This window comes from Eriocheir sinensis, unplaced genomic scaffold (assembly GCF_024679095.1).
Source record: "Eriocheir sinensis breed Jianghai 21 unplaced genomic scaffold, ASM2467909v1 Scaffold1097, whole genome shotgun sequence".
Classification (NCBI taxonomy): Eukaryota; Metazoa; Arthropoda; class Malacostraca; order Decapoda; family Varunidae; genus Eriocheir; species Eriocheir sinensis.
Genome location: NW_026110404.1, coordinates 57,183 through 123,445, shown reverse-complemented (window position 1 = coordinate 123,445; position 66,263 = coordinate 57,183). Strand labels below are relative to the sequence as shown.

Sequence of the window (66,263 nt, the reverse complement as noted above, 5' to 3'; positions counted from 1 at the left end):
TATTATGGAAGAAGAAGTAAAAGAAGCACTTAAGGAAATGATAATAGTATAGAGCAGCAGGACCCTCAGGGCTAACAGTAGATTTAATAAAAGCAGCAGGAAAGGAAGGAGTGGTGGAATTGACAGGAGTGTTAAACCATGGATTAAAAAAGGGAAAAATACCAGAAGACTGGAAAGGAAGCTACACTATACCCATTTTTAAAGGGACAGGAGATGCTTTGAAATGTGGTAACTCTAGGGGGCTAAGGTTACTGGAGCATGGCAGGAAGGTGTATGAAAAAGTCCTGGAGAAGAGGCTGAGAAGGATGATAAGAACTGATAAATGTCAGTTTGGCTTTTGTCCTGGGAGGTCAACAACTGAAGCAATATATACTATGCGAGAGCTTCAGGAAAGGTTCATGGAGAAGAGGAGGAGACTGTATCATGTTTTTGTAGATCTAGAGAAGGCATTTGACAGAGTACCATGGGGAATTATAAGATGGGCATTGAGAAGACAAAGAGTACCACAAGGATTGGTTGAATCGGTGGTGGCACTACATGAAGGTACAAAATGAAGAATGAAAACAGTGGTGGGAACATCAAATGAGTTCGAAATTGGAGTGTGGGTTCAGCAGGGCTCTGCCCTTAGCCCGCTCCTGTTTATAACAGTAATGGAGGAGGCAACAAAGGAAGCAGGAGGAGAGGCACCATGGGAGCTGCTGTATGCAGATGACTTGGTAGTAAATGCAGAGACAGCAGAAGTGAAAGAAAAGTTTAATAAATGGAAGGAAGGAATGGAGGAGAGAGGTTTGAATATTAATATGGAAAAAACAAAGTATATGGTGACTGGAAAAGAAGCAAGAGAGAAGATTAAATCAGGAAAACACTCAGGTGGATGCTGTGGGAAGGGAGTAGGGATAAATTTAGTCTTATGTTGCAGGCAGTGGTGCCACCTTAGATGCTCAGGCCTCAGAAGTGTAAGAGGAGTGCAGAATTTTACATGCCCGGCTTGTGTAAGGAGACAGCAAGGACAAGAAACTGAGAGGGATGAACTAGAGGTGAATGGAGGAGAGCTGGATGAGGTAGTACATTTCTTGTTATCTGGGAGATGTTCTGGACTGTGAGGCAGGAGTGGAGAGGACTGTGAGACAGAGCGTGGCGGCAGCGTGGTTAAAGTGGAGGGAGGTGACTAGTCTACTTGTGAATCGTAGCATCCCTCTAAAGAGCAAACAGCAGTGTACCAAGCGTGTATTACAGTGGTTCCCAACCTTCTTTTCAGGCGACCCCAATCATGCACCTCTAGACATGACTGCGACCCCACTAGTTTAGTTGTATATGTGTTATTATAATGGAATAACACCATGTTTGATATTTTGAGGTTTTGGCAACCCCAAGAAAATCGCTTAGCGACCCCAGAGTTGGGAAAGGGGGGTGTATTAGATCAGTGATGTTGTATGGAGCAGAAACATGGGCTCTAACTAGAAACTTGATAGAGGTATTGAGAGCAAATGATTGCAGAAGGCTGAGGTATGTGGCGGGCATCAGGTGACAAGACAGGGTGTCCAGTGCAGAGGTAGCTAACAGTGTGGAGTACAGGACCTGGAAACAGTGCTCAGAAGGGAAAGACTCCGATGGTTTGGACATGTGAAGAGAGCAGGGGAGGATACAGTGCTGGGCATTTTGGAGAGATTGGAGGTAGAAGGAAGGAGACCAGTTGGTAGACCTAGGAAAACGTGGAGAAGTGTATACAGGAAGACTTGGCATTGATGGGATTGGATGAGCATAGGGCAGAAAACAGAGTGGAATGGAGAAGTCATAAAGTGTCCAGCCGCTCAGGAAGTGAAAACGGACGTTAAACAAAATGATGATGATGATGACTTATAAATGAATGCCCTTGCTGATTGATTACATGTGAATTAAAATGAGTTTTTGCCCTGTGAGTAAATCCTCAATTAATGGAGCATTATTTTTGTCTCAGCACAATCATAACAACACAGAGAATGGCGAGGCCCACAGGTTGCTGCCCCACTCTTTACAAACAAAATGGTGCTGGCACCAATCATACATTCAATTCAACAGACTTTTAGCATCAATCTACACTCCTTGCCCTTCCATTAGTCCACTTAAGTGAGGAATTACTGTACAAATAAACTGTCAGGTGTTCAATCTGCCCTTTGCCCTATTATAGGTACAGAGCTGTATGTACGGCTTCACATAATTTCTCTGTGGCCTGCACTGCAGCCACCTGGCAATCACCTTCATCCGGGGAAAGTTGACTCTTCAGAGTCCAAGGCAGCTGGCTACTGGTGGGGACTTGTGGCCTGGCTCATGATGACATGATCACTGTTTAGGACAGAATCAGGCCAACAAACTTCCCTTGTGTCTAGCTGCCTGGAGGCAGTGGTGGGCACCGATAACCGGAAAGTTAGATTCACTGACTGGTAATGCACTAACTAAAAGTTAGCTTCGTTTACACTAAATTGCTAAACTGATAAAGAAATTAGTGGAAGCTAACGCTAACCTCTAACCGCTAACTTTTTTATATGGATTTAGCTCCGGTTTAGTATTTTGGCTCTAAAACCCTTATAAACAAACCTAGTGACCTGAAACTTCAAAATGTTGTAGCTTAGACATAGAGCTTTCTAGAAAGGTATAGCATGCATGGTCCTCTTGGGGTGGCACATGACGCACCAGAAGTGCAAGACATTGGGGTTCGCCATATCTCTTGATTTAAGGACAAAGTACTTCTCCAGGTGGGGCCACGGGTTCCAGATCTTCTGGGACTCCTGGCCGTCAGCTTGAGTGTCCTCCGCCTCACCCACAGCTGCTGACGGCCCCCTAACAGGGCCAGCATCCTCAGGCGGAACAAAACGTCCTCCTCCGGTCACCTTCCATGACTTTGATATCAAACGATAAACAAGGCGACAATAATGAACACAACTGCAGTGACAACGTTGCAGCTGAACTGAACAAGGAGCCCAAAGAGCAACAACAAAAGAGAAGAAAAGAAGCCTCCAGTTTTTCCTAAATCCGTATATTTTACCCAAAAATTCCAGCAAATTTACGCACATTTTACTTTTTTCCATAACTGTCACTTTTATTTATATCATTTTAAGTTTATTTCTTGTCAGGTGGAAAATATTAAATTCTTGGTATTAAACCCCAAGTTCAATGAGTTGGAAATGGAAGATGCATTACCCTAAAATACCCAAAAGTTTCCCTAATAATTGTCCAATTACCCAACTTTAAGGCATAATTTACCAAAAACTGGAAGCACTGGCATTGTTGCGCTACGTGGCTCAACTGGTGCTGTGTCTGCCCACAACGGATAAAAGCAAACCTGTATGAACTTTTTAGTGGACTTTAAGTTAGCGGACGAGGAACTACATGTAGCAGAAGCTAATTGGTCCACTAGCTGCTACCAAAGTTAGTGAAAATGCTAATCAGCTAACAAAAAAGTAACAAAAAGGTTAGCTTTGGTAATTAGCAGTTAGTGGAACCGTGCCCACCACTGCCTGGAGGAAATGAGAGAGAAAGATTTACAAGGAAGATAGCATCATAGATTAGGGAACAAAGGTTCAGAATATTCTAGTAACAAATAAAGATAATAAATAGACTTGGGAAGGTCACATCAACATGCAAATAAATGATAACAAAGAGACAACCAAAGTAACAGTGTGTCAAGCCAGGAACCACATGAGCCACAGCAAACCACGAACCAGGAAGAGATGAAGTGAGTGGCTGGGATGGGGCACCTCAACACCAGACACAGGGGCAGAGAACCAGGCACACATGAAGTGAGTGGCTGGGATGGTGCACCTCAGCACCAGACACAGGGGCAGAGAACCAGGCACACATGAAGTGAGTGGCTGGGATGGGGCACCTCAACACCAGACACAGGGCAGAGAACCAGGCAGAGATGAAGTGAGTGGCTGGGATGGGGCACCTCAGCACCAGACACAGGGCAGAGAACCAGGCAAACATGAAGTGAGTGCCTGGGATGGGGCACCTCAGCACCAGACACAGCGCCAGAGAACCAGGCACACATGAAGTGAGTGGCTGGGATGGGGCACCTCAGCACCAGACACAGGGGCAGAGAACCAGGCACACATGAAGTGAGTGGCTGGGATGGGGCACCTCAGCACCAGACACAGGGGCAGAGAACCAGGAAGAGATGAAGTGAGTGGCTGGGATGGGGCACCTCAGCACCAGACACAGGGGCAGAGAACCAGGCACACATGAAGTGAGTGGCTGGGATGGGGCACCTCAGCACCAGACACAGGGGCAGAGAACCAGGAAGAGATGAAGTGAGTGGCTGGGATGGGGCACCTCAGCACCAGACACAGGGGCAGAGAACCAGGAAGAGATGAAGTGAGTGGCTGGGATGGGGCACCTCAGCACCAGACACAGGGGCAGAGAACCAGGCACAGATGAAGTGAGTGGCTGGGATGGGGCACCTCAACACCAGACACAGGGGCAGAGAACCAGGCACAGATGAAGTGAGTGGCTGGGATGGGGCACCTCAGCACCAGACACAGGGGCAGAGAACCAGGCACAGATGAAGTGAGTGGCTGGGATGGGGCACCTCAGCACCAGACACAGGGGCAGAGAACCAGGCACAGATGAAGTGAGTGGCTGGGATGGGGCACCTCAGCACCAGACACAGGGGCAGAGAACCAGGCACAGATGAAGTGAGTGGCTGGGATGGGGCACCTCAGCACCAGACACAGGGGCAGAGAACCAGGCACAGATGAAGTGAGTGGCTGGGATGGGGCACCTCAACACCAGACACAGGGGCAGAGAACCAGGCACAGATGAAGTGAGTGGCTGGGATGGGGCACCTCAGCACCAGACACAGGGGCAGAGAACCAGGCACAGATGAAGTGAGTGGCTGGGATGGGGCACCTCAACACCAGACACAGGGGCAGAGAACCAGGCACAGATGAAGTGAGTGGCTGGGATGGGGCACCTCAGCACCAGACACAGGGGCAGAGAACCAGGCACAGATGAAGTGAGTGGCTGGGATGGGGCACCTCAACACCAGACACAGGGGCAGAGAACCAGGCACAGATGAAGTGAGTGGCTGGGATGGGGCACCTCAACACCAGACACAGGTGCAGAGAACCAGGCACACATGAAGTGAGTGGCTGGGATGGGGCACCTCAACACCAGACACAGGGGCAGAGAACCAGGCACAGATGAAGTGAGTGGCTGGGATGGGGCACCTCAACACCAGACACAGGGCAGAGAACCAGGCACAGATGAAGTGAGTGGCTGGGATGGGGCACCTCAACACCAGACACAGGGGCAGAGAACCAGGCACACATGAAGTGAGTGGCTGGGATGGGGCACCTCAGCACCAGACACAGGGGCAGAGAACCAGGCACACATGAAGTGAGTGGCTGGGATGGGGCACCTCAGCACCAGACACAGGGGCAGAGAACCAGGCACACATGAAGTGAGTGGCTGGGATGGGGCACCTCAACACCAGACACAGGGGCAGAGAACCAGGCACACATGAAGTGAGTGGCTGGGATGGGGCACCTCAACACCAGACACAGGGGCAGAGAACCAGGCACACATGAAGTGAGTGGCTGGGATGGCCTCAACACCAGACACAGGGCAGAGAACCAGGAAGAGATGTAGTGAGTGGCTGTGATGGTGAACCTCATCACCAGACACAGGGGCAGAGAACCAGGCACAGATGAAGTGAGTGGCTGGGATGGGGCACCTCAGCACCAGACACAGGGGAGGAAAGCTTCAGGGAAACACTTTTCCTGCACTGGATTACTAATGACTTACAACAACGATGATGATGATGATGATAATGAATACTCAAAAAACTTTCTAGTCTGCCATAGCAAGTTTGTACAAAGGCTTGAAAACACAGGAAGGAAAACTGGGATGCTCTGGAGACCAATCCCCCAGTCATTACTGTTATCTAATATCATTATCAGCTATTATTATTATTATTATTATTATTATTATTATTATTATTATTATCAGCCAGTACTAGTCCACTGCACAAAAAGCCTTTCCTAGCATGCTTCAGTTCTCTCTCCCTGATGCTAGTGTTTTCCATCCTGCTCTGCTGACGGTTCTAATGTCATCGCTACACTTGGTTCCCTGTCTGTCTTGGCTTCTATGACTCCTAGTTCTCCATATCTCTCTCTGTCTGGTCTTGTGTGATGCATCCTGCCCTGGCTAAGGTTCTTATTTCATCCCTCCACCTTGGCTGCTGTCTGCCCTGGCTTCTATGACTCCTAGTTCTCCATATCTCCCTCCGTCTGGTCTTGTGTGATCCATCCTGCCCTGGCTAAGGTAATAATTTCACGTCCATCTCATTATATATCACTCAGGGTTCTACTTCAGCACATGGTTTCCCACCTCTGTCTGTCCATCAGTGTAGCTCACCTCACTCCAGGCAAGATTCTATTTCACCTCTCCAGCCAATTTTTGTGTGGCCTGACCATTCAATTCCTACACTTGCTGGGTCGCCATTCTATTGAGAGCACAGATGAAGCACTGCCGCCATCAGCCTCACCTAACAGCCTCACCACACCCCAAGTAGCTCTTCACTTGCCTTCACTTGCTGGGCCACTCGTTATACTAATGCAAGGTCTGCCATTACGAAGAGAGCGTTTTAGCTAGTTTGTCCACATCATTCCAACTAATATGCAATACTAACAGGAAAAAACTAAGTAAGGAAAATGAGACCCAGCAAAAGTCTCCATTTGCTCCCTTCCCTGCATGACCTTTGCATACCTTCTCCTCCCATCTCAACACACAACAAAAAGCACACCCCCATATAAACAACATCCCTTAATGTGTAACAGCTGATACCTTGGTCTGGGCAGGAATATCACAGAAGTGAAGTTGTCTGGGTGGCCGAGGCGTTCGCTGAGCCACTGCAGCGCTGTGTCCTCCATGCCCTGCGTCACCAAGCCGTCACCTGCACATCACAGCAACCGTCAGGGTCCGTCCACACGGTCAAACACTGTCTGTCGGACAGACACTGTGTTACCATATCATAAGGCGAACCAGGATGACGTCATAGGCGTTGAAATGAGGGAAGTTGATATGGCAACAAACAGTGGTACCAGATGAAGTTGTGTACCATAGTTTCTACTCCGTTCACCAGGCAAAGACCGGCAGACAATGTTCAAAGTTGATGTTCGCTGGCAACCCACGGGTATCTAAGTCAGTGTTAGTATGGGCTCAAGACAGGTGACAGACGTACAGTCAGCCATATTGACAGGGCAGGTGAGATCTAATCAACTGACAGCCTCAGTTCATCTGGTTAACAAGTAACTTTGTTCATCCTGTGCCTGGCAGTATCGTACACTTCCAAGCCTCTGTCCCACCAGGCAGTGTCCGATACTACGAACATGGGCAGTGTCTGGTACACCTCTTGGTGCTCGCTTCTGACGTCATCAGCGAGCCTTTCCACTTTCCATTGTTAACTGGTAACAGCGTTTGTCCGACGGACATTGTTCGACCGTGTGGACGCACCCTTACAAGGCGTTCTGCACTGGTATCACTATGAGCCAGACATGGCCACACTGAGGTCCCTGCCATGATACTTAAGTTCCTATTTTTAACGTCTTGGCCTCCCATTATGACTGTTAACCAAGGCCACAGAGGAGATGAACCGGGTGTTCATGTGGCTGTTTTTCCCGTCCAAGGTGCAGAGGTTGTGTAACACTGTCTCCAGGATCACAGAACACTCCATGAAAATTTCAGCAACTGCTACAAGAGGCTTTTCAAATGGAAACTGAGTCACTGATATGTTTAAAAATAGGGACTTTATTCCCTCAGCCACCCCCCCTTCCTGGTGTGACTGATCCCTGCCTCAGGTTATTTATGTTGTGTTGATGAAGGTGACCCAATGCATGAATACTACAGCAAGTGTTAGAAACTGGAGCTGATGCTGATGTTGGCCTGGAGGGTGAGGGAGGCTGTGGGGCTTATTGGGCATGTCAGCCGTGATGGTAGGGGCTGAGGCTACTTGTAGTGTAGACTGTTTCTCCTGCTGACATTGGTGAGTTGAAGGCAAGAAGCAACACACACCTCTTGTTAGCTCATCAGGCATTGTTCTGTCCCTGCCCTCCCCTTACTTTACTGTCTCCTAGTGTTCATACTCCATGGAGGGGACTCAGGGTCTACAGTGGGGCCCTGGCTCTAGTGATATTAAGAGGCTGAAAAATGTCCAACCATTTCAAATGGTCCGTTTGGGCGGTAGATTCCTGGGTCCTCTCCTCCCCTCTGCTCTGCCACACAGCCCCAACACCTGTTTTTCCCTCTCCTATGTTACCTGTAGCTAACACATGAGAGGGAAAAACAGGTGTTGGGAATGAACAACAGAGCAGAGAAAGAAAAGACAAGAAATCCGCCGTCCAAACAGACTATTTGAAATGGTTGGACAAAGACTGATTGAAAATTTTGAATAAAAAATAAAAACAGACAAGAACTCATTGGAAAATGCCTTTTTGTGCTCTGTCTCATGTGCTTTAAACAACCCAACCTACATTTATAGATGAACATAACCACCAATATGGAAAGGCAACGAAAAAGCTCTGACTGTGTGTGCTCTCTATTGAATACAGATGTTGGGAGTGTGTTTGCTCACTGAAAGCCCAGACCTCTGCCACCGTGACCACTGCCACCCCCACCACCACACCCAGCGAGACACACGGCAGCCCCCTCTGGTGCTGCAGCAGCCCTGCCTCGGGCTGGCCTGTTGTTGTGCAGACGGGGGGCAGTGTTTGTACATAAGGCAGACGATGTAGTTATGTGAGTGGCCAGTGACACCTTTGCAGCACCTTCTACAAATGTTTCCTTTGACTGTGATTGTTGTTTTCAGTAAAGGGTCGCCTATAAGAGCTGCTGAGGGAACACTGTGATGGGGCTGCTGTGTGGAACGCTGTGTTTGGTGCGCCCAGCTGATCCAGTGTCAGTGTGTTTCACCCCACGCCCACGGGGAGCTGTGTGACTCACCAGTGGACGGAATGCACCACTGCAGCGGTCAAGTCCTCTGGTCTAGCAGGCTGCTGCAGGGGCAATGTCACACACCAGCACTCAGTTGGCCTGAGCCGCATAGCTCCCCATGAGTGGGGCAGGTCAAGCGGGACACTGGATCACTTGAGAGCAACAAAGCTTCATTATGAGGTCACCAGGGCTTACCAGTAGGGGTCATCCTGGGTCACAATGTGCAGGATGTCCAGCTTGTTGAAGGGCAGCCTGGCTTCCTTGCAGGGAATGTGCTTGTTGTCCTCCTTGGGGTCATAGTGGAAGTAGGCGTGCACCCTCACCTTGCTCTCCCTGAGGTGCACCGAGCTGCTGGCCGGGAGCAGCCTGAAGGTCATGGTGCCCTCCGCCTGCACCTGGAAGGGGACAGGAGGTGGGCTGGTTACTTGTGGGCTCAGAAAAATAAATAATGATATTAATAATTGTAATGATAGCTTTATTTCATCCAGAGCAAGTATACAGGAAAAGCAAGGAAAAAGAGAGAATAAAATTTGACCAACAGTTATATATATATATATATATTTATATATATATATATTTATATATATATATATATATATATATATATATATCTCTCTCTCTCTCTCTCTCTCTCTCTCTCTCTCTCTCTCTCTCTCTCTCTCTCTCTCTCTCTCTCTCTCTCTCTCTCTCTCTCTCTCTCTCTCTCTCTCTCTCTCTCTCTCTCTCTCTCTCTCTCTCTCTCTCTCTCTCTCTCTCTCTCTCTCTCTCTCTGTCACTACCACAGCCCACAGGCACATATAGGTCTCTCTCTCTCTCTCTCTCTCTCTCTCTCTCTCTCTCTCTCTCTCTCTCTCTCTTCATCCTTCCCTCCCTTCCCTTCCCTTCCCTTCCCTTCCCTCTCCCTCCCTCCCTCACCAGCATCTTGTGGACATCCGCCGGTGTCTTGCCCTCCACATTGAAGGTGTTGACCCCTGCACCTCGTCAGCAGCATGGATGAGGCCGGAGCAGTCAGCCATGCATGATGCGGGTGATGATGATGGCTCCGGAGTGGTCGTCCTGCTTGATGGTGGCTCCCTGGGGGTAAGTAAGGAAGGAACGTGTTAATGTTGAAGACGATGCCATTGCCACCACAAATTAATTTTTGTTTTGTTTTCTGTTTATTGGGGGCAAAGGAGGGAGTTCAAGGGCAAGACAGACAGAGAGATAGAAGGAACAGAAGGCAGGGAAAGGAAGGGAGGAAAGAGAAAGAAGGAAAAAGAAAAAGAGGAAGGAAGGAAAGAGTTTACCAGCGGAAGGGATGAAAGAATGAAGTTGCTGGTTAAGTCTTGCATAAAGGGTTTGGACAGTATAGGGATGAGCAGGAGTGGAAATACAGACGAAGGGAGGCTGTTCCAGAGTTTACCAGAGAAAGGGATGAAAGAATGAAGATGCTGGTTGACTCTTGCATTAGGGATCTGGATAGTATAGGACTGAGCAAGAGTTGAGAGAGGAGGAGGTATGCAGGTGAAGGAGACAAGTAAGACACACCCAGCCACTACATCTACACACAAATTCCACAAAACCAGTCTTTCTACTCCCCACAATAGGCTCTGCTCCCTTTCCCTCCTGTGGCAAGCACTGGGCAAACAGCAACAAGGGTCAGGGAACTCAACACAGACTGAGGCACATAAATAGTGTCTTACATAATGATTCTTAAACTGGGTGGCCATGACTTCCATCTCGACCAAAGAAAAAATAAATAAAAAGAAGGAAATGCCAATCTTTTCAAGTGCACTGCCTCAGATGACTGTTGTGAGGTGCTGGCTGTCTCTTTAAAACACTGAATCAGCCTGTACTCGCCTAGAATATTTATTACATCAGAATATTGAGAAGCTAACCTAACCTAACCTAACAAAGCCCCAAACAGTTACTATAGGTCTTGCCTCAGAAAATTCATACATGCTTCCTTACTAATGAGACTCTCTACAACAAAGTGAGGTCATCCTTAACGTGTCAGGCTCCCACCATGACTGTTTCCCAAGGCCACAGAAAAGACTAACCGGGTGTTCATTGGTGTTTTCCCCGCTCAAGATGCAAAAGCCATGTAAAGCCATCACCAGGATCACGAAACACTCCATCAAAGTCCCAGCAGCAACTTCTATGACAAGAGACTTTTCAAACAGGGTAAGTGAAGGGCAAATACATTTAAGATACAGACAGAGAGACAAGATTCCTACCATTGGCTCATTGCTCTTCACCCACTGCACAATCTTGACTGTCTCCTCATCCTCATCACCCTCGACGGGTGTTTCGGGCAGTGCAGTGTGAAGTCCTTGGCAGCAATGCTGGCGTGTGCCTGGAGAACTCCCTGCTGGATGAAGGAATGAAGATGCTGCTGCTCAACTCTTGCATAAGGGATCAGGATAGTATAGGGATGAGCAGGAGTAAAAATACAGACAAAGGGAGGCTATTGCTGTTTCAGAGTTTACCAGTGGAAGGGATAAAAGAATGAAGATGCTGGTAAACTCTTGTATAAGGAATTTGGACAGTACAGGGATGAAATAATGAAGATGCTGTTTGACTCTTGCATAAGGGATTTGGATAGAATAGGGATGAAAGAATGAACCCTTGCATAAGGGATCTGGATAGCATAGGAATGAGCAAGAGTAGAGTCATGACAGTGAGGGGGACTTCAGGATGGCAAATATCAAGCTTGATGTACAAACAAACCTAAAATTAAGACACAGAACTGAGGAGAAAATGTACGGTTCCCCCCCAAGCCACGACCAACCTGGAGGTGTGGCGACTACAGGATGGCAATAGCTTGCTGGCGTCCGGTGAGGGTGTGGTGCGGTTGTGTGTCTCCCTCATGATAGGAATTCCGATCTCCTCCACACTGGACATCAGAGCCTGGCATGTCTTGCACGTGCGGTTGATCTGAGAGGAGGAGGAAGAGGAGGAAGAAGGTTTAGTGTTGACTTCGGCAAAACCTAGTGATCTTATTTGTTACTGGGGGAGCTTTGGGGGTCTTGGCAAACCTGGCGTGTTCTCATTTTTTGTTGATTTTTAAGGTTAGGGGCAAGACAGAGCTAGTTTGTTGATTGTGACTTTGAAAACATTGTTCTAGACCCATCATCATCATCATCATCATTTCATCGACGCCTGCTCCTAGGAGCTCCCACCAGGGGATGGCCACGGCAGAAGAGCTTCCAACTTTCTCTATCCAGACACTCCCTCCTTGCCTGCTCAAAGTTTATCAAAGATCTTTCCCCCCTCTCCCTAACGTACTCTTGCACCCTATCCCTCCATTTCACTGGAGGTCGTCCTCTAGCATTCCTTCCCTCTATCTCACTCACATACACCCTTCTGGTTATCTTACTCTCCTCCATTCGCTCCATGTGGCCAAACCACTTTAAGGTCTGTCGCTTCACTTCTTCCACCACTCCACACTTCTTCCCTTCACCCCCGTGACACATTCCAAAACTCTCGTACACACTTTCATTACTCATTCCATCCATTCTACTCACACCACAAGCACTCCTCAAATAACTCATTTCCACTGCCTGCACTCTAGACCTCTGACTTTCATTCCAGGCCCACGTTTCACTTGCATATGTGAGGGTTGGTACTATTATTGTATTTCTCAAATCCCTCTATACCTCCATGCTCACACTTCTGCCATTCATGATTCGTCCCAAAGACCCTACCACCCTTCTTCCTTGCAATGCCCTTTCTCTTGTCTCTCCCTCCATACCACCATGCTTACACATAACTGATCCAAGGTACTTAAACTCATTGACCTCCTCCATTTCTTCACCATTCAAAATTATTTTGCATTCTTTTTCACATTCAATTCCCACTCTATATGGGCATACAAAATCTACAACCTCACTTCTACTTCACTCACAAACCATCACTTTACTTTTGTTGACATTTACTTTCAGCTTTCTCCTGTTACACTGACAGAACACCTTCCTCTGCAGGGACAGGGGCAGGCTGCTGTTACAGTGACCCAGGCAGTGTTTGCTGTGTACAAACACACCCCTTAGAGAAGTGTTTAGTAATACATATTTATGTTTGCACTATTAAACAATTACACTGGTGTCATTTCTGTCTTTTATTTACACATCATTACTCCAGGAGCATCAAGTGGGAAAGGTGAGCTATACTTTAAGACATAGAAGGAAGAAATTGGTACTGGCAAAAAATAATAATGAGGAATGCAACCTTTGAAAGAGTAGACACACACAGCAACCAGTGTGCTCCCTTGGTGGAGAGGTTGACGGCTAGCTATGAACACACCGGTCTGGGTTATAATGACGACCCACCCAGCTGTTCATCCTTCCTTTTGGGTTGGTCTATAAAAGGGAGCCTGGGCAAGGCAGCTGTGGTGACCCAGATACTGTAGTGGCCATGTCCTGGGGCTGAAGGGTCCTTACCCGCTGCTGGCTCAGGGGCCAGAGGGATGAAGATGAGCACCACAGCCAGGCACACTTGTAACATGTGCCCCAAACTTTACCTAATTACTGCAAACCAGGCCTACAAAATGAATAAGAAATCAGGAGAGAAATAGAGTGGAACAATTTTGGTAAACATTGTATTATTATGACTATAAACCTGCCCCTCTCCCTGAGGAGAAGGGTGCAGTCTGTGCATATTCCCAGCCCTAAAATGTGCTTCATAAACTCTGCACCTCACACAAGACCCAGAGAGAAGTTAAGAAATGTGCCAAGCTGAATGGAGAAGAATGCCAGGCACAACATGGGGAGACAGGCCTTGAGTGTCCTGGACCAGGGAACAGACAAAGGTTAAAGGTGTCCTGGTGCCTATGAAAGGCGAGGCTTGGACTTGTGCACTTCATCTCATGCACCTCACAACAGCTGAGGAACCAAAGCACCCAGCCAGCGTGTAAGTCAGGGCAGACAGAGAAGCAGGACGTGAAATTAGAAGCTTTGTGGGGCAGGATGAAGTGTATTAACATCAGACACAGAGACAAATGGACTTTGTTTTCATTAAAGGAAGCAACTCCAGGGGGAAAAAAACACTAATCTCTGCTCCAATAAAATAAAGTATAGAGGAGCTGCCAAAAAGAGTTGTGAAAGACCTTCATCCTATAGCAGAGAAATAATGGGCTGTATAACTCAACATTTTGGCACCCAAGCACACATACTTGGCAAGGCTTTCATAGGCATTTTGGGCATTTCCAAGGACAGTTTTATGACCCTGGTGGTAGTTTGACCCTTCTTCTGTACCATGAACCTAAAAGAGCACTCATGAGAACCCAATTTATCTCCTGTTTGGCCTTTGGAAACAGTTGATGTGATGGACGAAAGCGTTTGATAATACCGACCAATATATGACAATGACGATGACGTGTGTACTGATGCAAAATTGAGTATATATAAGAGTGAGGAGACCTTAGTGAAGCCACAGTGAAGCCTGCCATTCCAGAGTCCCTTCCAGAGGTGTTTGTGGTCCCTGGCCTGCAGGCTGGTGGTGGTGACCTGCCCGCGGTGCTTCAGGCCGCCGGCTTCCTTCAGGGAGGACGTGAAGAGTGACTCAACAACCTCTGCAATAAGAACAGTCTCACCATTACCGGCATTTGTTGGGCTCGGATAACTTGAACAACTTTGTGGAGTGTGGACAGCCTCAGGATGTTTGTACATGTTTGTGTTGACTTTTGTAGTGACATGAAGAGGGGCTCAACAGCCTGTCTTAAGGAGAAATAACTACAGCATTACTTGTTTGGCAGACTCAGAAGAGCTGGACAAAATCAAGGTGTCCTGACAGTCAAAACATATGTTTACACCTCCCTCCCTTCCCTATCACCCCATTGTTCATCGCCGACACTTTTTATCATTCTTTTCACCCTTTCGTTTAAAGCCCTTCCCTCCACCTTCCCTGGCACACTGAGTCACCTTATTCCCTGTGACTGCCACAACCATCCCTTCTTCCTTCCCGTTTGTTCAGTGGCACAGTGACGGCCCTCCTCCAGTGTTCCGGCACCTCACCCTGCTCACAAGCTTGGCTATGTGAGGCGTTTGGTGTAAAAGTTGTGACAAACCAATCAAAGCGGGAAGTACTGTTTTTGGCGGCATCTGGCACCTGAATTATTGCTGCATTGTGCGGTGAAGCAAGTTTCAGAAAAAGCAGCCTTAAACCAGGTGATTCATAGGCCTACAGTTGTGTGACTTCTCCGTTGAAGTCCCCAATTTATCTCGACTTCTTTCTGAAAGCTTTTTGTTCTCTAAACAGTTTGTTGATGTCACTCTACCAAAATAGTCATATACTCTGTCTACTTTCCCTACTGTTCCTTAACTGTCTATTTTGTATCGTCTGTCCAGCATGCATTCCCTCCCTTCCTCTTCCACACACCTTGTGTCCCACTACGTCCCAGGCTGCCCTTGACACTGAACTCTTCTCAACCCGTCTGCTGTAATTGCCTTCACTGTTATCCTGGTAACATACAGTACCAGGTCTTTCTCTGCCTCTGTGGTGGATAGTGGAGTGTTTCCCATGTGGTATTGGTGTGCTGGATATCCCTTCACTGTTATCCTGGTAACATACAGTACCAGGTCTTTCTCTGCCTCTGTGGTGGATAGTGGAGTGTTTCCCATGTGGTATTGGTGTACTGGATATCCCTTCACTGTTATCCTGGTAACATACAGTACCAGGTCTTTCTCTGCCTCTGTGGTGGATAGTGGAGCATTTCCCATGTGGTATTGGTGTACTGGATATCCCTTCACTGTTATCCTGGTAACATACAGTACCAGGTCTTTCTCTGCCTCTGTGGTGGGTAGTGGAGCATTTCCCATGTGGTATTGGTGTACTGGATTTCCCTTCACTGTTATCCTGGTAACATACAGTACCAGGTCTTTCTCTGCCTCTGTGGTGGATAGTGGAGTGTTTCCCATGTGGTATTGGTGTACTAGATATCCCTTCACTGTTATCCTGGTAACATACAGTCCCAGGTCTTTCTCTGCCTCTGTGGTGGATAGTGGAGTGTTTCCCATGTGGTATTGGTGTGCTGGATATCCCTTCACTGTTATCCTGGTAACATACAGTCCCAGGTCTTTCTCTGCCTCTGTGGTGGATAGTGGAGCATTTCCCATGTGGTATTGGTGTGCTGGATATCCCTTCACTGGTAGCCTGGTAACATACAGTCCCAGGTCTTTCTCTGCCTCTGTGGTGGATAGTGGAGCATTTCCCATGTGGTATTGGTGTGCTGGATATCCCTTCACTGGTAGCCTGGTAACATACAGTCCCAGGTCTTTCTCTGCCTCTGTGGTGGATAGTGGAGCATTTCCCATGTGGTATTGGTGTGCTGGATTTCCCTTCACTGTTATCCTGGTAACATACAGTCCCAGGTCTTTCTCTGCCTCTGTGGTGGATAGTGGAGCATTTCCCATGTGGTATTGGTGTGCTGGATATCCCTTCACTGTTATCCTGGTAACATACAGTCCCAGGTCTTTCTCTGCCTCTGTGGTGGATAGTGGAGCATTTCCCATGTGGTATTGGTGTGCTGGATTTCCCCTCCCAAGGTGCAGGACTTTACATTTTTCTTCACTGCATTGTAGCCGCCACTTTTTGCTCCCGTCCTGTAGCTTGGTGAGGTGTTCTGGCAGGAAATCTGCAGCCAAGGGTTAAGACTCTCACATCCTCACTCACTCCAGCACTGTGTTTCACTCCTACTCTTGCTCTGCCAAATACTTCCCTCACCTTCCTTCTGTACCTCTGCTTGTACCAGTCTCTCACTGGACACTTCCTTCCTCACATTAGATCTCTTCCTATTCCCTTAAATTCCCACTCGTCTCTCATCCTTACATTTCCTAATACCAGACTGTTGTGCCTGTCTTCCAATCACTGCATCACAATTCCCACGTTCAGTTTCCCAGATATTTTGTGTGTACTTTATTTTGCCCTGGCAGGAGAGGCAAGATTTCAACCAATATCAGACACAGCTTCTATCTTACTCCCCTGTTGGTGGGAGAATTAGTCCCAGAAATCACGGTGACACTGCATACTAAATCACGGTGAATGGTCTGAGAGGTGGGATGAGTCTTGGCTGTGTGAAGTGTTGCAGTGAGGAGGGGAAGACTGAGGTGGTCTGGACAGGAGGAGAGAATGGGTGAGGGTGAGCGACACAGAAGATTATGGGTAGTGTTGGTGGAGGCAGACCAAAGAAGACACAGGATGATAAGGCAGACCAAAGAAGACACAGGATGATACAGTGCAGAAAGACCTACAGATCCTGGGTACACTGAGGTGCTTTGGCTGTATGGATGGAGAGGAATGAAGAGTGTCAGGGTGAGGGAGGCAGCAGGTGATGGGTAGTGTTGGTGGAGGAAGATCACAGAAGACACAGGATGATACAGTACAGAAAGACCTACATACCCTTGGTTACTGAGGTGCTTTGGCTGTATGGATGGAGAGGAGTGAAGGGTGTCAGGGTGAGGGTGAGAGAGGCCGTACAGTTTATTCTCATCTTACGCAGAGGGGGCTTCGTGGTGCAGTGGTTAGCACACTCGGCTCACAATTGAGAGCCCGGATTCGACTCCCGGGCAGAGTGGAAACATTTGGGCAGCTTTTCCGATACCCTACGCCCCTGTCCACCCAGCAGTGAATGGGTACCAGGTATTAATCTGGGGTTGTGTCCCATCTCCTGGGATCTGTTCCCTTCTCCTATAATTCCTTCCCCCTCCTGTCTCTCTTCGGCATATGACCACAGATGTTGCGCCGACTAAACAAAACTTTTCATCTTACGCAGTTTATTGTAACGGGAAATTCGTCTAACCCGGGCATGATTCCACGGTAGGGAACTCTAACTCAACCACAGAAAAATTACTGTAACGCTTTATGTCTCTCGCTCTCAGTCACTAACTAATCAGCACCCCGCTCCTCCTCGCCTCAGGCCGCCCCTTCCCCACCCTGCCGCCCCTCCCTGCTACTCCCAGGCCCATTTTGTGGCACACACTGCATAGAGGCTGCTGCTGCTGCTGCCCGAACCCTGCCGGAGGTGGTGGTGTGACGCTGGAGGAGGGGAGGGAGCTTGTGAGGGGATGACATTTCTGTTAACACCATTATGAAACAAGACAGGGAGGATGAGGAAAGAAAACAACAAGAGGAGGAGGAGGAGGAGGGGGAGGTGGAGGAGGAGGCCAAGACTATGCTTCCTGCATCCCATTCTGAGTCATGTGGAGTGCCAGAAGGTGTTGATCACAGCCAACAACGCTTCCCAATGAGGTGGTGAGGCAGCTGGAAGAAGCAGTCTCAGTCTACACTTGCATGGACACAGACCAAGGAAACCAAGGCAGACAGGCACCTGCCACTTTGCACATTAACCCCTTGACTGGGGATTTCCTACCAGAAGACCTCACCAAGATACAGAAATGGAGCAAAAAGTGGCTGCTACAATTCAATGAAGAAAAGTGTAAGGTCCTGCACCTTGGGAGGGGATATCCAGCATACCAATACCACATGGGAAACACTCCACTATCCACCACAGAGCCAGAGAAAGACCTGGGTGTTTTACCAGGCTAACAGTGAAGGCAGAATCCGTGACAATCGCAGTGGACGGGTTAAGAGAAACATCCTGCAGGGGCAAGAAGAGGAGGCAATGCAGAACACTAGTAAGTTAATGAGATGTGTTGTGAGTTCCCTCAACTTGGAAGGTTTTTAGCCAGTCTCTCCCTCCCCTCAGGCTTGGTGTGTGCGCACTTCTCTCTTGAGGTCAATAAAGTGTTGTTTTTCTCAAATTCCACTGTGCTCACATCGTATTTTTCTAACTTAGTGAACAGCAGCAGAGTGTATTTTCTAATTTCTATGTGGCTACGTAAGGGCACTCACGAGTGAAGGGGAGAAAAAGAGGGGATTTAGGGAAGGGGCCAAAGAAAAAGTTTCCTCTAGTCCCTGCAACACAAACTTTCTCTAACAAGTTGGAGGCACAGATACAAAAACCTACATTAGATGAGGATACACTGCAGCTGAGGTGGAGGGTAACTAAGGCAGACATGATGACACAGTGCAGAATGGCCTACAGACCCTGGGCCTGACCAGAGGGGCTGCTGAAGCCTGAACAGTGCCTGCAGGCAGAGTGAGGCTGGCTGGACACACTCAGAGACTTGGAAAGGACTCTACTTTCTCTGAGAATGATGATAATGGTGATTTTTTTACGGCAGTGGAAGCCACAAAAATGAGACAGCAGACTATCAAGCACTGCTCCAGCTGAAGGAAGGCAGCACAGGAGGCCAAAAAGAGAGGCTCAGTTTCAATTGGAGAGGCGTTTTGATACTCTTGATGCTGACGATGATGGTGATGATAATGATGACGATGATGGTGATGATGATGATGATGATGGTGATGATGATGATGACGATGATGGTGATGATGATGATGATGGTGATGATGATGATGACGATGATGGTGATGATGATGATGCTGACAATGATGGTTATGATGGTGATGACGATGATGGTGGTGATGACGATGATCTGTCTACCTGGGAAAAAGCAGGCTGTCGGGCTGCACATATACCCACCTTGAGGGGCAGTGATGAGATGCTGTTCTGGGAAGTGTGAGAAGTGTGCCGGGAGGTTCCAGGGCAGCAAGGCGACCCTGCAAGGGAGGTCAAGCAGCATGCCCCCCAGGTAATGCCTGCAACAACACACAGGGTCACTGCCTCACACTCACATCAAATATCAATACATTCAGTTCTGTACAAGAGGAGGGAGAAGGTCTGCTTGCAGGATATGAACCAATGAATGACTTGGTGGAATCAGGTGACACAGACCTATTACTGGAAAGGGTAGGTGAAGATGACACAGACCTATTACTGGAAAGGGCAGGTGAAGATGACACAGACCTATTACTGGAAAGGGTAGGTGAAGATGACACAGACCTATTACTGGAAAGGGTAGGTGAAGATGACACAGACCTATTACTGGAAAGGGCAGGTGAAGATGACACAGACCCATTACTGGAAAGGGTAGGTGAAGATGACACAGACCTATTACTGGAAAGGGTAGGTGAAGATGACACAGACCTATTACTGGAAAGGGTAGGTGAAGATGACACAGACCTATTACTGGAAAGGGTAGATGAAGATGACACAGACCTATTACTGGAAAGGGTAGATGAAGATGACACAGACCTATTACTGAAAAGGGTAGGTGAAGATGACACAGACCTATTACTGGAAAGGGTAGGTGAAGATGACACAGACCTATTACTGGAAAGGGTAGATGAAGATGACACAGACCTATTACTGGAAAGGGTAGGTGAAGATGACACAGACCTATTACTGGAAAGGGTAGATGAAGATGACACAGACCTATTACTGGAAAGGGTAGATGAAGATGACACAGACCTATTACTGGAAAGGGTAGATGAAGATGACACAGACCTATTACTGGAAAGGGTAGATGAAGATGACACAGACCTATTACTGGAAAGGGTAGGTGAAGATGACACAGACCTATTACTGGAAAGTGTAGGTGAAGATGACACAGACCTATTACTGGAAAGGGTGAAGATGACACAGACCTATTACTGGAAAGGGTAGATGAAGATGACACAGACCTATTACTGGAAAGGGTAGATGAAGATGACACAGACCTATTACTGGAAAGGGCAGGTGAAGATGACACAGACCTATTACTGGAAAGGGTAGGTGAAGATGACACAGACCTATTACTGGAAAGGGTAGGTGAAGATGACACAGACCTATTACTGGAAAGGGTAGGTGAAGATGACACAGACCTATTACTGGAAAGGGTAAGTGAAGATGACACAGACCTATCACTGGAAAGGGTAAGTGAAGATGACACAGACCTATTACTGGAAAGGGTAGGTGAAGATGACACAGACCTATTACTGGAAAGGGTAGGTGAAGATGACACAGACCTATCACTGGAAAGGGTAGGTGAAGATGACACAGACCTATTACTGGAAAGGGTAGGTGAAGATGACACAGACCTATTACTGGAAAGGGTAGGTGAAGATGACACACCGTGGTGGCGGCGTGTGTGTGTACGCAAGACAACCCATGAATGCTGTACAAGCACCAATCGCTGTTCCTCCACAGTTAGAGTGTTTATGGGTGCCTTTGAAAAGTGTTAGGAGAATAGGACAAGTATTATTGTGTGTGTTATACTACCCACCAGATTCCCCTGTCCATGACGGACTGACTAACCGTGTGGTGTCTAGTGTCGATTTAATCCGTTCAACGCACACTGATTGCAAGGTGGTTATTGCTGGTGATTTTAATGGTCTTGATAAGAACAGTGTGTGTGATGCTCTCCATATACGAAACCTAGTGACGCAGCCGACCCATGAAAACTCAGTGATAGACTTGATTTTAACAGACATGCACTCAGATTATTGTTCTCCCGAATATCTGCCCCTATTGGTCTTAGTAGACATAAATGTGTTTTGGTAAGACCTACGGCACTACCACCTCCCCCACAACATCGCACCCTCCAATACAGACCGTTCAAGGATTCGTCCGTGAGGAGCTTCGGATTCTGGATCACGGCAGTGGACTGGTCGTTCTTACAAATAATGCCAACCGTGGAACAACAAGAAAATGCACTGTTCGCCGTCCTGAAGCACCAGTATGAAACACATTTCCCCTTAAATCTTGGCGCAAACGAGATAATGACAAACCGTGGATGACCCCAGAAATAAAACGTCTGATAAACAAAAAGCGCCGTGCGTACAACCAACGTCACACAGCGATATCGTGAATATAATTCTGCTTCATAAAGGAAAATCATACAAGCAAAGGTTGAATATTTTTGAGTCAGTGCAAAATGAAAGTGGTCTTAATAAATGTATCACAATGTTAACTGAGCCTAAACGCACACCAGTGAATCTTTCGGCTTTTAACCTTGATGACCATCGACAAATTGCAAATATGATTAACGAACACTTCGCTGCCATATGTACAAACTACCCACCCATCGGCCCAGGTGTAGTACCGGCCCACCAGCCATCGCTTCCTCCGCCTCGTTATTCTAAACTACACATATATAAAGACTTAAAGAAAATAAAAACAAAGAAAGACACTCCCCCGGTGAACTCCCGTTAAAACTAATAAAGGAGTTTGCGTATGAACTGTGTCAACCTTTGGAGATCATGTACAACAGCTGCTTACCATCTTGCCTACACGATGGAAGAGCTCGACAGTGACAGGACTCCCCAAAGCTCCAAATGTTACCAGCCTTGGACAACTACGGCCTGTGTCACTCACAGACACATTCGGAAAGACGTTGGAGGGCCACGTAGCAAACCTGGTTCTTGCAGACATTCTACACAAAATCAACCACCAGCAGTTTGGAAACCTGAAGGGGCGCTCCACCACGCTGTACATGGTGTACCTCTTGGACGCCATACTTAAAGGCTTGGAGCAAAGAGACACTGTAGCCCAACTGTGTCTCATTGACTTCAAGAAAGCATTTGATAACGTGGATCACAGTGTAGCAGTGACCCACCTACACCACCTCGGATGCAGAACTTCACTGCTGCCGTTCATAACATCCTTCCTTACTGACAGACAGCAGTGCACAAGATATTACGGCGAGACATCTGAGTGGCTGCCAACAACCTGCGGAGTGCCCCAGGGAACATGCATTGGGCCAGTCATTTTCCAGCAGTTATCAACAGTCTTCTGCTTCAGTCATCGTGTAAAGCCAAGTTTGTTGATGACGTCACTGTATACGCAGTGACCAAAGAAACCGACCTGCAAAATAACCCAGTCCAAGAACAAGTCACCACAGCTCACCTTCTGTGTGAGGAGCTTAAACTAATACCAAACCCAAGCAAATGCAAGATCATCAATATCAGCTTCCTCAAGAGGGACGTGGCGTTCCCAACTGTTCATCTCTGTGGCAGCGAAATACTGCAGGTCAGTTCAGCTAAAGTGGTAGGGCTTGTCCTCACCTCAAGTCTAAATTGGCAAGACCACGTGGACCACATGTTCACTCAGGCGTCCAGAAGACTTTTTATACTGTTCCGAGCAAGGTCCTTCGGAGCAACAGAGGACCAGCTAATTTCCCTGTACTGTCAGAGGACCCGACCCGTGCTGGAGTACGCATGTCCAGTATGGCATCCAGCCCTCACTGCCGCACAACGAACTGCTCTGGAATCCGTCCAAAAGAGAGTGTGTCGCATCATCCTTGGCCACTACTATCGCAGCTGGCAAGGTTTGGACTGCCCAGGCTGGATGAAAGGAGAGAGCAGCTCACCCTCGGGTTTGGGAAGAAGCTGTTGAAATCGGCGCACTCACACCTGCTTCCACAGCGAACAGCAACTCGTCGCCAGAGCAGACACAGCAGCAGGATGCCACCCGTCAGGTGCAGGACAGAGCAGTACAGAAACTCCACAATTCCTTGTGTAGTACGGAGGTTGAACAAAAATATGTAAAGCGCCCTCTCATAATCAGTGCACACATTGGTACACCTTTTTTACATTGATAGACCTTTTTTTTAAGGTTTTTACTTTTTTTTATTTTTTATTTAAAATTTTTACTTTTTACTTTTTTTAATCTTCAATATTATTTTCTTTAAACATTTCTCTTTGTTTCTTAACTGCATCAACAAAATCTCAGGACGCAAACGGTAATTAAAATTGATTCATTGTCATTGTAAGCCAAGACCTTTTCAGAAACATGAAATATCTCACGATTCTTTGTAATCTGCTCTTGGTGAATAAACTTATTATTATTATTATTATTATTATTATTATTATTATTACTATTATTATTATTATTATCATTATTATTATTATTACACTAGGATGTAGCTGGGCAATAAATGTAGTCTACTGTGCAATTCCAAGGAATTGTGAAGATAATTCATCAGTGATTATTGTTCAATAACACTGAGTTTAATTCAATATTGAAATGCTTATTGTTGATGAAAAAATAATACAATAAAATACAAAGGCTATTTAAACATATTTCATTTTGTCTGAGGGTCAAAATAGGTTAAGAGAATATTAACTGTATAAAAATGTCTTCACCATATATAATGACATTGGTACCCAAGGAAATGAAGACTGTGCAGCCTTATCCATCAGGCTGTTAGATAAAGAGGGACTTGTAGCTCTACCTGGAGGAGCCTCTGGCTGAAGAGCCGTCACATGAGCAAGTAGTACCTAGCCCAGCACTCTCAAACACTAACTTTACCCGCATGTTAAAATCTCTGAAATAATAATGGAAACTGGTATCAGAGTGATGCTTGGTAAATATATCTAAAAAAAGAAAGTTTTAACCATTAGAGTGAGTTGGGTGTGATTCTGGAGTTTTACCAAGATGAATGGCGTATCGGAAGTAACATCAATTCTTTTTATCCAAAATCTTGTAACACATCCAGTCCGTGAGACTGCCATTTATGAGACTGTGAAATATCCATTATGGGTCTCAAGCCCTGTGGGAGAGATCACACCCAATAATATTGGCCATATGGGCGACAGCTTCCCTCATCAGCAACCATGTCTGGACCTCTGGTGACAGTGAGGTGAACGATTGTTTCAGTCCTTGTAGCATTATCTCTCACAATAATCCCCATAGACAGTACACAGGGAGGGCAGTTATTATAGCAAAACACACACACTGCATACAACAAGATGGTTTCCTCCCGAGAAGACTGACTTTGTTGGCACAACTCTATCTTCTCAGCAGACTTGCAGGGAGTTTATAAACTTTGTTTCCCCTCTCCGGCCTGTTACTACAGCAGCAAGCCTGGTGGAGAGGCATTGCTACATTAAAAAGCAGCCGTGTCCACTCCATAAATAGGAAAAAACTATGTCTCTGATACCTCAGTTCAAAGTTGGCGCCGTGCTCGAGGGGTTGGTTTGGGCACAGGGTCAGCAGACCATTCGTGCCTAGTGCTCGAGGGGCCAATAATGGCGCCCAGCAGCCTCATACACAGGGCCACCTATGTACTCTCTCTGTCAAGGAACTTTAGCCTACCTTGAGGGTTAGTGGATGAGGTCCTGCTCTGGGAAGTGTGCCGTGAGGTTCCGGGTCAGGGGAGGTCAAGCAGCACGCCCACCGGGTAATGCCTGCACAAAACACAAAGGGTCACTTCCTTACACTCACATAAAATATCAATACATTCACTTCTATAAAAGGGGAGAGAGAAGGTCTGACTGCAGGATGTGAACCAGTGAGTGACTTGCAGGAGTCAGGTGATAAAGACCTATTACTGACAAGGGAAGGGAAGGCAGAGCTAGGAAGTCACAGGAAAACATGAGGAAGGGAACATGTCATCATGATACTAAGGACTACAGCTTTCCAAGGAGAAACATAAACACTGGGAATGACTTAAGAGAAAAGGTGATGGAGGCAAAGAGCTTGTGGAAACTTAAAGAAACCTGGACAAATATGGATATGGAGACAATAAATAAACAAATACAATAAGGTACCAAGTCCCTGCAAGGTGCAGCCACTCCAATCTCAGTTTAACCATAACCCACGGCACATTACCTAAGTTATCATTATTATTATTATTCATTTTTTATTTTTTTTTATGTGCCAGCCTATAGCGGGGGCAGGCTTTCTTGAGGGGCCTGGATGGTGGTTTGATTGGACCTCATTACTGGAGTGCCCATGAAGGTTTTGGGGCCGACTCTGATGAATGTGGTGCTCTGAGGATGACCATCTGGAAGCACTGCCACCAGTGCTGGAAACCACAGAAAAAATATAAATAAATAAATAAATAACCTTAACTTACCTAACAACCTAAAATAAAATAAATACTAACTAATCTAACCAGACCTAAATATTCTTGATAAAAAACTGCCCCTTGAATATTAGAGTATATTTCATAACAACCTAAATATTCTTGGTAAAAAACTGCCCCTTGAATATTAGAGTATATTTCATAACAACCTAAATATTCTTGATAAAAAACTGCCCCTTGAATATTAGAGTATATTTCATAACAACCTAAATATTCTTGATAAAAAACTGCCCCTTGAATATTAGAGTATATTTCATAACAACCTAAATATTCTTGATAAAAAACTGCCCCTTGAATATTAGAGTATATTTCATAACAACCTAAATATTCTTGATAAAAAAGCCCCCCCAAGAAAATAGTACATTCTATAACCTCACCTAAATATACCTTGATAAAAAAAACAGCCCCATAAAAAAATACTGTACATTTTATGATCACCTAAGTCAACCTTGATAAAAACAGGCCCAACAATACACCTTGATAAAAAAAAGCCCCATAAAAGATTACTGTACATTCTATAACCTCACTAAGTAAACCTTGATAAAAAAAAGCCCCATAAAAGATTACTGTACATTCTATAACCTCACTAAGTAAACCTTGATAAAAAAAAAGACCCATAAAAGATTACTGTACATTCTATAACCTCACTAAGTAAACCTTGATAAAAAACAGGCCCAAAAATACACCTTGATAAAAAAAGACCCATAAAAGATTACTGTACATTCTATAACCTCACTAAGTAAACCTTGATAAAAACATCAAAAAAATATACATTGATAATAAAACAGTATATACAACGCCTAAATATACCTTGATAATAAAACAGTATATACAACGCCTAAATATACCTTGATAAAAAATAACCCATAAAGTATTGAGTACATTCTATAACCTCGCCTAAATATACCTTGATAATAAAACAGCCCCAAAATGTTACAGTACATCAGCTAAACATACCTTGGTAACAAAAACAAGCAATAAAGCATTGGAGTACATTCTATAGGCTCAGCTAACCTGGAGCACAGCATAATTACTGCTCAGGGAACAACACACCCGGCACAGCATCACCAGCTGGGGCGCCTCGTGGGTGAACACTGCCACAGACAACACATCATCATTGCCCAGGGGCAGGCCGGCAGGTACCGCCCCCCTCCCTTGTTGTGCATTCATTCCTGCCATTGTGTCTTTATCGTTTCTTGGTACTGCCTCCACATGTATTACTAGTTGTATAATCACACTCTGTCCTGCCTGGGGGTTGGGATGGCATGTTCCTCCCTTCTCCTCTGTTGTTTCCCAGCAACAATAAACTATCAATCAATCAATCAATCATTACCTTATAATAATTAGTAAAATTACAGAAGTACACCCACCGGGCCGACGTCCACCTGAGACAGCAACAAACAATGCAGCGACAAGCTAGCAATGTATTAATCATGAACAACTGATTAATCTAACCTGACTTAACCTAACCTAACATAACTTACCTCCATACAGTATATCCCATGCAAGATAATATTTCTTTCTTTATCATAAACAATTAAACTAACCTAACCTAAGCTGGCTCTACCTAACCTAAACCTGGCCCATGCCTCAATACAGCATATCCCCCCAAGATAATATTTATTTCTTTATCATAAACAATTAAACTAACCTAACCTAAGCTGGCTCTACCTAACCTAAACCTGGCCCATGCCTCAATACAGCATATCCCCCCCAAGATAATATTTATTTCTTTATCATAAACAGTTAAACTAACCAAACATAGCCTGGTCTGTGCTCTGCTGCCAAAATTCAATAAGAGGAAATATATACCTCAATATATCCCCCAGACAATATTTATTTACCGTGGACAATCAAGCAATCTAACCTGACCGAATCCTAACATAGCCTGGCCTGTGCTCTGTTGCCAAAATTCAATAAGAGGAAATAAATACCTCAATATATGCTCCCAGACAATATTTATTTATTTATTTATTTAGGACAATCAAGCAATCTAACCTGACCGAATCCAACTACAACTAACCTAACATAGCCTGGCCTGTGCTCGACACATGCCCCTCAGACCACATTTCACAGTACTAATATATAACGAACAAGTGACTTCCAACAGAGAGAAGTGCGGCCGTGTGTTGAGTGTGCACGAGGCAGCTGCTTCACACTGCAAAGAGGTGTCCCTTGCAGCGAGACGGCTCAACTCATGGAATATTACCACAATTTTGAATAATATTTCATTTATGGCAATTATTTTGAGAGAATTTAATACTGACACTGTTGCCTTTAGATCTCTGAGTGCAGTTCCTTGGGGGAACAAAAACCATAGCGGTGTAGGGCAGGGACAGAAGGGGAGGGAGGCAAGGGAGCATGGGAGGCGTCTGGGATGCCTAAATGTTAGGGGACGGGGAGTAGGGAAGTTAGAAGACATGGCTAAGGAATTGAGGGAGTGGGACTTCCATGAGGTGGGGGCTACCGAGACCCAGCTGAGGGAAAGACTAGAAGTCAGGTCAGGAGACTACAATTTTATAGCCAAGGGAAGGAGTAAAAACCCAAGGAAAGGTGGGGGAGTAGGTTTATTTACCAAACGGGACTCGGGCTTAACTTTTGAGGAACTAGATGTGGGTACCAGCGAGGATATTCTAGCAGTGAGAACAGGGTACAGGGACAAGGGTAGGTTGGAGCACCTAATCATAGTAGTGTGCTACATGACAGTGGAAGGGACGGGTGCAAGGGTAGAGAAGGAAAGGAAGTATGAGAGGGTAGGGAGGGTAATAGCAGAAAATAGACAGGAGCAAGTAATTGCCATGGGAGACATGAATGGACATATTGGTATCCTAGGAGAGGAGATAAACAGAAATGGGACTTTGTTATTAGAGTTTGTGGAGGAGCATGACTCAGAAATATTAAATTTAACCATAGCGGAGGGAAGGGTAACCTGGGCAGAAAGGGGAAGGGAGTCAGCTATAGATTATATCCTTGTAAACGAGAAGGCTAGGAGGATGGTTAGGGATATGTGGATAGACGAGGAGGGGCTCACAAATATAGTAAGTGACCACAATATGATGGTTTTAAATTGTGTTAGCCAGGGCCAGAGGGAGGAGGGGGAAACAGGAATAAAGATTGCCGCTGGAACATGAGAGGGGGTGACTGGGAGGCCTTCAGAAGAGACCTAACAGGTGTAGAATGGGGAGCGGATGGTAGTGTGGATGAAACGAATGACAGGATGTGGAGGACAGTAAATGAGACAGCCAAGAGGAGGTCAGGAATACTAGAGATAGGAAGAGGTAGGAAACAGGGAAAGAGGTGGTGGAACGAAGACGTCGAAAAGGCAAGGAAAGAGAGAAAGGAGCTGAATAAGAGAACCAGGAGATTGAGGAAGGAAATAAACGGTGATGCAGGTAGAGTAGAATATGAAAACACGTGGCAGCGGTATAGGAAAAAGCAAAGGGAGGTAAAGTGACTCATTAGGAAGGCAAGGGCAGAGACTGAGAGGGAGACAGTAGGGGAGCTCAGGGAGAAGGGAGAGGAGGGGGGAAGAGACTGGTATGCCTTCCTGAAGGGGGAGGAAAATAGGTAACAGCCCAATTTAGAAGAAATAGTAGTGGGAAACAGAGTAGTGAAAGGGAAGAAGAAATAAAAAGGGAAATCAGAAACTTCTGGGAGGAGATAGCGGGGTGAGTGAGCCTGTAGAGTTAGGGGAGGTGCACTTGGAATCTAGCAGGAAAATATTTGAGGATATGGGGGATTGCTTCAGTAGGGAAGAGATCAGGGAATATGTAAAGACACTCAAGGCTAGGAAAGCAACAGGGAGGGATGGGATTCCTAATGAATTCTATAAAGAAGGGCCAGGTGTAATAGAGGGGCTGTATAGGCTGTTTAGAAAGATTTGGTTAGAGGGAAAAGTACCGGGAAAATGGAACGAAGGTAGGGTGACTCTGCTACACAGAGGGGGCACAAGAGTAGGAAAGAGTTAAAAAACTACAGGCCCACAGCTGTCACAGACACAATAGGAAAGATTTTCAGTGGTCTACTTAGTGATAGGATGAGTAAATGCTGTGAAAGAAACAGGGTAATGGGGGAGGAACAGAATGGTTTTGGTAAGGACAGAAGGGGGAGGACAACATGTTTGTAGTTAACACGGTGATTGAAAGAATGAGAGGAACGGGGGGGAAGGTATACCTTGCTTTCCTTGACATAGAAAAAGCGTATGATAGGGTAAATAGGGGTTTGTTAAGTCGATTGTTGACTAGAATAGGAGTGAGTGAGAGGGTAGTAGGGATAATAGAGTATGTATGAGAACACACGGGCAGTATACAACCTAGGGGATATAGAGACAGGGTGGGTCAACAGTCATAGAGGGGTTAGGCAAGGGTGTGTGCTGCCCCCGCTACTGTTTGGGCTGTACACAGAGGAGCTGGCAGAGTGGTTGAGGGCATCGGGGTATGGGATAAGGGTGGGGAGTGAACGGCTAGGATGTCTCATGCATGCAGATGACATTGTGCTCATGAGTGAGGATAGTGAGGAATTACAACAAATGTTGGATGTAGTAGCACAGTATGGGAGGGACTTTGATATGAAGTTTAGTAGTGAGAAGAGTCAGGTAGTAGTAGTAAATGCTGAGGCTACGGACGAGGGAAGGACCTGGGCGCTAGGAGGGATGAACACAGGCCGTACAAGTTCATACAAGTACGTAGGGATCACAGTTGACGAGAATGGAACCGATAGGACCAAACAGAATAGAATTTCTAGGGCAAATCAGTGGGTAGGAAGGCTAGGAAGTGTGGCTAGATGTAGAGCTAACAGGTATGAGGTAGTTAGGGGGATATGGAAGGGCATGGCAGTACCAGGCCTCATGTGTGGCCTAGAATGCATGAGGTGGACAGTCAAGGAGCTAGATAAGCTGGAGGTAGTACAGAACAGAGTAGGCAGGCTGGCTCTGGGTGCCAACAGGTATGCAGCGGTAGATGCAGTGCGAGGGGAAGTAGGCTGGAGCACCTTTGAGGAAAGAATAGGTAAAGCAGTTTTAGGGTACAAAGTCAGGCTAAGAAAGATGAGTGAGAATAGGTGGGCATGCAAGGTATATGAGTGGGCGGGACAGGGGACGAAGTGGAACAAGTCTAGCATACGCTGGGACAAGAGATGTGGGCTGGAGGGCTTCACACTCTCGGAGATGACGCTAGGGGGGGAGGTGAAGGAAGTGAAGCGTACAGTGAATGACAGAGTTCAGGAGAGGGGCACGATAGACTGGAGCCAAAGGGTGGGGGCAAAGAGTTCTCTAGAATGGTACAAGTTGAAGGCCAAACCCAAGTGTGAGGCCTTCTACGATGGTAGCCGGGGTGTGTGTTGCTCTTCAAGGCCAGGACTAAATCCTTAGAGGTGAATAATAGGACATACAGGTGGGCAAATGGGGGAAGCAAGGTAGTAGAACATATGCTACTAGAGTGTCCTAGGTATGATAGGGTTAGGCAGAGTTTGGTAGAAATAATAACACAGGAATTAGGAACAGAAGTATGGAATAGGATGCTAGAGGGGGATGTAGAAAGGGTGATAGAATTCTTGTTAGGTCTGAGTACACTGCAGACAATGACCAGAAGAACAATAGAAGGGGTTAAGGAATTCCTAGAGAGAGCCTTTGCGGAGCGCACCGGATAGGGTGGACTCCTGTAGATGTCCCCATCTGTGCCTCTACGGGCTCTTTCAGACGGTTATATTTTATTTTTGGATTTTCAGGGTGTTGGCCCCGAGGGAGTAGGCCGTTATGAAGGCTGTAGTTGGATCCGAAAGGGACAACTACCTCCCGAACCAAGACCAAGACCAGGGCAGCAAATAATAACTTTTGGAAAATTAAAGAAAATTCAATAGTTATGTTAGAAGTTAATGAACACAGCCTGACACACTGCATTTTGGGCAGGGGGTGAAGCAAGTTAGGACAGAAACAGTCAGGGGGATTATTGAGGAGAGGGCAGCCTAATAATGTTGAGACACCGACTGCTTGTTTCTGAACAAAATACAATTCTCTTCATTGTTTTTTTCTCCAGAAATCACTAAATAAAATCATTAAATCCCACGCTGGGTATTTCCGTCAGCCGACACCGCTTGCCCAACTAGTTCAAACCAACCTAACCTAATTCAACCTTACATAACCTACCTAGAAAGGGTGATGCCCGTCACCCCTTTCTATTTTCCAGAGGTCATTTGTTATTGTACTGCATTCAGGGATGACAAAAGAATCCATGTTGTATTAACTTTGCTAGAGGTGGCTGCCCTCACTTCAACATTATCCATAGTTGGGTTTGATCAGGTTAGATTTGTTAAGGTTATTTGTTTAGGATAAATATGAAATATGCTTCACCACTGTTATCACTGGCAGTGGTGTGACCAAAGGTAATCTACACAGTCCCAATAACTTCCTAAATATTAATCTGGCAGGGAATTACACACACCAGACGTCACAGGCCAGTGTTGAGAAGGCACGGTAGGGCTCAGAGTATTCACCTATTTTGAGTGACCCATAACAAAATCATAGCAAGTATTGTTAGGCCTGGCCATGGGGGCACCGGGTGTAATACTAGACAAACACCCCATCTGTATCCCTTGCACCACCCCGTGAAACACCCTAAAGACAGTGGTCATGTTCTTAAGCACTTCATCGTCCAAGTGCACACATTTGACAAGGCTTTCATAGGAGTTGTGGGAGTCTTCAAGGGTAGCTTCATGACCCTGGTGGTGGTGTGACCCTTCCTCTGTTCCATGAACCTACAATAACACTCATTAGAATCTGATTTATCTCCTTTTTGGCCTTTGGGAAGAGTTGAGGGGTGGAAACGTCTGACACTGCCAACCAGACTGGGCCTTGGGGGCACCGGGTGTAATACTAGACAAACACCCCCACCCATCTGTGGCCTTGTGTAAGAAATTAGAATTGAGCCTCTTTTGTCTATTTGTGGGACCTTGGATTGAAGGTGAGGTCGGTATCATGACACTTTTGGTTCTCACATCAGCTGTTTCTAAAGGTCAAAGGGGGGTCAGGCGTGCTCTAATGAGTGTTTCTTCAGGTTTACGGTGCAGAAGGGTCACACCACCACCAGGGTCAAGCCTGGATATGCCCAAAACTCCTAGGAAAGCCTTGCCAAATAGAAGGAGAAGAAAGAAGAAGGTAAAAGGTAAACAGTCCCCAAGGCAGTGCTGAGAACAAGCCTCCCTCCCTCCCCGGCCTGCAACAATGACAGTATCACACACCCGTGGAGACTAACACGTGATAAAGACAGAATAAGCCATTGACACAGGCACGAAGGAGAGGAGGAGGAAAGGAGAAGAAAGAAGGTAATAGCCAGTCTCCAAGGTAACGCTGAGAACCAGGCCGCTCCCTCCCTGCCTGCCCGGACAGTACACACAGCCGTGGAGACTTACCTGGTTCTTACCTGGTTGGGCTCCTTGGAGGAACCCCACAGTGGCTAGCACGCCAGTCTTGTGTATTAGAGAACAACAGAAATCCAAGACAAAGAAAGATAAGACTGGAAAGTGTGCTAAAAGCCTGTTTAGAATGTTAATAAGTAGATTGAGCTCAGTAATGAAATAAAGTGTCTCCCAGGAACTCAGCAAGTCCCTTCTTGAAAGAGTTTAGGTTGGTTGACTCTGCTACCTCTGGGGGGAGTGAGTTCCGCAGCCTCACCACACGAACTGAGAAAAATCTATGTCTGGCTTCGCAAGTGCTGTGAGGAACAAAATTTTGAACTTGTGCCCTCTAGTAATATCCCTTGTTGGTGCCATGGTGAATAGATCTGTAGGTGATATAGCTGACATACCATTGAAGATCTTCCAACATTTAATAATATCTGCCCGCAATAGTCTTCCTTTCACAGGGTAAAGATCTAAAGTTTTAAGTCGCTGATCATAAGACATAGTCTCACAACCTGTGATAAGCTTAGTCCATCGACACTGAACTGATTCTAGAAGAGATAAGTCAGTAATATAACCTGTGTTCCATACTGGGGATGCAAATTCAAGAAGTGGACGTACATGTGTAATGAATAGTTTAACCATAAAGGAAGGTGAGCGACACAAGGTTGACTATAAGAAAGGAATATGACAAACCAGCAGCCTTTGACACTACAGATTGGATATGGTGATGGAATCTTAATGATGGATCAATGGTTATGCCGAGATCTACTGCAGCAAAACTGAAACTTAGGGGATTGCCTTTAACAGTATAAAATTAATACGGGCCCAAATCATAAGACTGACGGAGGTTGGTGCCAAAGCTCATGAGTTTAGTTTTGTCAGCATTAATCCTTAAGTCCCAAGATTCTGCAACTTTAATTAAAGAATCAATATCTCTTTGGACAATACTAATGCCCTCCAACACTGTATTAAGGCTCTGAGGCTTTATCAGAAGATAAAGTTTAAGATCATCAGCAAATAATTTTATGTTTGATACTAAAGTAGTGGAGATGTGATTTATGTAAATAAGGAAAAGAGTAGGACCTAACACAGAACCCTGTGGCACACCGCTAATTACTGGAAATGAAGAACTGATCTGTCCGCCCACTACAACTTCCATAGTCCTATGGGATAGAAATGTCTTGATCCAAGATAGAATAACACCATTAATGCCCACTGAATTAAGTTTAGTAAATAGAATCTGGTGATTAACAGTGTCGAAGGCTTTTGAAAAATCAAAGAGAATAAGATCAATCATATTGCCCGTGTCCATCCACTCAGAGACTGCATCATACATAAGAGCTGATCCTCCACAGACTTGCCAGAGCGAAAACCAAACTGGTTGACATTCAGTATTGAATTGGCTTCCAAATAATTATGCAGTGCAGCAACAATTATTCTCTCTAAAATTTTACAGCTAACAGAAGTGAGGCTTACTGGGCGATAGTTAAGAGGATCACTTCGTTTACCTTTCTTGAAAATAGGTACTACTGAAGATTTTTCCAAATTTCAGGAATCTCCCCCGAATTTATAGATGAAACGAATATTTTAAACAGAGGATATGCTAAATTAGTGGAGCAATGTTTTAGTAATACTGGATGAACAGAGTCAGGTCCCATTGCAGTGGAAGGGTTAATAGCACCGAGTTCCCTAGCAACATCATGAACTGTGAAGTGTATCTGGTGAAAGGAGCCATCATGTACTTGGTGTGGTGACTGTGGAAGACCAGAGGGTATGGTAAACACTGAGGAAAAGCACCACCTAAGAGCTGAGCCATCTCTTTAGGGTCGGATACTAAGTTTTCTGCATCACCGAGAGGACCAACGGAAGGACAGCCTACTTTTTTCCCGCGTATGTACGAGTGAAATAATTTGGGCTTAACTGAGTAACTATTAAGGATGTCCTCCTCATAAGAAATCTGTTTCTGAGTGGAATAGTTCCTGTACTGGTAATTTACATCCAGAAATGTTTGCAAAGCTTCAAAAGCGAGTTTCTAGCATGTACTGCTCTCATCTGTTTGTAATGGTTCCAACTATTCTTTCGGATGTTTATAAGAGCTCTAGGAGGTTTGTATTCCCATGGTTTGTAAGGGGCACTTGATGAGGAGCGAAGAGTTTTTTGTGGAGCATATGTTCTTCCAAGATAGTTTATATAGGACAAAAATTTATTGTATGAATCATTAGAGTTCATATTCTGGAATTCAAAGTCCCAGTCTACAGTGGACAAGAATTGATTAATTTGCTTAAAATTGGCTTTAGGCCAGAAAGGGGATGCAGCGCTGACATTTGACTTCACAGGTTTGTACTGGAAAATATAGCCACAAAGTATAACACAGTGATCACAGTTGGGAAATGGGGGAAATACATTAGAGGAGACTACTCGATCAGTTTCAGTAGTGAGAAATAGATCTAAAGTATTGCCTGCCCTGATGTTTGTTGGCTCATCAATCCACTGAGTGAGGCCTAATGAGGTGAAACAGTCTAGAAAAAGTTTATCAGTATTAGCAGTTACATTATTTACACCGCCTAGTAACCAAGAGATAGAAGGAAGGTTAAAATCACCAATCACTATTACTTCCCTGTTAGTACAAAAATCTGTTAGAAAATCTATGAGTTTATTATTGTCTTGAAGAGAGTAGGAGGGAGGTCTATAAACAACTACAATAAATATTTTGTAATCTGGAAGAAAGACTGAGCAGACGTTAGGTATTTTGATGTTCATGTTGAGACATCTGTAAGAATTATGTACATAAATGCCAACTCCATGTTTATGAACTGAACCAGAAACGTCATTTCTGAATAAGTTATAATTAGTAATTGAAACTGCAGCATCTGGAATAGTACTAATTAACCAAGTCTCAGTAACCCCTAATACATGTGCATTATTTGAAAATAAGTGCTTAACAAATGCAACCTTATTGATAAGACTATTTACATTACACAAACTAACATTTAGTTGGGTAGTAGGGGGGCAGTTGAGCCAAGAGAATCAGAACTGGCAGGCTGAGCTGAGGCACCAGCTAGCCTGTTCCTTTGTCGCCTCTCATACAGTTCTTTTCTTTGTTTGAATGTTAAATCCCTATTAACATAAATGCCATTGAACTCGTGGTTGTTTCTAAGATTTTTTGCTTCCGTCACTAGCTTCCTACGCGAGTCATCATCAGCAATTTTAACTCTGTAAAGACCCTTGATTCTATCAATACAAAATAAATCAGACACAGATGGAGTGGTATTCAGAAGATAGCGAGTGATGTTTGCAATGCTAGTCCTTGCATCTTCATTAGACTCGACCTTTACACCCCTGAATATGACTGATTCTTTCCTTTTTCTTCTCTCGTCCATCTCTACTATTTCCTCCCGAATAGACATTCTCAAATCATCCCCAGAGGCAACCTGAGTCGGAGAGGCAGAAGATGAATGCGAGGCAAGAGAGTCCTCAAGAGTGAAAACCATCGTGCACAACAGCTTCACCCACACTGGAGCACGCCTATTCAATGCAGTGCCTCCCAGCATAAGGAACCTGACTGCAGTAGCACCCGACACCTTCAAGTACCACCTGGACAAGTGGCTGTCAACAGTACCTGACCAGCCACCAGCGCCAGGTTATCCAAGTGGCAACGGAAATCGTCTTGGTAAAGATTCGTTTTAGGTCCGTGCCAGTATCTCATAATCTACTTTATGAAACATCACTATCTCTTCATATATCTTTTCTACAAACCTTCAGCAAGAGGAGAGGAGCCAGTGGGAAGCAGCGGAGGTCCACCTCAGCTGTGTCCGTAGTCGACGAGATTCAACAAAGTAAATAACCTTGGCATCACCATAGTCTGCCTCACTAAGCCTCTCCCTCCCCCAGCCTCTTAGCACTGACAACAACACAGCCATAGAACAACACATTACAGGGCAACACAAGAATCTTTGTCTTCATTTTATGCGGTAAATATGGAGGAACACACCTTGCAATGAACGCTGCTCACCAACACACACACACACACGTCAACACGCCCCGCCAGGCACTACTCGGCCTTGGTCTGGGGCTCGGGTCTCCCTTCCTCCCTCTCCACCATTACCAAAACAGAGTAACGATTTCTGTCATAACTACAAGGGAATCTCATTACTGGGGCACGTGCGGCTGGGTGTTGTGTGGTGGTGGAAGGTGCAGCTATATGTTTAGCGTCCGTGGCTATATATATATAAAAAATCATAGGTACTGTACCGCTGTACCGCTACACTGCTTTCACAAGTGTGTGTGTGTGTGTGTGTGTTTAGCTATTTGTAGTCTAGGTGGCCCGAGCTAAGCTCTAATAGTCCCGTCTCCATAAATACATTCATCCAGCCTTTCCTTCATTAGGTGGACACTGCTCGCCTCCACCACCTCTTCCTGCAAGCTGTTCCATGTGTTAACACTTCTGTGTGGAAAACTATAACCTACTTTTTTAAGTCACAAACAGGTTCCTTTATGAAGTTTCTTTCCATGTCCTCTCAGCCCCTGTGTTCTCACAGTTGAGAAGAGATCATCTCTATCCACCTCATCAAACTTATTTACCAACTTATACAGCGTGATCAGATCTCCTCTCTCCCTTCTTTGTTCCAGTGTCGTCAAGTCCATCTCCTTCAATCTGTGTGTGTGTGTGTGTGTGTGTGTGTTTACCTGATTGTATTTACCATGTCTTTATCTGCTGTCCAATTAAATAAAGCAAAATAGAACGTGCAAAACAGTCAAGCAATGTTTCATATCCATTATTATTATTAATATTGTTATTATCATTATTATTAGTAGTAGTAGTAGTGTAGTGACACGACTTGCCTGATGGGCGAGCCTCCCATAACCCACTTAGCCAGGGGGGTACCTCTTTGGCCGACTGGTAAAGGAGCGGCTCTCCCGTTACGCTGGTCGCGGGTTCAATCCCCGGCGCCGGCAAAACTTCCCTTGTCTGGATTAATTTCTCGTGTGTTTCGTTACACGCAGTGGTCGTGTGGGAGTATAGTAAAGAGAAAAATTCAGGCATTTCAGTAGTAGTAGTAGTAGTGGTGGTACAATTAGCATATACCCAGATAGAAGGAGAAAGTATATATGGAACAAACGACATGTATGAGCTAGGAGAAGGAGGAGAAAGAGGAGGATTGGAGGAGGAAGAAAAGAGGAAAATAGAGGAAGCGGAAAAGAAGAGTGAAAACTGAAAAGAGAAAGAGAAGACAAGATGAGAGGAGATGGAGGAGGAGGAAACAATAAGAGAAGATAGAGAGAGAGATGGAGATAAAAAGAAAAGATGAAAGGAGGAGGAGGAGGAAATAATAAGAGAAGGTAGAGGGAGAGATGGAGATAAAAAGAAAAAATGAAACGAGGAGGAGGAGGAGGAAACAATAAGAGAAGATAGAGGGAGAGATGGAGATAAAAAGAAAAGATGAAACAAGGAGGAGGAGGAGGAGTAGGAGGAGAGGGCAGAATGAAGAGAATAGATAAATAGCTAGACAGACAGATAGATTTACACAGGTTATTGCATGATAACAGATAATAAACCAATAGATACTGAGGTTATTGCACAGGGATAGATAGATAGATATATAGGCAGAGATATAGATAAATAGACAAACAGATAAACGGATATAGATAAGTAGATAGATAGACAGACAGACAGACGGGCAAATACACAAGAAATGGTCAATAGATAGAAAGAGGTCATTGCAGTGGTAGTTAGACAGATAGACATACAGATAGGTAAATAGATACATAGATATAGACTCAATATAGCCGTAGAAACACTCCTATGTTAATTTTCCCTCCCTTGATAATGTAACTCCTCCTTTTCCTCCGGGTCTCAAGGTCAAAAGGTCAACCCCAAAACGCAACCCCGATGTAATTTTTGGAATGTTTAAGTTTCCATTATCGCGTATTGAGGCGACAGGAGTTATATTGAGGTTGATTTATAGGCCTACAGCACCCCTAGAATCCAGTATAGGCCTCACCGGGAGTGGCTTTACGCCCGATGCGGCCAGGTGCCATTCATTCTGCCTGGTTGATTGAAAAAATGTGGCGGGTGCCGTCCAAGGGTATATTTCTCCCTTTTTCAGGCCATGGCGGGGACTCTAGTGTGTTTTGTCCATGTCTTCCTGGTACAATAGGCTTAGTTATGTAATATTCACCGCACTGTGCAGGTATATACGCCCTCGTAGGCCTGTGAGAGCGTTACCTGTGTTGAAAAGTGTTGCCGTTGGGCCGAGTCGACTTGCATATTTTTGGTACGAATCGTGTGTTCCGGCGTGAGGGTGCCATGTGAGGATATATTTAACCCTATTTTTAGGCCATAGCGGTTATTGCAGTGTTGTTCCTGCATATCAAAGTGGTTAGTTATCTTGTTCAGTCTGTTGTTAAGCACACTGAGGGATAGCAAAGCCCCGTACAAGCCTGTATATGTGATGGGAGGTGTTGCCGTGGGCCCAAAGTCTTGTTGAATAATTTCTTGGGTGCCGCGTGAGGTGCCATAAGCCGATATATTTAACCCTGTTTTTAGGCAATACCGATCATTGTGTTGTTGTTCTTCAGTAACGCAGTGGTCAAATATCTTCACTAGTACACTGTTAGCCACGCTGCGTGATAACAAAGCACGGTATAAGCCTGTATACATGGTAGGAGGTGTTGCCGTTTCCCACATGTTGACCATTTTTTCCTTATGTGTGTATATGAGCATTTGACGCCTCAGTATGTCTTTCTATGCTAAACAAAGCCTAGGTATTGCAACAGACGTGTTTTGTACCAGTGTGGGAGCCCCTGAAGCCGTCTACCATTGAGTTAAGTGACCTAGTTTTGGGGTCATTGAGGTCGCCAGCTGATGGCAGTCGCTATCAGATTTAAGTATTCCCGGTGTCTTTCTATGCTAAATGAAAGCCTAGGTATTGTAATGGACGAGTTTTGTACTAGTTTAGGAGCCCCTGAAGCTGTCTATCACTGTGTTACGTGGTGCGAGCTACGGGTCATTGGGGTCGCCAGCTGACGGTCGATCGAGTAGCTGTCATAATATTTATCCACGTTCTGAGGCTTTACCGGCCATGCTAGTGTTGCTAATGTTTGTTTTAGTGATGAGATATGTTAATCAACGTTCTGTTTATCATACTGTGTGTTCTGTTTATCATACAGTTATTGCCTCTTCGAGCTTAATTTTGGAAGTATGGAAACTGTAGGGTGTTGCCATTCTTCAATACCGGATACATTTCTCCATATGTTAAGGCTGTACCGGTCCTTATTATGTTGTGTAGGGTTGTTTTAGTGCTGAGATATGTTCAGTAATCTTCTATTTATCGTGTCATTCAACCTCATAGTGTCTAAACCCTCACAGTGTCATTCAACCTCACAGTGTCTGTCAACCTCACAGTGTCTGAACCCTCACAGTGTCATTCAACCTCACAGTGTCTGTCAACCTCATAGTGTCTGAACCCTCACAGTGTCATTCAACCTCACAGTGTCTGTCAACCTCACAGTGTCTGTCAGCCAAACCGTGTCATTCAACCTTACAGTATCTGTCAACCTCACAGTGTCTGAACCCTCACAGTGTCATTCAACCTCACAGTGTCTCAACCTCACAGTGTCTGTCAACCTCACTGTGTCAACCTCACAGGGTCTGTCAACCTTAGCGTCTGTCAACTTCACAGTGTCTCAACCTCATATTGTCTGTCAACTTCGCTGTGTCAACCTCACAGGGTCTGTCAACCTTAGTGTCTGTCATCCTCACAGTGTCATTCAACCTTACAGTGTGTCAAGGAGAAGGGTAGGAGGGAGGGGTGGGAGTAGGGGAAGCCAGGGGCGGACCATCGCTGTTTAAGACACTTGAGGGAGGGGTGTGTTGGGGTCAAGTGGGGTTGTAGGGGTTGGCAAGGGCTTATATATGTGGTTGTGGTGGGTTGGGGAGGGGTTACGTGGGGTTGTGGGGGAGTTGTGTGGGTTTGAAAGTGGGTTATAATAGGTTTAGGGAGATTTCACCGCATGACACCCCCGCTCCTAGCATGAAAATTGCTCTGGTCTCGTTAGTAAAACATAACCATAACAATGTGCGTATGTGGGTTTTGTGGGGTTATGTGGGGATTTTGGGGGCTATGTGTGGTTGCCGAGGGGCTATGAGGGGTTGGGAATGGTTACAGTGGCGACTCCTGGCAACTATAGGGTGCCATTTCTAAGCCCTCATAGTCACTCTATTAGCTTATGTCAAAAGTATAAGGATCCTCTGAAAAAGTATAAACATGCCCCGCTATGTGCTGCCCCCTTTTGGCAAGCATGCGCTGTATAAGGGTATTATGTCATCGCTATGAGGGTAACCACGTCTACTATTTATAAAGGTCTAATAGGAGCTTATTCAGGTTCTATTGACTGTTTTCTTTGGTTCAGAGTAAAGAAGAAAGGTTAATCTATCACCAGGGTTGCTAAGCTACTCTTGGAAACGCCCACAACGCCCACGAAAGCCTTGCCAAATGGGAGTAGTTGGGCGACGTAAGGTTCAGGAACAGGTCACTGGGTCCATGCGAGGAGAGACACGGCCGGCGGGGTGACCACGTCGAGTATTTCTAAAGGTTAAATAGGAGGTCAATCGGGTTCGCGTTAGTATTTTTGCACATTCAAAACTACCACCAGGGTCACCAAACTACCCCTGGAAACGCCCACAACACCCACGAAAGCCTTGCCAAATGTGCATACGTGGGTGCCAACGGGTTCAGGAAGAGACACAAAGACGTCGCGGGTGACCACGTCGACTATTTCTAAATGCTAAAAATGAGCCCAATCGCGTTCTCATGACTGTGTTCTCAGGTTCATGGTAAAGAAGAAAGGTTAAACTATCACCAGGGTTATCAAACTACGCCTGGAAACGCCTACAATGCCCACGAAAGCCTTGTCAAATGGGCGTATATGGCCGACCGACAGGTCCTTGGGTACAGACGAGAAGACACAAGGACGGTGGTGACCAGGTCGACTATTTCTAAAGCTCAACTAGGAGGTCAATTGGGTTTGCATGAGTGTTTTTGCACATTCAGGGTAAGGAAGAAAGGTTAAATCACCACCAGGGTCATCAAACTACCCATGGAAACGCCCACAACGCTCAAGAAAAGCTTGTCAAATGTGCTTATGTGGGGGCCGAGCTCGACATGACAGAAAGACGGCGGGCCGCGGGGGCGAACATATCCACTATTTCCAAAGGCTAAAAATGAGTCTAATCGCACTCTATGGACTGTTTTCTTAGGCTCATGGTAACGAAGAAAGGTTAGTCTTCCACCAGGGTCATTAAGTTACCCCAGGACACGCCCACAACGCCCATGAATGCCTTGTCAATAGGGCGTTCTTGAGCTCCGAAAGGTTAGCCAGAGGTCACGGAGTACGCTGTGAGGTGGCTGGTGACCGCTTCATCTATTTCCCTTGTGGGTGGTTTTGTGGATTTTCTGCTGCGTTTTATTCGTTTTGGGCGTGATAGAGTTGTTTTCTTAGACATAGGGAAGCTGTGTGCCTAAGAGAGCAAGTAATTGGTCTTCCCGTAGCCATAGAATAAATAGGTTGAGTAATATATGAATGGGTGATGCACTCTTGCAAGATGCCCCGCCCATCCGCCTCCCTGCAGGGCTCAGACGCCTCCGATAACTATTTTCAAAGGCCAAAAAGTAGATTAACGGGTTCTCATGACTGTTTACTTAGTTTCAGGGTGAAGAAGAAGGGTAAGACTACAACCAGACTCATTAACTACCCCTGGAAACGCCCACAACGCCCACGAAAGCCTTGAACATAAGAACATAAGAACATAAGAACGCAGGAGTCTGCAAGAGGCCGGTAGGCCTGTACGAGGCAGCTCCTTTGACCCTAAGCTCCTTTATCTAACCTAAGCTCGTATCTACCTAATATCGCTGTCCATGAATTTATCTAGTCTTTTTGAATGTGACAATTGTATTGGCACTCACCACATGACTGCTTCCTATTCCACCACCCTATTAGTAAACCAATTTTTGCCTATGTCCCTGTTGAATCTGAATTTATCCAGTTTAAACCCGTTACTTCGTGTCCTACCCGGTTCTCTTACCAACAAAACCTTATGAATGTCTCCCTTATTAAAGCCCTTCATCCATTTATAAACCTCGATCATGTCTCCACGCACCCTTCGCCTTTCTAGAGAATGCAAGTTTAACTGTTTGAGTCTTTCCTCGTATGGCAAGTTTCTCAACCCCTGAATCATCTTAGTCATCCTCCTCTGCACCGATTCTAACATTTTGATATCCATTCTATAGTAGGGTGACCAGAACTGAACCGCATAGTCAAGATGAGGTCTAACTAATGCTAAATATAGTTTGAGGAAGACTCCGGGGCTTCTGTTGCTTACGCTCTTGAAATAAATCCAGTACCCTATTAGCTCGATTTCTAGCTTGAATGCATTGTGCCCTTGGACGGAGATCAATCAGAGCTCACTAAGACCCCTAAATCCTCGCACCCAGACCTACTTATGAGAGTGTCATTTAAGCAATAGTTATGTGAGGGTTGTTCCTACACTCAGAATACTGCACTTCCCTACATTGAACTCCATCTGCCATTTATCCGCCCAGTCATATAATCTGTTGAGTTCACCTTGGAGAATACTAGCGTCCTGATCCGACTCAATTACTCTACCGATCTTGGTATCATCTGCAAATTTACTAACATCACTACTAATTCCTGTGTCTAAGTCATTGATATAAATAATAAACAAAAGTGGACCTAATACCGAACCTTGTGGGACCCCACTCGTAACACATCCCCAGTCAGATCTTTTACCATTGATCTGCACTCTTTGCTTCCTATTGCTAAGCCTTGTCAGATATGTTTCCTCAGACGCCTCCGCCCCTCACATTAACTATTCTCAAAGGCCAGAAAAGAGGTCAATCGGTATCTATTGACCATTTTTTAAAGTTCACAGTAAAGTGGAAAGGTCAAACTACCACCAAGGTCATAAAACTACCCCTGGTAACGCCCACAACGCCCATGAAAGCCTTGTCAAATACGTATTCGCACATCACCTATTTCTTAAGGCCTAATAACATCTTTTTCCTTATTTTCCCTCCATGAATCATAGTAATAACATCAATAATATTTAAAAAATAATTATAACTTTGTTTATAGTAATCCCGTGGACTCGGCGTACAAAACCATCGGCGGCTCAGTCCCCATCAATTCCCGCGCGGCGTCCCTGGTGGTGGTCGCGTGACCCGTGATACTAAATCCTTTTTATCGTTTTCCGACAAATTACGCGGTGCCAGCGAACCACAGTGCCAGGGAAGAAAGAAGAGGTGCCAGAGATTACACAGTGTCAATCCCATCCCTGGAAAAGCTTATATCATGCGGAAAATTGGGTGAGAAGTGGAGGAGGAAACTGCCACCGTGGGTAAATTTCAACCTTGTATTTGTACATTTTTAGTCGAATTACGTGTTCCCGGAATGTTGTGGTGCCATAGAAAGGAAGAAGTGGTGCCAGTGGTTATACTGTGCCATTTCTAACCCCCTGGAAGTTTGAAATAAGATTGAAATAAGATAAAAAATAAGGGAAAAGTGAAAATGGCGGGGTGTCATGTCTGACACCCCTCTTCAGCACCATATATATATTTTTTCTCATTTTTAAAGTAAATTGCGTTTCCTCAAAGTGCCGCAGTGCCATGCAAAGAAAGAGGAGGTGGCATAGATCATACAGTGCCAATCTTAACGCGTGGGAATGCTAAAATAAGGTTGAAAAAAGAGAAGAGCGGAGGGTGGAGGGCAAGACAGCGGGGAAGTCGTGTGTTGAAAAGGAAAATTAACGAAAAAAAAATAGAAAATTATAGCAAGGAAAAGACAAGGGGAAGAGCGTGTGGAAATGCTTAGAAAATAATGAAGTAAGATTCGTGTGAAAATTAGTGAGAAATAGCCTAGAAAATAATAGTAAGGTAAAGTCATGTGAAAATTAGTTAGAAAATGCTTAGAAATAATGGAAAGGAAAAATAAGGTCCAAAATATAAAGTGATACTCAAATAATGAGAAAAAGCTTGGATATTAATAATAAGGAAACATTAGTTAAAAATAATGTGAAAAGAAAAGGCCTAGAAAATTCGAAAAAAATAAAATAAGGTAAAATAATGTGAAAGTGTTAGGAAATCCTTAGAAAATTATAATAAATTAAATTAAGGAAACATTAGTTTAAAATAATGTGAAAGTAAGAAAATGCCTAGAAAATTAGAAAAAATTAAAAGGTAAAATAATGTGAAAGTATGTTAGGAAATCCTTAGAAAATTATAATAAATTAAATTAAGGCAAAATGTGAAAATTTGTTTCGAAATGCTTAGAAAATTAAAATAAGGAAAAATGAGGTAAAATAATGTGCAAATAAGTTAGAAACATCTTAGAAAATAATAATTATAACAATAATAATGATGATGAAAATAATAATAATAGATAATGGTGATAGTGAAAGTGTCTGTGCATGTGTGTGCGCGTGCGGTTATATCGTTAATATTTTGTCACGAATTTAATTATATAGGTATATGTTGCAAGAACAGGAAGAAGAAAAAAAAACTACATCTACATCATGGGTTAGGTGAGTGTTATTATTATTATTATTATTATTATTATTATTATTATTATTATTTTTCTCAATTCCTCTACTTCCTCTTTTCTTCTTTTTCTATTTCTTCCTCTTTTTTTCTCTTCCTCTCCCTCTTTTTACTTTTTGACCTACTTTTTTCTTCTTGCTATTCTTGTCCTTTTCTTTTACTTTTTTCTATTGTTGTTATTATTATTATTATTATTATTATTATTATTATTATTATTATAATTAGATGATGATGGTGTGTCCTTTTCAGCTGACTGAGAAGGGGAGAAGGGGGGACAGCTGACTCTCTCTCTCTCTCTCTCTCTCTCTCTCTCTCTCTCTCTCTCTCTCTCTCTCTCTCTCTCTCTCTCTCTCTCTCTCTCTCTCTCTCTCTCTCTCTCTCCTTTCCTTCTCTTTTCATTCGCCTTCTTTTCATTCTATATTTTATAATTTCTTCTATTTATTTCATTCTTTCTTCCTTTACTTCCTTGTTTTCTTTCAGAGAGAGAGAGAGAGATAGAGGAGGAAGGAGGAAGAGGGAGTGTGTGGGGGATGTACCTCCTCTTCCCCCTCTAGGCGGTTACTCCTCCTCCTCCTCCATTCTTCCCCATCCCTTCTTCCCTCCTTCCCTCCTTCATAGTGGGGGGCCTTATTTCAAAATCGTGCACTTTGGGTTAAAAGCATGAAATTTGGCCTGAAGGTAGCTTTTAACATATTTTGAAGATTTAGATATAGTGCCATCTCAGTTTTGTCACTTAAGTGCCATTTTTCAAGATGGCCACCACAAAATGCTAAATTAACATAAAATTGCATAACCAAATGATTCAAATGCATTGGAAATTGGTCATAAGTGTTTTAAATCATTGGACATGATAACTTCTACTGTTGCAGATATGTAATAGAGGCTTAAAAGTCTGAGCAGACATATATGTCACATAATTATTTTATTATGTTAATTATATACCTTAATTAACATCATTAGTTATGAAAAAAAAAATAAAAGCCGTACTTCAAAAAGTACTTTACTGGTTTTGAGAAATGAAATATATATTGTATGCGTTTCTGTTAGGAATCAATGAAAGTAGCATTAAAGTGATCGGAAAGTATTTTAATCCTATGCAATTTTTTTTTTTTTTGTAAATCAGGTGTCATGCCATTTGTATTCGAAATTAATATGTTTATTCATGACATTTATAATTGTATTCGAAACTATAATTGCTAACTGTACAATCCAGTGATTTGATGTTATTTTACAAAGTTAATGTTTTGTAAAAAGCAAATCTGAAATCTAAAAAAAAAAGACTGGTAATGGTTAACGAAATTGAATAAGCTCCATTTAATAATGTGAAAAAGGAAACATGTTGAAAATTATCAATATTCACTCTAGATTGCTTTCTAAGCAACAATAATCAAGGCAAATGAAAGTAATATGTACCTTGGAAACACTAAACCCAATATCATAACTTCTCATTGGTAAAAATATTTCTCATATGTTAGAACAAAACCATGTTTCTCAAGTCAAAAACAATAAAAGCCAAGTTAAGCAAGTATTTCAAACAATAATGTCTCCTAATCTTCTTATTCTTGTCCACATAACTATCCAATCTCATCTTCTTATCTTTAGGATATTGACAATCGATTTTGATATTTTTAGTCAAATTAAAGATCTTTTAGGTTTACAAAATTATATTCAATGATCTATGTATTCAAATTATCAATTTTGGCTCCTATCATATCTCAACAATCTTATCTAAGGAAAATAAACTGTAAAGGTAAAATCACTCTGATATGAAAGTTCTTTGCAATATCTTAATAGAAAAATTCAAATCTCTCAGTTGATACAAATGAGTCATTTATGTTTTATAACAATCTCCATTGCAGTTGCATAAACCTGTGCACTTCAAGTTCAGTCCTTTGCAGGTACATCTTTTTGTTTTGCATACCGTTTTACAACCAAATCCTTCAGCTCCAAGCAAACCTGAGATACATCTGCTAAAGTTGTCCACAATGGTACCCAGTCATCAGCTTCATTTTCTTCCATCCCACTCTGAGGGACAAGGCAGATTTGGCATGCAGATCAAACAATTACCCCAAACATGGCCACCTTGATATGCTGCTCTTTTGCTTGCTGCACAAGAGCTGCTTTGGTTGGGGATATTTTCAATTGCCTTGTTTTTCCTGCAGTACAGATTCCTTCTTGCTACATTCACATCAACATCTACACTGTTCTTGTCATATACAAGAATAACAAATCTCTCAGATTTCTGACGATCTCCTCTGGAAACAGACCAGGACTGTCCTGTAATGACTGGAATGATTCAGTCACACCATCAAAAGATTCCCAGGCTTTCCAAAATGACTTCTTTCCTTTCAACTGGAACGATGGCACAGTATCACAGCCTGTGAAGGCATGGAAGACAGGCAGACACTTAGCTTTGACTGGACCAAGTGCCTGTGCAATGCTGTGAGCTGGAATGATACGTCGATGGTCACCAGTTCCATATACGATCCACATGTCAGCATTCATGAAAGAAGCCACTGCTACCCCAATTACCACAACATCACTGTCTACTGTTCGTACTTTAACAGACTGGTGACCCTTGTCAACTGCATCCTTGTAATGCACAAAAATCCGTGTGTCGGCTTCTTCATGAGAACAAGGAGACATATCACTGATGTCAAGACCAGCTGGATTGCTGAGGACTTTTCTGCCAGATGTTGCAAAAACCTGTTTGCCCTCAGGAATGTGCATACTTGTTGCATGTTCAGAAAGGAGCTGGAAAAGTTCCTTTTTGTTCTCCGGAACATTTAGAAAGGAGACCCAATTTGAAGGCAGCACAGTGTTTTCCATCACTCTCCTACGCTGACCTGTTCCTCGATTTTCTCGAGTTGCCCATTTCAGACTATGTTCAAGATACTCATCCCAAACAATGTCAACTCGATTTGAACTCTCCAGTAGCTCCTGTACATAATGTTCGAACACTAACTTGGCATAGTCTCCAAAGGTTTTACAACTGAGGTTTGGGGTCAGCATATGAATGATGGCTGGTCCATCTAAAACATAGGCTGTGCTGGCAACAGTAGCACTAGGTTCAATGAAGCTTTCCAAGACCTCCATGATATCTGATTTGGTTGACTGTTTGTCTCCAGGGGCCACTAATGCGGGTGGCTTGGCCTGGTTTTCATGAGCAAAGAAGGTTGCCATATCTCCCTGTCTGACCTGGCAGGACACATAGAGGTCTGAAAAGACTCTCACATCTTTCTTTGCTACTTTAATTTGTTGATGCAGCTTTGATGGTGCCTTCTTCTGAGGAGATTTAAATAGTGGAAACTTATTCTTGTGAATTGGATCAAATACTGACACAGTCCTGTCCTGCAGTCTGGTTTTAACAAATTCTTGATACTGTTCCTTGCCTGCCTTCTCTATGTATTTTACTGTGATAGCCACTGATTTGTCAGCTACAGTCTTGGTGTCTAAAGTTATCAGATCTTTAGACCTGTCCAAAAATGGATTTCCTAGCTGTTCTATAGCTTGAACTAGGTTTCTTACTTCACTTTTGAATAGCTTCTGAGCACTTTTCCCCTGCTCATGGTGGTCTGTTCCCATGGTATCATCTGAGCAATGGCCTATCATGGATGTTTTAAACATTGCCAACACGCGTGCCACCTCAGGTCCAGCTAACATCCATTTTCTCATAGCTTCCTCATTTTGTGTTAGTCCTATAATACCACCCTCAGCCTTCAAATGGCCATTGTTCTGCTCATGGGCATGGTCCAGTGCAATACCAGAGAAAGCATGACTTGTTTTGTGCAAGACGAAGCCCCCTTTTTTGAAATAATCATATATATCAGGGTGCTGAATCTCAAGCTGCATCATATCTCTCAGGTGAACTGGGATCCACCTAGCATAGTTAACATGGTCTAAGGAAAACATCCAACCAGCTAACTGACCTAGAGACTGAACATACAGATCAAAGTTTCCATCACGGATGGACCTGATGAAGGTTAGCACCAGAAGAGTAAACTCCATTGTGATGTACCAGTACTGAAACAGAGGACTTTCCTCTTTCTGTCTTTTTGTCCAGATGTCAAAAGGAAGTTTAACTTGATCTTGAGATTCAGTGAGGTAGTTTTCATATGCTTTGTGAAGAAGGATGTTGAGTGAAGCCACAAACACTTGGTGTACATGTCTTGTGCGTGTCACATGAGTAACCTTTAAGCAACTGTCAGCAATCCCTGATTAGGGTTGCACCGATAAGCAATTTGGCCGATTACCGATTACCGATTAATCGGTAACCAATAATCGGCCGATACCGATTAATCGGCCGATTATTTATAAATTGTAAATGTGATTAATCTTCATTAATTATTGGACACTGGTACCACAAAGTTAAAGACATACCGTAACCCACATGTTTACAACTTTGTTTACTGCCCAACTGTCATCTGCATGGAGAACAAATACGTCTAGTAATTTGTTACTTATAATTTAGCCTTGCTTTGTGGAAACATCCTGATTTTAATATGTTAGAATTTCCCAGTTTTCTCGTTCTTGTGGTGATCCTAGATGCTACTAGAAATGGTAGTGTACAGAAGGTTTATCAATCTCTCAAGTCTTCTACTAATTTACTGTCCTATGCACGGCAGGCTTGGTGAAGGACATTACTCAGTTACTGTGCTAAGCAAGTTGAAATAAGCATATAATTTTTCTTGGTTGTAATATAAAGTAATATGTTGATTTTTTTTTTCTAGTTTCAAAGTTGAAGCAAATACCAGTGCTTCAGTTCATATCATAATTTTATATATCAATTTGAATTACATAATATACATTTGCATAGGGACTTGTTGGAAATAAATGCTGTGGAAAGGTATTAGAGTTTTGGTAACATCACCATCCTTACATTAACATTATTAGTACTGTGTTATGTACACTGTATTATAAAAGAGAGAAAAAATAATAATCGGCCCCGATTAATCGGTCAAAAGACCGATTACCGATTAATCGGCAAAGTGGCCGATTAGGCCGATTACCGATTACTTACCGATTAATCGGTGCAACCCTATCCCTGATGAAGTGATATTTCCTAATATCAGAGCTTCAACCCATCCACTGCCTTCCACCCAGTCACCTAACATATTCAGTGCACACATTTCTATATGTAATCCACCCATCATCACAACAAATTTATCTTCACCATATATATCTGGCCAGTTCCACTGTATTTGTTTTATTGTTGCAAATATAGGCTGATCTGCAGCTGTAATAGGTTTTTGATCAGGATTTAGATAAATTGTTGCCTTCCTTATCACATCCAAACTATGTGCCAACATGCCTGTGGATTTTGATGATTCTGCAAACAGCGGCAATATGGCCGACATGCAAGGCTTCACATGATTTGAATCTTGTGCATTTGACGCATGATGCCCAGACCATGAAATCATTTGTGCTTCTATGGGATGTTCTGTTTCTGTTTCCAAAACCTGATCTGCAACAGAGTCAAGCCATTGTTTCTCCTTCTGTATAGCCTGTCGAAACACACTAAAATCACTTGGTGACTGGGGCAGACCAGAAGGAGGAACAGGTGGGTGCTTGTTCTCCAAATTCAGTGGCCTGACTCTTGTGTAGTCCTCTGGTAACACAGAATAATCTTGCCTTGATTCGGAATCATGTGGGATTTCTTGTGGCGTCCCTGGAAGCTCAGCTGTTGGTTGCTGGAACAAAGATATGCCAGTGCCATGTATGGAATGTTTTGCTGTTGTTGAGGAGTGATTGTGGTCAAAGTTATCCATAGCAGCTGATGTTACGAGTCCCTTTCTGAGCGTTGGAGGACATACAATGCCTGTAGCTTGGAAATGTGTACACATGTCTTTTTCAAGGTCTGTAGAAACACTTGTAACACGTTTGTATGAGACAGACAGATCAAGTTGGCACATTTCATCAACAATTTCCTTCTTCCTTGTTTTGGAATGTACCATAAGCCCAGTGTACAGTGCCAATGGAGTTTCATTTTTCTTGGTATGACGCATCTTTTCGGAAATGGTCTTTTTGCCAAATTGTCTGTAATTAAACATCAGTAGCTGTGAGAGACTCAGTGATGCTTGTGACACATCATAATCATCTTGGTCTTTGATATTGGGACTGTCAGTATCATTGACACAAGGGTTAATAGCACTTTGGGTACAGATTTCTCCTGACAATCAGGAGGAAATGTGCCACTAAATTCATTCTTCTGATCTTTCATTTTCCTTCTGACAATCCTAGCTGCTTTGCAAGAATTAAGGCTTCTTCATCATACTGATCATCCTTAAGTGACTTGTGAATGACATCTCCAACGTCTTCCTTGAAGACAAGATAAACATCCTGCCTTTACTGTAAAATCAAGGTTAGATACAGTTTCAAGGAGACGATCTTTCAGACGGGTACTGTGACATACTTCATGTGTTCCGAACTGATCTAATCTATTTTCATACATTTCTTTCAAGTCATGCAATTTGAAAACTGGTATTGAAGTTTCTTTGGCATCTTGTATGTATGATACAAGTTCAGCCAATGCTCTGCCACGGTTTTCCTTGTCACATTCATTATCTGCTTGTTTTTCACTTCTGTTTGCTGCTGAAGCTCTTTTGTACAATTTTGCAAGACAATCGGTGTGATACACAACATCTAACGCTATGACATCAGAACCAGCACTTAGCTTTGACAACAATGAGGTAGGTATCCTGCAGCACATGAGCAGCAGCCTTTATATTTTTGTCCACATTCTCTGTGGATGCTATGTGCAAGGTGCCTGCTGAATTATCTTTTTCACAAAAGAAGCACAATCTCTTTGCTTTACGGTCCACTTGTTTTGTTGAAAGTGACAGTCTGGTCACCTTGCTGCTAGAAACAGGCTTGTTGTTCCTCACTTGACTGTCTCTTTTCTGCTTTTTCTACTCTAGACTTTCCATACTGCAGTCTACATTTGTTGTGCCAGCAAGCTTTATTCTTTCTCAGTGTTTCTTCAATTCCAGATCCATCATTTATACGGTTCCCAAAAGGTAAAAACTCAAAACTAGACAGTCTTCCAATATCTTCTGCTATGGTCTTATATCCGGCGCCCACATCATGCCTCTTGCTGTTTGCTGGGCACTGAAGACGTTCCTGTGGCTTTGACATTTGGCATATCACACACTTGCTCCAATCAGTATCAGCAGGCTGATCAGTTTCTACGTTTAGGGAAGTGGAAGATGATTTCTCAACTAGTACACATTTTCTGCTGGCCATAATGTTACTGTCTGCAAGTGCTGATAAGCTATTGAAAAGCATCTAATCTGCATACTACATCTATGGTGCATGCAACATTGGGTTAGATCCACCTGGAAAGAAAAAAAAAGTATACTAAAATCGAGTATATATTAGAAATTCACATCACAAATTAACGTTTTCCCAAGTTTAAGAATAAATTATGGTAATTAGGCCTAATTGGTGATGAAACTTCAGAGTTTTGCACATCTATGGTTTGTAGGCATACTTATATAAGTAAAAATGGGGTTTACGTATACCATTTCGTTACATAATGGGTATAAAATAGGAAATAATTGCTGTATAACCATAAAAAAACATAATTTGACATATTTGGCGGCCATCTTGAAAAATGGGACTTACGGGACAAATTAGAGATGGCACTATATCTAAATCTTAAAAGTATGTATAAAGCTACCTTCAAGCCAATTTTCATGCTTTTAACCCAAAATGCACAATTCTTACCAATTCTCTACATAAGGCCCCCCACTATCATTCATTCTCTATAATTTCACTCTAAAGCTGGATGTTGCGTCTACTTACGCAAAGATATCACTTACTCTGGTGCCCAATATCCTGATTCTTCAGAATTTTCTACCATTTGGTTAAGACTTCATTGTCACTCTATTAATAAATACGTCTGTGCTGTTTATCTCTCACCTAACCCTACAACTTATGTAAAATTATTTGACTATTTGAACTGTAAAGTGGAGTACATCTTGATTCATTCTCCCTTCGCTGAAATCTTCATCCTTGAAGATTTCAATGTTCACTACCAGATTTGGCTTTCATCCTCCTTCACTGACCAGCCTGGTGAGCAAGCCTACAACTTTGCTCTCCTCAGTGATCTAGAGAAGTTGGTCCGGCACCCTACACGTATTCCCGACCGTCTTGGAGACCGGCCCAACATTCTAGACCTCTTCCTTACCTCAAACCCTTCTGCTTATTCTGTCAAACTGTTTTCTCCGTTGGGCTCCTCCGATCACAATCTTATTTCTCCATCCTGTCCTATCGCTCCTGTACACCTCTGGACCCACCGAAGAGGCGATGCTTCTCGCATTCTGCTTCAGCTCGGTGGGACGATCTGAGGATATACTTTTCCGATTCCCCGTGGAATGATTATTGCTTCCAGGATAGAGACCCTCTGTGTGTGCTCAGCGCATCACAGAGGTGATTATCTCTGGAATGGAGGCATACATTCCTCGTTCTTTCTCTACTCCTCACGCTAAAAGCCTTGGTTTAATCACGCTTGTTCTCGTGCTGTCAATGATAGAGGCAGCTCACAAAATATACCAGAGCCTTCAAACTAATGCTAATTATGAACTTTACATTTCTGCGGAATCGTGCCAAATCTATTCTCCGACTAACTAAAAACTCTTTCATTAATAGAAAATGCCAAAACCTTGCTTTCCCTAACTCTTCCCGTGACTTCTAGTATCTAGCCAAAAACATCTCCTCCAACTTCACTTCTTCATCTTTCCCTCCACTCCTCAGTCCTGACGGCAACACTGCCGTCCCATCTATCTCTAAGGCTGAACTCTTCTCTAAAAACTCCACTCTGGACGATTCTGGGCATATTCCTCCTACTCATCCCCCGTCTGACTCTTTTATGCCTTTTATAAAGAGTCTTCAAAATGATGTTTTCTATCCCCTATTCTTTGACAACACTCAGCTATCACCTTCCTCAACACTAAACATCCTCGGTCTATCCGTAACTCAAAATCTCAACTGGAAACTTCATATCTCATCTCTTACTAAATCAGCTTCCTCGAGGCTGGGCGTTCAGTACCGTCTCCGCCAGTTCTCCCCCGCACAGTTGCTGTCCATATACAGGGGCCTTGTCCGCCCTCGTATGGAGTATGCATCTCATGTGTGTGTGTGTGTGTGTGGGGGGGGAGGGGTTCCACTCACACAGCTCTCCTTGACAGAGTGGAATCAAAGGCTCTTCGTCTCATCAGCTCTCCTCCTCATACTGATAGTCTTCTACCTCTCAAATTCCGCCGCCATGTTGCCTCTCTATCTTCTATCGATATTTTCAAGCTCACTGCTCTTCTGAACTTGCTAACTGCATGCCTCCCCTCCTCCCGCGGCCCCGCTGCACACGACTTTCTACTCATGCTCATCCCTATACTGTCCAAACCCCTTATGCAAGAGTTAACCAGCATCTTCAATCTTTCATCCCTCACGCTGGTAAACTCCGGAACAATCTTCCTTCATCTGTATTTCCTCCTGCCTACGACTTGAACTCTTTCAAGAGGAGGGTATCAGGACACCTCTCCTCCCGAAATTGACCTCTGACTTTGGACACTTATTTAACCTCTGTTCGGGAGCAGTGAGTAGCGGGCCTTTTTTTTGTTTTTTTTTCTTTGCGCCCTTGAGCTGTCTCCTTGGCTGTAAAAAAAAAAAAAAAAAAAAAGACAGTAGTGTAAACAGGGTGATTGCGGAAACTGTGGCCGCCCTCAGTGACCCGTAGGAAGTCGGGAGGTTTATCCAGTCTCCCCTTGATAAGGTGGAGTACATTCCAATCTAACATTATATCACCATAATCTGTTTGACCAATGCTATAAATATACTATTTTAATCTTACTTTACCATTCTCACGAAACTTACCTATTCCCATATAGTCTTGACATAAAGTACTTGTAAAAATGTCCATAGTCTGGCATGCCTAGCATCCCCCCCCCAAAAAAAAAAAAATAATAATAAACAAATGAAAATAAATTAAGAATAAAAAAAAGGTCAAATATGCCTTAACTATCTATACCAACCCCCTCTTCCCCCCCAACAAACTTGGCATGTTAAGTTAGGATGTGTTCGGTAGGACGGGGCAGGTTTGGCATGGTTAGGTTTAGCTAGTATGTTAGGTTGTTGAGGGAGAGGGGGTTGTGGCAGAAATGGTCATAATGAAACTATTCAGATACAGAATGAAAAGGTATGTTCTGTTTGGAAGGTCAGTGGTTGTGTTATTATGTAAAAAATACCCACTTGATTAGGTTAGGTTAGTTTGTAAGCTAACTGAAGCATGACTATGTGATTACCAACCTTGTTACAGCTTCTGCCACTTCAGTCCACGCTCTCTTCTTATCCTCAGGGGTGATGCTCTTCCCATAACACCCTCTGATTGTACGTATTTTTTCATGAATTTGATGTAAGAAGACCGTTTCATCTGGCGACCAATTAAACTTACTCCTTTTCTGCGCTGGTTCTCCGGCCCGTAGATGTGCTCATTGGGGCAGATGACGTGGTTATGGTGCGGTAATTTCAGCAGAGCAAGTTGTGACGCAGGAGGGGAGATATGTCGGATGTTTACGTTTTGCACGGAGGCGTCCTTAGCAACGAGCCCGCCATAAAGAAGAAGATAATAGTAGCCAGGATTTGCTAATACTTACACTCAAAGTTGACGAGGATAGCTGTTACTCTTAATAAATTGAGACTATTAACTTTGATAGTAACTTTAAGAGTAAAAGTTAATAGCCCTCGAGGATACGGGCCCAGGAGTCTTGGGAATGGAGAGGATGTGTCGCACTCGGCTCCCTTTCCGCAACAGGCGGTAGCTGAGAGCGAGAAGACGTTCAAAGCAGACGTTTAACGTCAGTGGCATACCGAGGGGGTGGGGGTATGGGGCCATGGCCCCCCCCTTTTGCAAAGAAAAATAATAATGAATAAACAAATGTTACAGGAAAATAATAGGAATATGTATATTAGTATTACGATTATGAATGTGTGTGTGTGTGTGTGTGTGTGTGTGTGTGTGTGTAGTTGAGAGCTCAGTGGCACCGAGTGACCGAGCTATTTCCCCTTTGGTTTTGTTTTGAGTTAATGGTAGGATATAAGGTGTGCTCTGAGTGAAAAAAGTAAGGTGTTAATGATGAGTTCATAAAATTGTGTGTAGAGTGCGACTTCAAACTGTCAACTGAAAGCGACGGAGGGTGTTTGTAGCGGAGACAGGAAGAAGAGGAATACGAGATTGGGATGGCTCTGGCAGAGAGAGAGAGAGAGAGAGAGAGCACGAAAGTCGTAAGTGTGCCTCCTTGCCTCTCATATTTACTTGATTTTAGGTGTAAGGTGCGGTCAAAGTGATTGGAGGACTATATAAGTGACTATATAAGTGAACTTGTCTGGTGACAGTGGTGAGTATGTAATAAGATTCTGTATTATGTCGGGGAGAGTGGCAGGCGACGCGAGACGCGTATGGGACCTGTAAGGTCGACCTTTGCCGCTATAATAATTGAGTGGCTGCGTGCGACAAGGGGCCAAGCGCCAACCACCGTCAAATTGAGTTAATAGTGTACTTAGCTCTATAATTTTCCCTTCTTCTTAGAAACAACAGTAATATGATCGTAGCTCTGCTGTGCGTGCAGCAAACGTTGATTAATCGTAGTAGTGTGTAGCTCATCAACCATGTCATTGCCATCACCGTCTCATTCAGTAAATATCACACGTTTGCAGAGGCAGTTGCTGATAATCGTGGTTAATTCTAACACAAAACATTAGTATACACTATTGTTACCCCAAAATTATCATCATATACATGACAGTTTCTTTAACTGGCCAACACTTCACTGCCGGCAAACATGGCGCGGGGCGGTTATTGTGGGGGTGGGGAGGGGGCCCTGGCAGAGGGGGCAGGGGGAGGGAGGAGGGACGGGAAGCACCAACGCGTCGTGTGTCAGGCACTCATCAATTTGTTTTGTTTGTTTAGTTTTCTTCAATTTTAAATGTGTTGTAGTTGGGAATATGCATTAGGGTTTTCGTTTGTTAATGATGAATGCAGCGGCGCTAGAAAAAAAGTGTCACCCGTCCTTCCAGTGCAAATTATCAATGAATATTAGAAGAAGAAGAAGAAGAAGAAGAAGAAGAAGAGAGAGCCAAGGTTACGTAGGTGAAGGAAGTCATGGTGGGGGGGGAGGACGAGAGGGTACAATGGGCGTGTCATAATAGGGCTGCATGTGACAAATACCTATGTATTACGCTAATATTCAAAGTATTAATTAGAAATTGTCATTGGCAGACTACATTCAACATCGTCACATTCAATTTTATCACATGCTAATATTCATTGATGACCACTCATTCCGAGAAAGCACAAATTCAGCCGAAGACCTTCCATTTCGGGCACGGACACCACCATGCTACTTTTGCGTCAGCCTAGACTTAATAAAAAAGTCACGACCTTGACATCAGGTGCTCAGGGGCATTCAATCTACTACATCATCCAGTGTGTCAAGTGTCAACGTCTCAACTCCATTCTACGGCCAGTCTTGAGTTAGTGTGTCTGCCAACCTAACACGCTCATGGTGTCAATCAACTTCAAGTATCTATCAGCCTCACTGTATCAAACTCATATTCTGTCAACCTCACAGTGTGTTAATTTCACGGTGTCAGTCAACCTCACATTGTCAACCTCATTGTGTCAATCAACCTCACAGTGTCTCAAACCTCACAGTGTCTGTCAACTTCATAATGTCAATCAACCTCACTTTGTCAACCTCAAAGCATCTTTCGACCTCACAGTGCCAATCAACCTTATAGTGGGTGTCTACTTCACAGTGCCAATCAACCTTACAGTGTCAACTTTAGTCTGTCAACCTCACAACGCCAATCAACCATACAGTGTCTTCCGACCTAACAGTGTCAATCAATTTTAGTGTCTTTTTACCTCACAGTGCTAATCAACCTTACAGTGTCCTTCGACCTTACAGTGTCTGTCAACCTCAGAGTGTCTTTCAACCTCACAGTATCTACAACTTCAGTGTTAACCTCATAGTAGGTTTCAGCCTGACAGTGTCAACATCAAAGCGTCTCTCACCTCAGTATCAACCTCACAGTGTCTGTCATCCACAAGGTATCATTCAACCTCACAATTTGTCAACCTCACAGTGTCTGTCATCCACAAAGTATCATTCAGCCTCACAGTTTGTCAACCTCACAGTGTCTCTCAACCTCAGAGTGAGTCAATCTCACAGTGTATATCAACCTCACAGTGTCTGTCAACCTCAGTATCTGTCAACCTCAAAGTTTCAACCTCATATTGTCAACCGCAGTATCTGAACCTCACTGTGTCATTCAACGTAACACTGTCAACCTCAGATTATCAACCTCACTGTGCCTGTCAACCTCACATTGTCAACCTCACTGTGTCATTCAACCTAACAGTGTTAACTTCAGATCGTCAACCTCACTGTGTCTGTTAGCCTCAGTTTATGTCAACATCAGTGACGCTGAACCTCAGTGTGTCAATCTCATTGTCTGTCAACATCACAGTGTCATTCAGCCTCACAGTGCCTGTCAACTTCAGAGTGTCATTCAACCTCACAGTGTCTTAACCTCACTGTGTCAACCTCACAGGATCTCTCAATCTCAGTGTCTGTCAACCTCACAGTGTCTGTCAACCTCACAGTTTCATTCAACCACACAGTGTGTCAACCTTACTGTTTGTCAACCTGACAGTGTCTCACAACCTCACTTTGTCTATCAACCTCACACACTGTGATCAATCTCACAGTGCCAATGAACCTCACAGTTTTTCAACTTTACAGTCCCAATCAACCTCACAGTGTCTCGACTTTTCAGTATTAACCTCACAGTGCCAACCATTCTCACAATGTCAATCTTACAGTGCCAATCAATCTCGGTGTCAATCTCCCAGTGTCTGTCAACATTACAGTGCCAATTAGCCTCACAGTCCGTCTGTCAACCACACAGTGCACGGCTGTCAACCTCACAGTCCGTCAATCAACATCACAGTCTATCTGCCAGTTTCACAGTAAATAGTGTACTATAAGGATGACCATCAAGAGAAACTTTTACGACGTGTATTTTTATGGTTGTTTGAAAAATACTTCACTTGTGAGGACACAACGAAAGCACTGCCAAAGAGTTTGAAATGTGGTGTTTGACCAGTAAGATTTATGACAATAGTAGGAGTTATTGGGTATATTGATTATTTTTTTTTATATTAGTAAAATTCATGAAAATGTGGTAATGGTAATTACCTAAGCATTCTAAAGGACTAGAGAGAGAGAGAGAGAGAGAGAGAGAGAGAGAGAGAGAGAGAGAGAGAGAGAGAGAGAGAGAGAGAGAGAGAAATGAGTAGGTTACAATATATTGAAATGAAAAAAAATAAAAAAATAAATAAATAATGTGATATTGGTAAGTTCCTATGCATTCTGAGAGAGAGAGAGAGAGAGAGAGAGAGAGAGTGTAGTGGAAGGTAACACAAGGAGGAGGCTATCGTACGCCTGGCAGCGTTACGTCGTCCTCCCTACCGCGGATAGGGTGGCGCCTGCGGGGAGGACTAAAATTATTGTCATTCAATGAACATACGTACAGTTAATCTTTTACTAAAGAGTCTAAGACCTGTCCTAAATGAACTATTAAGAGATGCTGTCTATCAATTGATTGTTTTTTCCAAGGTAGTAATTACTGGGCCACGTAATACTTTCAAAATCCGAAAATTGTTCCTGCTTAACACACTGCATTATTCATCATTTTATAACTCTTTTGTTATTCAACATTACGAAATCAATGTATATCAAGTAAAAGCCAAGAAAATGTAGTCTCTAACGAAGTATAACACATAGTTGCATATACTCTGTTTAGGACACACGAGACAGGTAAATAGTCCGTGGGCCACCCTCACAAAATAGCTCTAGAAAACAAGTTTCGTCGGGCATATGTCCGCATTGAAATTTTTCACGTGTAATAGGTTGCAGCAATGTTCTCAACACTTTATCCGTAGAGCTTAACCAAAAATACTTGCACATTAACATACAGTGAAAATTCATACATCGGCTTCTTGGTATGTATAAAATAGTATTCCCCACACGTTAAGTGATAGGAAAAGCAACTCTAAACACTTTTTCATCTATGGCAATTTGTGTTTAACGCCTTCGTTTTAAAGTTACAGGATGTTTAAATACGAAAATTGATCAATTTCCAGCCTTTGGTCCTGATCTGAAAATAACGGTAGAGACATCAGGATGGTTGCAAATTACTCTAAAATACAAGCCGAACAATTTATATTCACACAACATTGGGCTAATGCTAACTATTTGACCTATAAAAACAGTCATAGTTATGCATGCTGTCATGAAAATACCATTTGCATCGTATTTTTGCTTAAACAAGTTGTACAGCCTAAACAGTTGCCATTAGACAAAGACTGTCTTAATGTAATTTGTTTGTCTTGTAAAGTAGAGTAATTTGCAACCATCCTGAAGTCTCTACCATGATATTCAGATCAGGAACAAAGGTTGGATTCCAGTTAATTACAGGATGTTTAAATAAGAAAAATTCATTGGAATCCAGTCATTGTTCCTAATCTGAATATCATGGTAGGGACTTCGGGATGGTTGCAAATTACTCTACAAGACAAACAAATTACATTAAGACAGTCTTTGTCTAATGGCAACTGTTTAGGCTGTACAACTTGTTTAAGCAAAAATACGATGCAAATGGTATTTTCATGACAGCATGCATAACTATGACTGTTTTTATAGGTCAAATAGTTAGCATTAGCCCAATGTTGTCTGAATATAAATTGTTCGGCTTGTATTTTAGAGTAATTTGCAACCATCCTGATGTCTCTACCTTTATTTTCAGATCAGGACCAAAGGCTGGATCAATTTTCGTATTTAAGCATCCTGTAACTTTAAAACGAAGGCGTTAAACACAAATTGCCATAGATGAAAAAGTGCTTAGAGTTGCTTTTCCTATCACTTAACGTGTAGGGAATACTATTTTGTACATACCAAGAAGCCTTTTTTTTATATTATTATTTCGTAAACGTGCACATATAACTGGTTAAGCTCCTTGAGACTAGCTTCTATGCAATATTACGAAAGTGTACGATATCTGATGGTGGCCCACGGACTAATAGGTAACATTACGTCAATGTGATCCTAAGAAAAGATTTACTACAAAAATTTATCCTGTATTATCTCCTTTTGACATTACAGTTGACAGTACAGAAACCCTGCCAATGTATTGCACATAATAATAAAGTCAACATACCTTGGATAAACATGCCCATTTGGCAACATACCATTCCAAATTATCTCACTCTTCACTGGTTTTCCAACTGGTCTTCTTACAACAGCCTCCAGTTTCCATGCTCTTGTAAGTCCATGTCCCTCCTCCTTGTCACATGTAAATACCTAGGCCTATACTAAATAGCAGAGTCGGTCCACTTTCTGGATGGTACACTACTGTTATTGTCATTATTTCTTCCATCTGTTCGAGAAATTATCTTGCATATATTCGAAAATGGACATCTGCATACTGTATTTCTTATATATGCTTCATAAATGTATTCAAACTTAAGCTACTGCTGTGGCACCACTTCCAACTTCCCATGCACAGGATAATCAGCACCCAAACCTCCACTGCAGCAGCTATATAGCTACTGTAGGTGTATTCCAGTATCTCACCTCACTTTAGGGACCGTTTCTATTCAATTCATTTCGATACCTGCTCCTAGAAGCTCCCACCAGGGGATGGCCACGGCAGAGGAGCTTCCATCTCTCACTATCTTGACACTCCCTTCTTGCCTGCTCAAGGTTTCTCAAGGATCCTTCACCTCTCTCTCTGACATACTCCTGCACCCTATCCCTCCATTTCACTGGCGGTTTTCCTCTAAAATTCTCTCCCTCTATCTCACTCATATAACCCTCCTGGTCATTTAACCCTCTTCCATTCACTCCATGTGGCCAAACCACTTCAAAGTCTGTCATTTCACTTCTTCTACCACTCCACACTTCTTCCCCACACCCTCACGACACATTCCAAAACGCTCATACACACTCTCATTATACACTTCATCCATTCTACTTACACCACATGCACTCATCAAATAATCCATTTCCACTGCCTGCACTCTGGACCTCTGACTTTCATTCCAGGCCCATGTTTCGCTTGCATATGTGAGGGTTGGTACTTTTACTGTATTTCTCAAGTCCCTCTTTACCGCCATGCTCACACTTCTACCCTTCATGATACGTTCCAAAGACCCTACCACCTTCCTTCCTTGCAGTGCCCTTTCTCTTGTCTCTCCTTCTGTACCACCATGCTTACACATAACTGATCCCAGGTACTTAAATTCATTAACCTCCTCCATTTCCTCATCATTCAAAGTTATTTTACATTCTTTTCACATTCAATACCCACTCTATATGGGCATACAAAATCCACACCCTCACTTCTACTCCACTCACAAACCATCACTTTACTTTTGTTGACATTTACTTTCAATTTTCTCTTTTTACATACACTATCAAAGACACTAACCAATTTTTGTAAGTCACTCTCGTTTTCTGCAATGAGCACTGTGTCATCAGCAAATAAAATAGAATTCAGCACCACTTCCTTCCCTCATTGTACATTTTACTCCAACTTCCCAACTTTGCCCTTCACTTCTCTCATAACACCATCCATATAAATATTGAACAACTATGGAGACATTGCACACCACTACCTCAAAAACAATTTTATCTCAAAATGTTCACTTGTTTCTTCATTAATTCTGACACATGCAGATGCCGCCTCATAGAATGACTATTGCACTAAACAGTTTTCCTCCCACATCATATACCTTAAGACTTCCCAACCGACTGTGTCATAAGCTTTATCCAAATCCATGAAGGCAGCGTATATTTTTTTTCTTTTTAATTTTTTTCTATTACCATCCTGAAGGAAAATATTTTTTCCAAACATCCTTTTCCCTTTCTGAAGCCACCTTGTTCTTCACTGATTTTCTCCTCTGTAAGTCGTTGAACCCTCTGTTATGACTTTTCCGTTTACCTTTCCGGGTACACTCAACAGACTTATACCTCTATAGATCCCACAGTCCCCTCTCCTGTCCTTCCCTTTGTAAACTGGAACAATGATGGCTTTTGTCCAGTCTGCTGGCCGTTCCTCTTAGTATCATATTGGTCTTCTCCATATTTAAGCAATCTTCTGTGCTCTACATTCCATCCCCATCATCTAGCTGTTGAATTTCTTCCTCCCCGCTCTCTGATGTTATTTCTTTGAACATGTTCAGGCAGTTACAGCAACCACAGAGACTAGTACAGTGGAGAGATCTTACATCACTCAACTGTTTCAATTCACCACAAGTGTCATCGTTTTTACAATGAATAAGGCACTGAGGATGAGGAGGTTCCATTTTCGAATTCCGAAGTCCAGCTGCACTGCTGCAGCTTGCCTCTTCTTCTTCAGTGTCTAGGAACTAGTCAGGCCATGAAACCATGGCCTCTGGAATAAGAAGTACAGTTTTTGCTGAAGATCTGGTCTGGTGAGCGCTGAGGTGACCCATGGGTGGGAGCTTGCACCTTGACAAGTCGTCTTCTTCTTGGTGGTTGTGAGGGCTGTAAAGGTCTGTTAGACCTTATTCACCCTGGTGAAGTCCTGTGAGGTGCTCACAGACGTTGTAGCTGGCCCGTCTTCCTCAGGAAGGCACAGGTGAGTGTCTTGGTTGACTCCCGCCGCCGCCAGCAAGGTGGGCAGGTGCCTGATGCACATTCGGTCTCATGTCAAGTACAACAAATGTAAAAATAAACATACAAGTAATTTGTTCTAACAAATTCCCAAAGTCGCAAGGCCATTTCAAAATTATATGGATTTTATTTACTAACATTACGGTCTTCTGTCTTCTTAAAAAACGAGAATAGTCCCGTGAGTCGAAATATTCATCAGAACGAACAGGCAAGGCGTTTGTTTACAGTTAATATTAAAACCTTATTAGAATAGGTACGTAAATATTTTTTTGTATAAATAAAACTACATATATTTGACATACTTTATTTGTGCTTTTTTATTCAATTCAATATTCATTAAAGCATAAAAAAAAAAAAAATATTGAATTTAATTTAGTCAGCCATAAAAGTACATTTTCTTTGGCGCTTTTAAGCATTAGAGAATACCACAAGTTTTTGTGGAATACTATCCTATTCATATAAAAAAATAGATTTTAATATGCTATTATTTCGTAAACGTGCAAGTAAAACTAGTTAAGCTCCTCGAAACTAGCTTCTATGTAATAAAACCTATTATATCCTGAAGAAAACGAGCGCTGCGGAATGATGCCCGACGAAAGTGTAAGATATTCCAGGATGGCCCACGGACTAAAAGTAAAGCGATGGTGAACGACCGACGCACGCCGTGTCATTACCTTTACATGCAGTTTTCTCGTTTGTTTACTTTTGGCGCTTGGCCCCTTGTCGCAGGCAGCGCCTCATATAACCACCTTTAATGACCGTTTTGTGCTTGACAGTGGACAGTGTAGAGTGGCTGAGTGACTATTGTATGCTCAGCACTTGAACAATGGAGCTGCTGAGTTGAATAAGAGCAGGTGATCTATTTTGAGAAACATTCGTTGACGACGTAGGCTCACGTGGCCGTAGCCTATTCATGTTATCCGTATAATATTTTCTGACCACAGATTCCAAATTTCTAAAAATTATGATTGATAGACTTCATTTTCTGTTTATGTAATACTTTTTTTCTACAGCGTGTGTCATTTCTTGAATTCATGCAGGCTTGGGATTTGTGTCTTTCCATTCTTTACATATTTCCTCCCTGGTCACAAAACGCCAGAAAACGCTTCACGTACGTACTTTATGTGGTGTAGGAAAGTCATTACTGACTCGGCTGATGCCCGGATAATTCAGTTAATCAGGTGGGTAAATAATGAAATAATGATTAAGAATAATTACTGCAAGACACGTTAGGTGAAGAATCAGCAGCCAAGTCTAATCTATAGCAATAAGTGACCCAGGTTTTCTCATGAGTTTGGAAGTGCTCACCTCAGTTCTAAGTGTCACTAAACCCTTGCCAGAAAAGCTGCAGGGGTCACAACAAGAACTGATGGGTGCTCATGGAAGTGTAGCTACACAGAGCTGCATAGATGCATTTCAGTCCTATCGTGATGGAAATAAGTTCAACCAACTTTTTGCCCAAGCTGAGGAAAGGTACGGAGATATCATCCAGAAGCCTTGAACAATCAGTGGTCATCATAAACATAATAAAGGCTAACCCTTCAACAGCAACTCCATAGGAGTACTATCGAAGAGCTATTTTTCTCCCATTTTCGGACACTGCTATAGCACAACTTAGGGAAAGGTTTGCATTTAAACACAGTAGGAGCTTTTTGTTGGGAAATCTTGTTCCCTCTTTTTCAGTTGATAATGGCTTTGGTAAACTGAAGGAGGCAGTTGAATTTTATGGAAATTTCTTGATGGAGATGCCGATCTCGTTGAAGATGAATATCTACGGGGGCAGAGTTATTGGAAGCGTCGTGAATCTCATG

The 66,263-nt window shown here is 43.6% G+C and overlaps 1 protein-coding gene across 21 annotated transcripts; it reads right to left on the bottom strand.

The window, feature by feature from the left end:
- Window positions 1-6,076: 6,076 nt before the first annotated feature.
- On the bottom strand, window positions 6,077-37,153 carry LOC126989206 (autophagy protein 5-like). 21 transcript variants are annotated; one of them, XR_007743031.1, is made up of 11 exons: window positions 26,703-27,000; window positions 25,433-25,628; window positions 24,917-25,008; window positions 19,484-19,599; window positions 13,174-14,515; window positions 12,885-12,972; window positions 11,738-11,883; window positions 11,184-11,317; window positions 9,883-10,041; window positions 9,163-9,362; window positions 6,094-6,980 (listed from the first exon to the last, which is right to left on the bottom strand). XR_007743031.1 is itself a non-coding variant. In XM_050847798.1 (9 exons), exons 4-8 carry the CDS (start codon window positions 19,581-19,583, stop codon window positions 9,341-9,343), a joined length of 579 nt encoding a protein of 192 aa, XP_050703755.1. In that variant the 5' UTR covers window positions 19,584-19,599; window positions 24,917-25,008; window positions 25,433-25,628; window positions 26,703-26,997; the 3' UTR covers window positions 6,081-6,976; window positions 9,163-9,340. The 21 variants fall into 21 exon arrangements, 18 of the variants coding, with proteins under 18 accessions (XP_050703755.1, XP_050703754.1, XP_050703769.1 ...); XR_007743032.1 differs by lacking the exons at window positions 12,885-12,972; window positions 13,174-14,515 and having other exon boundaries at window positions 6,077-6,980; window positions 11,007-11,317; window positions 26,703-27,001; XM_050847798.1 differs by lacking the exons at window positions 11,184-11,317; window positions 12,885-12,972 and having other exon boundaries at window positions 6,081-6,976; window positions 14,364-14,515; window positions 26,703-26,997.
- Window positions 37,154-66,263: the final 29,110 nt, after the last annotated feature.

Coding starts and splice junctions, on each gene's coding strand:
- LOC126989206 (XM_050847794.1), bottom strand. CDS start 16,454: ATGGGAAATGCTCCACTATCCACCACAGAGGCAGAGAAAGACCTGGGA.